Here is a 70,609-nt window from a genome sequence, read left to right as displayed (position 1 = left end):
TAGGCCTAAGCAAGTACATAGGAACTGTAGATATTACTGTGTAAACTCTTATAGAAGTTTAAACACACAGATACACAGTGGTAGTATATGAATATACAGTATTGTTTATAAATTCAACTGCATGTATTAAGTACAGTATAATGAACAGCACATGTACAGTAGGTACACACAACACACACAAAAACACTACTACTGAATAATGACAGATTACTAGCAGGCATCTTTGAATGTTATGTTGTCTGCATTGATATACACACGCCAGATACTTTTACGGCTGTATTTTAAACTAAAGATATATAGTACAGGGCAGGGGCAGATCTAGGATTTATAAAAGGGGGGGAGGGCTTACTCAAGGTACTAATCTCTTGGGTAGAGGCGTGCAAAGCACACTTCCCAGCATGTGAAGTACGCTGGAACTAGGGGGGTCTGGGGGCATGCCCCCTCCAGGAAAATTTTGAGAATAGATGCTAAAATACTACAATTTGGAGACATTTCCACATAAAATTCATAATATTTTCTGCCTGTAGATATTTTATATACTGCCTTTAGATTATAGGTATGGCTCTCTGAAGCATATTGCTAATGGAAAAGTTTGGGTAGGTACAGACAACCAAGTACATGATGCACCCCTCTCACAATTGCACAACACTGAATATGTGCATGTAAGAATAATAATGTTGAAAGTGGAGAATTTTGAAATTCGAACAATACAAGATTGAATCTGAGAGCATTTTCAATGGAAATTGTGTACCTGAATTAAGTATTGTCATACATATTAACTACACAAGTAGATGAATGAAGCCCTTTAAACAGACCAATGCACTTCATTGTAAGGCAGATTTGGAAAAATTCCATAACAGAACCAACTACATGTTTCCAGTGAATGTTCTATTAGAGTAGTTAGCTGACTGCTCTATTAGAGTATCTCGATCTTGTACACCTCCAATGCTGATCCGGGTCCTTGTTGCAAAACTTTAGCATACATCCACTGATAATACCTTGGAAAGATGTTTATAAGGTGGTTTTATGAGTATTTGTATTATTAGTGATCATATAATTATGCTAAGACAAAATTTCATTATAATACTCTGCATATTGATCAAGTAAAGCTTAAATATGAAGGGGGGGCTTCAGTAGTCATCACGGCATATGGTGTGATAACATAATATACCTTAATAGTATTATGTAGTTCTTTAAACTGTGGAAAGGAGCCACATGGGCAAGCAATTGCTCACCGTTGAAGGAGCATGTTTGATGACTGGACACTGAACCACTTAAGTATATCTAGAGCACAACTAGAAACACAAGGATACAACATATTCATACAGAACAAGTTACTAAGCAACACAATACTAATATAAAAGTGATGTGTGTACTGAGTTCATGTAATAACATTAAATGACTTCCTGCTTGGATAGCTTCTGTTATTACAAGGATGGCTTCTTGACCTATGATTGTCTAGTTGTTGCTATGCTTCCATTAAGTACAGTATGGTAATTCAGGAGTTGATCAGATAGTGCTGCTACAGTACTCCCCCTCCAGTGAGCAAATGGTGAATGATGGTGTGAGAAGAGAGCAGCAGCAGTGATGAAGTCAAAATTGCTGAAGGAGTTGCAGTCGAACCTGTCTGATCTGTGACATGGAGAATGGTGCTGACTTCACCGGTTGGAGAAACCATATGTGGGTCAGTCAGCAGCATGCATGCAACTTGAGTTGGTGGATTGTTTGTTTGAATGCAGGTCAGAACCGGCAAGGTCACCAAATGTGGCAAGGAGCCACATGGGCGAGCGGTTGTTCGCCGTTGGAGGAGCGTGTTTGATGACTGGACACTGAACCACTTAAGTATATCTAGAGCACCACTGATAATAGCACAAGAGTACAACATGTTTATACAGAACAAGTTACTAAGCAACACAATACAAAAGTGATGAGTTCATGCAATGACATTGAATGACTTCCTGCTTGGATAGCTTCTGTTATTACAAGGATGGCTTCTTGATTAATGGTTGTCTAGACTTCCATAGTATTTGGTAAGGTTCACTAAACTTCTGTTAAAGTTCAAAACCTTTGTGGTGATTCACAGAGATATCCCGCATTGCACTTATAAAAGCAGCACAGTTAGTAATACTAGTGCTGTTGCTTTTGAGTACTGGTTACTGTAAAGTGCTATTGAGTACATAATAAGCATTAGTGTGTCTTTCTGTTGATCAGCTTTCATATATGCAGAACTACTGTATGTTACCACCAAATTGGGTGATTACCTTTTTGACAGTTGGATTCATTCATTTCATTACCAATGGTGAAGGGATAACAGTCACTGTTAGTGAAGAAGGAAAATATCTTGATGACTCTGAAAATTTGAATCAGGATGACAAAGGTATTTCACACTGCTGCACAACTGGCCACTGTAATTGTAACTCTTTTCTGCAAGCTCTGGTCAACCTCAATAGCCATGCTACTATCAACATAACAACTGATGTGGCATTGTCTTCAGTTGTACCAGTAACAGGCATTGAAAATATTACAATAATTGGTCATAAAAATCCTACAGTGCATTGTAACAATGAAGGAGGAATAAAATTTGATTTTTGTAGTAACATTACCATCCATGGTATCACCTGGGTCAACTGTGGCTCTGACTACAAACCAGTGGTAGAAATATCCAATTCATCTAATTTGGTAATTCAATACTGCACCTTCCAGAATTCACAAGGACAGGTAATCGTATTGCGAGATTCACTAAAAAATGTTACAATTACTAACTGTAATTTTTTAACTAACAGGTACAATGACTATGGAGCAGCCTTGTATTACTCATCTCAAAATGATAATTGTATTGATGTCCATTTGATGATTGATAACTGTAAATTTACTAACAATGGCAGAACAAAGAGCGTGGTTTTCCTTGATGGTTATACCTGCAAGTCTCATGAACCCATTCTTATCCAAAACTCTGTGTTTATCAGAAATAAAGGTTTACCCATTTATGTGATATACCAGAGCATTCAAATTTCTGGAAACACTGTTATCAAAGGAAACATTGGGGGCATCATCAGTAATCATTCAAATGTTCTTTTTACAGAAAATTCACAAGTAACATTTCACAATAATGAAGCTGGAAATGGTGCAGCTATACACTCTTGTGACAACTCTAGTGTCCTGTTCAAAGAAAACTGCACAATTAACTTTACAAAAAATTTAGCAAGAAATAATGGAGGAGCCATACATACTGAGTCATTCTCCAGGGTCTCATTTGGTGCAAATTCTACAGTTTTATTTGCAAAAAATGTAGCAAAGCAAAATGGAGCCGGTGTTTTTTCTACTAACTACTCTAATATCTTATTTGGCAAATACTCTGTTGTAATGTTTAATGAAAACAATGCTAGTTCTGGAGGTGCCATGTACTCTAGAGGGAATTCTGTGGTCTCATTTGAAGAAAACTCTATGATAATGTTTAAATGTAATGTCGCTGTAACAGAACATGGTGGAGCCATATTTTCTTCTATAAATTCCACCATCGCATTTAGCAAGCAGTCCACAGTCTTGTTTACCAGAAATAATGCTCGTCATAATGGAGCGGCAATATGTTCTAATAAGTATTCTAATGTCTTGTTTGAAAGGGACTCAACAATAACATTTTCTAACAACAGTGTTCGAGGTTATGGTGGAGCAATACTTTCTAATAACTTTTCTAGGTTTATATTTGGAGAAAAATCAACAATAACATTTACCGATAATGCTGCTGGGCAGAGTGGCGGAGCTATATATTCTGATATTTACTCTAGTATTGCATTTGAAAAAGAATCGGCAATTACATTTACTGGCAACAATGCTGGTCAGTATGGTGGAGCAATATATTCTTATAGCAACTCTATAGTATCATTTAGAGCACAATGTACCGTTAGTTTTGCTGGCAATAGGGCAGCAGCATCTGGTGGTGCCATACACTCTAGTCGGACATGCAGTGTCGCTTTTGACAGAAAATGTATTGTGACATTTACAAATAATCATGCCAAGTCTTGGTGTGGTGGAGCTGTTTGCTCTCTTGACCACTCCAGGATTTCATTTAAAAGGCAATCTGTAGTGACCTTTACTAATAACAGTGGAGGGAATGGTGGTGCTATATATTCCGGTAGTTTTTCAACAGTTCTATTTGACAGAGATTCTACATCAACATTTGTAAACAATGAAGTAAACTTTTTGGGAGGGTCCTTAGCTGCTTTTCAAAACTCTCGTGTGATTTTTAAAAGACAATCTGTAGTCACATTCAGTGGTAATATTGCTGGTAGAGAAGGTGGAGCTATACATTGTCGTCAATACTCTATTTTCACATTTGCAAAACTGTCCACTGTTACTTTTGCTAGCAACATGGCTGGAAGACATGGTGGAGCTATTCAGTCTAATAGAAACTCTATCATCTCATTTGCAGAATCGTCTACAGGAATTTTTACTAGCAATTCGGCTCGTTTCAATGGTGGAGCTATAAATTCTGTATCCAATTCTAGTATTCTATTAAGACAATGTACATTAACATTCTCTAGCAACAATGGTAGAAGTGGTGGGGCAATATATATTTATAATAACTGCAATATCTCAGCCAGCAAGCGCTCTGACATAGTATTTACTGATAACAATGCCACATCTACTGGAATTGTATATCTAATTTATAATTCTCGTATAGCCTTTATAGAATTTTCCACAGTGCTATTTGCTGCTAATAACTACCCAGGAGATCATGGACCCATGAACTCTGATGAAACCTCTGTAATCACATTGGACAAACATTCCAAGGCGATAGTTAGCTACTAGCTAGCAGTAAAGCTACATGAAACTGGGCTGCATATACGTATATACATACACAGAACCTTTAATACTTATACTTGTACATGTGATCATCACAGCAAATACATAGCTAATTTGTAAGTTACTACTAGCATTATCAAAACTTTAGCTATGTAACATGTATTACCACTTATGTAGATGTTTTCAATAATTTTTGCACTTGGATCAGCTGCTGGTTTTGTGGTATTCAGGTGTGTGTGTGTGTGTGTGTGTGTGTGTGTGTGTGTGTGTGTGAGTGTGAGTGTGAGTGTGAGTGTGAGTGTGAGTGTGAGTGTTTGTGTGTGTGTGTTGTGAGTTACTGTAGCACAGTGTTAGGTTCTAGAGTTATGCCCTATTGCTGCTATTTACCTTTAAAAAAATTAAACTTTAGTCAAAATTCTGTGGTTATTGGGGTAATTTCTTCTCCCATGTGAGGTGTTATTGGGAGTGCCATGGGCTCTGCATGTTCTTGGCCTCATCCTTTTCTTAATGAGCATTAATAAAATGGATATTGCAAAGCAAAAAATCTAAAGAGTCAAATAAGTCACATGCCAAGCCATGCTAGAAAAGCAATAGAACACGTCAAATCTAAAGCCTAATTGTCACACACAGATCTCCATTCGCACTAAATTATAGTACTACTATAATATTCAGAATGACAAGGAACTGCCTGCCAGCATTTGTGTTGGTTGGCCGTGGAGATGGTATCAAAGAGAGAGTTTGAAATGGTCAATACTACAAGAGCATTGTATGTATAGGTGGGAAAGATAATATATCTTAAGGGTGCTCTGTACAGTTCGTACAAGACTTCCCAAGACATAGTCTGTTTTGCACTAAAAGAAATATTAAGGTCACTTAATTCGTCTGTGACATGTTGACACATTTTAGTACCCATAAAGTAGGTATCCCATAGCAACAAGTGCATGCATCTTGTTATTCTACACCTTCTCACTTAAATTAGAACTACTCCATCATTTTTAATCCAATGGACATGAAATTTTCACACAAGCTACTTTAGTAATTTTGCAGCATTTGCCATTTTTAAATAGCAAGTTCAGATGATGGATAGCATGGAACTGAAGAAAAGGATTTCTGGGAGTGTCAACTCGAAAGGTAAATATGGGATGAATGAGAAGCTAAAAGACAAAAATAAAAACGCACAATGGTTTGTGCTGTTTAGCATAGTGTATCATAAAAGTATCAAGACTCTTGTGCGTAAACTGTAGAACTAGTTCTAGTATAAAGGGAAAAACTGTAACTCATGTTCTAAAGCAAATTTAGCAGTTGGGTTGGACTAAACTGTGTACTAGTGTTTGCAAATTCTCAAGTACAGTAGCTACATACCTAGAGTGGGGCGGTCTTCAAGGGTGGATCTAGGATTCACAAGAGAGGTACTAACAGGACAGATGTGGTAGGGTGCTATTAAAGTGGCAACTGGTAGCAAATATGGCATATGAAACACATTAACACATATACATACCAATATACACACAAACAAAAAAGCAAAGCCTAAATTTAGTCATATCTACCCAGTAAACTAGGATTGGGACACCTTTGGACATGTAAGCCAGCACGGCTTGGGCAGGACTAGTAAAACCTCTAGAAACCTGATCTCAGAGGCTGTACCATGTCTCACAAGTGAAGGTGATTTGGATCTACATTAATTTGTGACATGGACAGTTGACATTTGCTTCACAAATTAACACTAGGTATCTACTGATGTTATACTGCATGGGTAGGTGGCTTCCCAGTTGACACTTACAGCTGGTTAGACTGGTCAGGAGCAATGTGAGTAGGAGCAGTGGCAACTCAGCATGCCTGACCATTGAACCTGAAACCTTCTGATTACCAAGCCAGTACTTTATAACCACTCGGCTATGTATTTTTGCACACAAATACGCCTATACAAGCACACAAAGTATAAACAAAGCCTTGGCTATACCATACCACTATACACGGGCATGATTACCCAGTAGAATCTTGTGCACTACAGTACTTATAAGGTGCTATGAAGATCCTAGCCATAAAAAAGGAAGTCCAATCTTTTGCAGCAATCAAATGTGTGGAATTCAATGCCTTGTACAAGTCTTATTATAGTGATGTAACAACTTGTAATTGTGGTCAAGCCTGCAATGTGTCTTAGTATAATATTTGTATTCTGCTCCTTGTATTATAAAGCCAATTACAGGTAGTTGCTTAATACCCGCTTAAAATTTCAAAGCTGTAGCACATTGGCACAAAAAAAGTTAAAGGCAATAAAAGTTTTAAAAGTCAGCAAATTTTACATGCCTACATACATGCCTTGTTTTGGCAGGACTGGTCATTAAAAGTTTTGGACAAGTCATCGACTACAGTGGCAATGCCGTAAGTTCATGTCTGTTATCACTGATGAAAATTCAAGTGTTCCAGATTTGCCAGTGTCTTAAACTCCTATACAAAAAATGGTATATGTTTTGGAGATTTTAAAAAAACTGCATGCAGATTCGATCCCTCTGGTCCTTATGCCATTGTTGGATATTTTTTAAAAAACATACTGCAGCAGAAATTAGGTGTTGTTAATTATGTACTGCATGTATATAAAGCATTGTAGCACACACACCACAATGGTGGCGGATCCAGAATGGGTCATTTGGGGCAAATGCCCCTCCCCCCCCCCCCCCCCCAAAACCTTGTGGAAGAGCCAGCCATTAATACTAAATTTTGTCAGGCTAAGATCAGTTTATAAAACTAATGAAAATATAGCTATGCAAATTTTACAAGCGAAATTGTACAAATTCACCTGAAATTAAAGTGAACCAAAGCCAAACCAACTGTGAAATTGTCAACCAGCACCTTCGAGCGTACTAAGCGCCTCTAAAATAATTATCTTGTTGTTTAGACAGTGTCTTTACACAACTTTTACGACTTTACAACCATCTGCAAAGGCCAAAATGGCAAAAATCAACAGTGAGACACTAGATGATTATTTGCTGTTTCAAAAATGCAGCAACTAAAAAGAGAATCTGGCTCTCCCCAACCATCTCCTACAACCAACAATGTGAATAGGTGGTCTTTGTAAAGAGGGTGGTAGTGACCATGAATTGCATGGTATTATATGTGGTCTTTGTACGGAGGTGGTCTTTATAAGAAGGTGGTCTTTAAGAGGTGGCCACTAAACAAGGATTTTACTAGAGGGTGCATTTATATGATGATTTGACCATTCCATTTTCTATTTCCACTTTCTGTTTCCAGTTTCCATTTCCACTGTTTCCAATTGCCCTAAAGTTTACATGTTAATGTACCAACATTTGCCACTTGAGGTTAGCATGTGTATGTTTCTGTATATTGGGACAGTCATGATCATCTGCAAAAAGCTTTAAATTTGGCAATCAGTACTTTCAGTGATATCACAATACGATATACTGTAGTATGCAGTAGTACATTAGTGGGTCAAGAACTGAGCCCCATGGCACTCCTGATAGCATCTCATAAGGGGAAGAAAAACCCATCAACCACAACCTGTTTAGTGGAATCTGCCTTGGACAGGCTAAATAAAATTGACCTCAACTTGTAATTTATCATTTAACACTTTGGAAAAGTCATTGATTAAAGTTTATAGTTGCAATAATTATGAAAGACTATGAAAGAATGTCAAGTTTAAGCCTATTTTCACTATATAACTACTAGCAAAGATTTGTATTCCAGATAGTCGGCATCTCCATATTAGGCTTGAGTCTATTATACCCCAAAAGTTGCCTATTATGCTTTATTACACTTCCCAAATTTTCTGCCTATTATGCTTGTTTTTGTGTTTTTCAGAAATGTGTTATGTTTTTATTTTGTGCGTTTTTTCTTTGTGTAGAGAAGTTCTTCATTTGATAGACTGTAAATGGAAAAGTGTCACTTCAACTACTAATAGCAATAGCTTGAAATCAGGATGTGCTCCAGATTTAGTAGACATATTAGAGCAAGGGGTCTGGAGATATCTATAGTCCCCCAAAAGCTATAGATATTTTATTGTCTATGAAATAGTATCTTTGCAGTTTTTTATGCAAATAATTATGTATAAAATATTATGCATGGTTTCAGCTTGGGTTTCAGTCTTCTGATCGTTGTAGCAATTGGTATTCAAAAGATAGTAACTGCTATGTATGCAGCACCATGTCAAGAGCATAATTACGTATTAGCCTCCTGGGGGTAAACACTTACTCATCTTCTGCGATGCAGGATGCGATGACTGTTCTATTAGAGTGTTTGACTGTTCTATTAGAGAATCTCATCTTTTTGAAATAATTTCCTGGGTCGATATTAACCCCAGTCTCACAGCAGACCTGCACAGACTTCACTATTGTCAATGTCCAGACATTCACTAGCTGTACTGATTCAACACTAACTTTATTAACATCAGAGTTTCTAGCTATTGTATTGTCTTCCAATCGAGCTTCCAATAATCATGCACAATCATTATCACGTTTTATTCAAAATCAGATGAGGAGACACGTTCTATAATACCAAATTCAATGACTGAACCTCAGCTAAACTGCTTTGCCATGCCTTGGTACTAGTTGGCACATGGCACGTGTCCTATATAACTCAAACCCACAATGACTGAAAAGTACTCATTCCATTGAGTGTAAGATTGTAGTGTATTTTTCTACTCGTTGTCAGGCATCATTTCACCATCCAAAACAGGTTAGCCCTTGACTTTGTGACTGTTATAGCAGAAGTTATACTTATGGTGGCAGAAATTTTCCCATTATGCTCTGAATTATGCTCCTGACTATTATGCAGCATTATGCTTTATGCTTTTCATCCCCTATTATGCCAAAAATTATGCCAGCATAATCAACGCAAGCCTACTCCTATAACCCTCTACAAATGGCATCAATGCTATGTCTTGGGAGTTTTTAAAAGCTTGCAAAGCTAAATTCTGATGCCATTGATATAGCCGTAACATTTCTTAAAACAAATACATGTAATTATACTGCATCAAAAATTACTTCAATACTTATCTTCTTTGTCTTCAGGTGATTTCAAATACTGGCACAGGATGCCGGTAATCCATCAGTGTAATTTTTACATAATATAGTTAGTTTATTCAATTGTACAACCTTTCATCTGTCACTGCTTTTTACACTGTAAAGTCTTTACATAATTAAATAAATAAATCATGTATAAAATGATGGAACACATATACTCTCTATCTCTGAAATGCTTCTGATGTTTGTAGTGAGCTATTGCTCAATGAGTCCTGTTTTTGTTACTTATATATGTATCTCTTATACCGCTCATTCTTAAAAGTTTCACCAGCCACTTACGTACTGTTACATCCCATTGGTGTGACAGGTATTAATAGCTAGCCTCCCTCCTTTCCTTCTAGTAGATTTTGCTGCAAGGTCACAAAATAATTATGTGTCTTTCCCATTTAAAATGACAACCATCGGACTTCAGTTTGGAGAATTTAGTGCCATCTAATTAAAGTACTGCATGTATATAGCTAGACTGATATCCATCTTAACTTCAACAAGTAAGTTTCTATGTTTCAGTGTTTCAGTTCATACCATACTGTACATGTACCCATTTATATTTGGGTGACACTAAAAATTGCCACTTCAGTTGGTAAAATATCAATGCAGGTTTATCAGCTCCAGCCTGAGCAGGTTTCAATAATCAGTACGAGTACTTACAGGACTTATGATCTCTGTAACAGCAAAGCAATGCATTGCATTAAAATGCATAGTCAGTAAAGTAGATCTGGTTCAGTAATTGTGTTGCCCGCATTAAGCACAACAGTGAGAAATTCTTCTGTGTATATGTACACCCAGTGTTTTGAATGTAATATTGAACATAGCATAATAAAGTGCTTTCCAGTACACTCAATAGGTATATCACACTATACTTAGAGTTGATTAACTATCTTCAGTGTATAGAACAGTGATGCTTACAATCACTTTGTACAGTGTGATGCATCAAATTTCTCAATTTGACAATTGCATTATAGTATTTCATCATAGAACCGATAATGTAGTTTACCTTGAAAGCTACACCTGCAAGTCTCAGCATTTTTTTGTATTATTAGAGAATCAAGATTAATTATCATGAAAACATACAGATTTAATGAGAGTACCGTAATTAGCTTTTTTCTGTGAAACTTATACGAATTTTTTTACATAAGATTGAACTACTCTAATAGAGCAGTCTTTCACGTAAATTGTACAAAACATTTTTACATAAAAAATTTATCACAAAAATTTTTGCACGCAAATTACGGTATCTCATACCTACATATTTAATCAAATAATGATTGTGAAATTGCATTCCAGTCTTTCTTTTAAAATCTTGAAGCTTGGTGATAAAGCAATGTCTGTTGGCAAAGTATTCCAGAATGCTTGTTTTCTTGCTGATGGTACACTATATAAAATGATGAGTGTACTAATGGTAAATGTAATGAGGTGTACATAGATAGTTTGTGTTAAAATGCTATGGGTATATAGGTAGGAATATGAGGATGTTATTTGTGATATATATTGTGCAGAGTTATTAGCTTAAGTACATTACTGTTCTAGTACTGCTCAGTAGAAAGATTTTCAAGTATACATGTACAATACACTAGAAGTGTATAAAAAGTCATGTAAAATAAATCATACTGTATGGCGTTAAACTGCTACCCAGTATATTCATGTTGTTCTGTTCAAAATTTCAGGATAAACATTATTACAGATACTTTGGTGAGGCATCAATGATAAAAAAGTCATTTAAAAGATAACTCACAAGTATAATGATAGAATTGGAACAGCTATACATAATTATTATAATAATTTCTGTACAATTTTGAGGGTTTGTTTCTTAGATAATATTATCTAATCCAAAACAGCCAAGCTGTAAAAAAAGTGTGCGGCCCTCAGAAAGGCTATGGTGAAAAAAGATGTGAAATCCAAGGTGGCGGCCAAGAAATGGCTGTGATGGTAGGTTAATGGTAAAAATTTTAATAACGACAATTCAGGTGAATTTTGTGCCGCTTCACAAAATTTACCTAAATTGTCATTATTAAAATTTTTACCATTAACCTACCATCACAGCCATTTCTTGGCCGCCACCTTGGATTTCACATCTTTTTTCACCATAGCCTTTCTGAGGGCCGCACACTTTTTTTACAGCTTGGCTGTTTTGGATTAGATTTCATTTCTTTTTGTATTTGTATACCCCAAAGCCGGCCTATGGCCAGCTTTGGGACTTTTTTAACCTATGTTTTTTTCTTTACTACAGGAAGAAGAAAAGATGAAGTAGATGTACTTTAAATATTTTATCAGTAAATGTACAAATTATATATACTGTATAATACATATGTGACCGGATTTGCGAAAAGGGGTCTTCCACACACATCCAATTTGCCAACTTTGACAATTGATAACTTCAGATTAGAAAGAGCTATTGCCTTGAATTTTGGACAGTGGTGAGCACCACTATAGTTGAATACATGGTGAAATTTTCAGGTTAATATGTTACTTGAACACTGAGTTATGGTCTCCAACGTTTACGGAATTGGATGTGTGTGGAAGACCCCTTTTTGCAAATCCGGTCACATAATATTATATTGATTACACTGAGAAATCTCCATGGTGGTTTCTTTGTAACTGAACACTCTACAAGGTGACTTCTTCTAATTGCTCTCTCTACAGGGTGAATTGTTTGTAGCTGAACGATCTACAAGGTAACTTCTTCTAGCTGATCTCTCTACAGGGAGATTTGTTTTTAGCTTAACTCTCTACAGGTGATTTGTTTGCAGCTGAACTCTCTACATGATGGTTTCTTTGTAGCTGAACTCTCTACAAAGTAATTTCTTCTAGCTGATCTCTCTACAGGCCGATTTGTTTGTAGCTGAACTCTCTACATGATGGTTTCTTTGTAGCTGAACTCTCTACAAGGTGATTTCTTCTATAGCTGATCTTTCTACAGGGTGATTTGTTTGTAGTTGAACTCTCTACATGATAGTTTCTTTGTAGCTGAACTCTCTACAAGGTGATTTCTTCTATAGCTGATCTTTCTACAGGGTGATTTGTTTGTACCTGAACTATCTACATGATGGTTTCTTTGTAGCTGAACTCTCTACAAGGTAACTTCTTCTAGCTGATCTCTCTACAGGACAATTTGTTTGTACCTGAACTCTCACATGATTGTTTCTTTGAAGCTGAACTCTCTACAAGGTGATTTCTTCTAGCTGATCTTTCTACAGGGTGATTTGTTTGTAGCAGAACTCTCTACAACTACAAGTAAACTTCTTCCAGCTGATCTCTCTACAGGAAGATTTGTTTGTAGCTGAACTCTCTATACATGATTTGTTTGCGGCTGAATTCTCTACATGATGGTTTCTTTGTAGCTGAACTCTCTACAAGGTAACTTCTTCTAGCTGATCTCTTTACAGGGTGAATTGTTTGTAGCTGAACGATCTACAAGGTAACTTCTTCTAACTGATCTCTCTACAGGGTGATTTGTCTGTAGCTGAACTCTCTACAAGGAAACCTCTTTTAACTGAGCTCTGTACAGGGGGAACTAGCTGAACTATCTACAAGGTAACTTCTTCTAGCTGATCTCTCTACAGGATGATTTGTTTGTAGCTGAACTATCTACAAGGTAGCTTCTTCTAGCTGATCTCTCTACAGGGTGATTTGTTTGTAGCTGAATTCTGTATAGGCGATTTGTTTGCAGCTGAGCTCTTTACAGAATGGTTTCTTTGTAGCTGAACTCTCTACAAGGCAACTTCTTCTAGCTGATGTATCTACAGGGTCACTAGTTTGTAGCTGAATTCTCTACATGGTGGTTTCTTTGTAACTGAACTATCTATAAGGTGACATCTTCTAACTGATCTTTCAACAGGGTGATTTGTTTGTAACTGAACTCTCTACAAGAAAACTTCTTCTAACTGATGTCTGAACAGGGTGAATTGTTTGTAGCTGAACTCTCTACAGGGTGATTTGTTTGTAGCTGATCTCTATACAGGTTACTTATTTCTAACTGATCTCTTGAATTCTGTTCAGGGTGACTGCTCTATTAGGATGACTGCTCTATTAGAGTATCTCGATCTCGCACTTTCTACACCAAGTTGGATTTCGTGTTATAACTCCGTGGCTTTAAGTGTGATTCTTCTACACCATCAAAGAGCCTTTCTAAGATGATAACTCCATCTGTACAGCGATTTTCAAAGCATTACCCCAAGTGGTTTATCTGGTAGGCGTGGCAAGCATAATAATAATAATAATAATAAATTAGCTAATCTCGATTGCGTAATTGTTACACACTGTTGATTTTTTCACTGTATCTTCCTGGTTTTTAGCTCGATTTCTTTCAAACCACAAAAGGTTTGAGGTTCAATGGTTAACCTATTCACCTACCGATTTTCAGCTTCTTCCCATACGCGGTTTACCCTGTAGGCGTGACAACATATTGGTGTTATTTTTCGTGCATAATCGCTCATAACTCTTTGCCTGTTTATGGTATTCCAGCCAAAGTTGATACAGAGATGCGCCTTTATACCCCCCTTCTGTGTGCCAAATGTCAAGGCAATCGGATAACGCGTTCGCGTTTTATAGCAGTTTTTGTAAGTGTGCGAAAAGAGGAAGAAAAATAAGAAGAAAAAAAAAAACGAAGAAACTAAGCCAATTTTTGAAGTCGCATATCTCAGGAATTCCTGAAGCGATTTCGCTCAAATTTGGAATGTGGAGTACTGAAGTTGGAGGGAATGTACACAGCAAAATTTGTCTTGTTTCATCAAGGCAGCACAGTGCTACGGAGGTGCGAAAATTGCGTTTTCTTTCTTCCTGTCAATATACTCACGGGGTTGCGCGCCGGCTTCTTTGGCCGCACGACACACTACCGTGTGTCTTGATTATATTGTAGCATTACTTAGAAATGGCACAAAACCAACTTTTTTCTTCTGGGAATGATGTGGCATGCCAGCTTCATAAGAAGTGCTGCAACACACTATATTCATGTGTAGTGATAGTATTAAGAAAGTCAACTACAGCGAGTGCTGTATTGCTTTAGAGTAAACTGTAATAATACAATACATTTTTGTGTTGACTAAATCACTTAGTCACACTCACATGTTTACTTAGTCTCCTGTGATCTGTTATCACGGTAACAAGCAGTAGCACATTCAGGTTGTGTACTGCACTACCGTTGTTATGGTACTGTGCTTGTAAAGGTACGGTACTTATAGTCTAATTAACTTAGATAGAAACCTTAACCAATGAAACTAAGTGATTTACAGTATCAATCCTTGGACCTTTATGGCACCATAGTCCCTAGCTGCACTTAGGACACTACAGCCATGGACCTAGTAAATAAATATTTCCCTTTACCTTGGTGCCTAGCTGTTATTAAACCAATACACTTTTGGTTGTGCAAACATGTCAATTTAAAACACTTAACATATCAAACATCGGTGATCACATAAATTCCATATCACACACAAGTCAGTTTGAACTTACTTGGTCAGAGGTGTGAAATAATAAGTGTATTCATGTTAGATATCAAGATGTTTGTCATTTAATACATCATAATCCCTGTGGGTGCAGTTGATGTGTACTTCTAAACATGCCTAGCTGGCTAGTCTAGAATGGTATTTTATTAATCTTGAGACTGGGAATTTGAACCTACCAGTACATAAATGGACAGGACACTTCATTATTAGTGGTATCAATATGTACACAGTATGTCAATGAATTCTATTACTGTCCACAAACGCTCTTGTGAATACATTTAAAATACAGTACTGAGAGCTACAATAGTTCAGTACTGCAGTAGCAATTCTTCATTGTTGTTAATACGACTGATTAGTTGCTGCAGTGATGTTTCAATTTAAAGGAGTTTCTTGTTGCCTCCTTCTACTTCATGAATTTTATTCAGGTACAGTGATGTAGCTACAGTAACAGGCCTAAACATTCTGAATCAGTTTTGTATAAGATTTCCTTCCCATTATTCAGATTTAGTGTTTAAATATTGTCAATGATAATAATGTGATGATTTCTTGGTAATATTATTAATGTGAATTACTACAATAATATTCAAAAATTTTAGAATGGACATTCAGTGCAGTGTCTTCAGTACTCATTATAATTGTTTTTCCTTATGTGAATTATGTGAATACATACATACAATACAGCTCACGGGTAAAGTAACATGTAGCTATACCGGCGCACGACGCGCGTGAGGTGCGCTCGAGTGATCCACGTGGATACAGCAAGGCTACAGGAATGCTCCACGATAGCTAATTTTACTCGAGACCGTCACGCAAGACGAGATAATAGGTCTCACCTATGGTAGGGTCCGCAATGCGAAAAATCGATATCCTCCAATCAACTACCTAACTATTGTCATGTGCTAGGCTAAGTGTAACTTGAATTACACCAGCGTGGCAGCCAAGTTTGTTACTTTCTTCTGGTAGAAAACGATACAAATGTCTTAAAATCACGTGATTTTTCGCTGCAGCGGTTCGTAGTGTTCTTCGTATGCCACGATATTCACTCTCAACATTGTTCAAGTAGTCTATCATCAACTCAAAGTATTGGTGGTTTGATTTTATTGGTCAGTTTCTGGTGTCAGCACGATCTGTGCAGCTTTTTGACGACAGACAAAATGTTTCTTCCTCTGGAGCACAGGACAAGCAGAGCAGCAACTGCGCCGTGGGTCAGCAATGACCAGTACTAGGTAAAGTACCTGCATGTGGAGTATGGTTATAATTGAAGCTTGTTAGCCATCTGGCTGAGCCATCTACATGTTGAAATTCGGCCAAAATGACGCGATTATTGCGAACAAATACCAGAATGGTTGATACATCAGTAATACAGTCTCCAACAGCAAGGATACGAAGCTTATAAACACCTAACAATACGGCTATCTCGCCCAGTAAACGCATAGAGCAGTGCAGTGCATGAAATAGGCACTCACGTGATTGATAATCAAATCTCCGAAAATACAACTATAACCTATTCCAATGACCTTAAAATCACTTGGAATCAAGTGACAATCAGTTTGTGTACGTTAGGCTCAGCATTTCGACTAGTCCAGCAATCTAAGACTCTTCCTACGATACCATCATAGTACAAAACACACCTGCACTGGCCCAGACCACGCCTGAGTGAACAATTAACACAAATATTTACAAAAGGAGCACATTGCATGGTTCCTATTCAGAAATGAAAGCGATTTCATGGGTATTTCCGCAATTTGAATTTCAATCACGTGAGTGCCTATTTCATGCACTGGATTGCTCTATGCGTTTACTGGGCGAGATAGCCGTATTGTTAGGTGTTTATAAGCTTCACATCCTTGCTGTTGAAGACTGTCTCACTGATGTATCAACCATTCTGGTATTTGTTTTCAAAAATCGCGTCATTTTGGCCGAATTTCAGCATATAGATGGCTCAGCCAGATGGCTAACAAGCTTCAATTATAACCATACTCCGCATGCAGGTACTTTACCTAGTACTGGTCATTGCTGACCCACGGTGCAGTTTCTGCTCTGCTTGTCCTGTGCTCCAGAGGAAGAAACATTTTGTCTGTCGTCAAAAAGCTGCACAGATCGTGCTGCCACCAGAAACTGACCAATAAAATCAAACCACCAACACATTGAGTTGATGATAGACTACTTGAACAATGTTGAGAGTGAATATCGTGGCATACGAAGAACCCTACGAACCGCTGCAGCGAAAAATCACGTGATTTTAAGACATTTGTATCGTTTTCTACCAGAAGAAAGTGACAAACTTGGCTGCCACACTGGTGTTATTCAAGTTACACTGAGCCTAACACATGACAATAATTAGGTAGTTGATTGGAGGATATCGATTTTTTGCGTTGCGGACCCTACCTATGGTGTTGGAAGGCGGCGCTGGTTCAGTTCCGCCAGCTCTGAAGTCTCCTATTGCAATGCCTGTGTTGTAGCTATCGAATACTTGGTCACTTAGCTACTGACTTTACCTGTCACAAACTACAATCAGTACTGTAGTTATAGCAGTAGCTACCGTAGACCTAGATGGATTGGTCGCCAAGTAATGCCACAGAACACCAGTTAGTGCATTTTTCAAATTCATATTTTCTTTATATAGATAGTTAGTTAAAGGAATGATCAACCGAAGTTTCAATTCTGAAAGCCAAGAAATTTCGAAGTTACAGCGCTACAAAGTGGTAACAGCAAAAAATCGATTTGTACAGTGACACTAAATAAACTACAGGCACTTAATAAAACGATGATAACATACGGATGCAGTCCTCTACCAAGATGCAACTTACACCATCGAATTTTCCATGAACAAGCAAATCCATTGCTGGATAAGTTTTGTCTTTCAGGCCTTTCCTACGACCAGCGAGATCGGCGAAGGCGAACGAATGTGAGAAAAAGCGATAGTGAACCGCTCGTCCAATGCAAGGCAGACTAACGCTGATATCTTCCGTTTCCTTGGGAGTACTGACACGAGACAAAGAATTTGGAACTCCTCTTTCTTTGATGCTACCAAGATTTTTGGTGTTATCACTTCCCTTCATTGTGAAGGCGCCTCAGAAAGGTGCCTCGTCATGGTTATGAGTGCTTCCTATTGAAGAACATGGTTTTGCACTCCATTAAGGTGCATTTAGGGATGCACTTTGTCTACGATATGGTTGGTTGCCCAATGGTCTACCTGCTAAGTGTGTCTGTGGTCATGGCTTTACTGTTGATCATGCAATGAATTGTGCTACAGGTGGTTTCCCTACTCTACGTCATAATGAACTTAGGGACTTCACTACTGCTGCTCTGTCTGAAGTACGTCATAATGTGGTCATTGAACTAGTGCTGCAACCCCTGTCTGGTGAGTCCTTTCGCTATGCCACAGCTAATGTGGAGGATGGGATGTAAGTGCACATGGTTTTTGGGGAAGTCGTCATCAGAAGGCTTTCTGTGATGTTAGAATTTTCAATCCAACTGCTCCCCAGGGGCGGACCCAGGGGGGGCTTTGGGGGCTGAGCCCCCCCCCCCCCTTCATATTTAAGCTTTACTTGATCAATATGCTGAGTATTATAATGAAATTTTGTCTTAGCATAATTATATGATCACTAATAATACAAATACTCATAAAACCACCTTATAAACATCTTTCCAAGGTATTATCAGTGGATTTATGCTAAAGTTTATGCAACATGGACGCGGATCAGCATTGGAGGTGTACAAGATTGAGATACTCTAATAGAGCAGTCAGCTAACTACTCTAATAGAACATACACTGGAAACATGTAGTTGGTTCTGCTATAGAATTTTTCCAAATCTGCCTGCGCTAATACATACAATGAAGTACATTAGTCTGTTTAAAGGGCTTCATTCATGCATCTACTTGTGTAGTTAATTTGTATGGCAATACCTAATTCATGTACACAATTTCCAATGAAAATGCTCTCAGATTCAATCTTGTATTGTTCAAATTTCAAAATTTTCCACTTTCAACATTATTATTCTAACAAGCACCTATTCAGTGTTGTGCAATTGTGAGAGGGGTGCATCATGTACTTGGTTGTCTGTACCTACCCAAACTTTTCCATTAGCAAAATGCTTCAGAGAGCCATACACTGTACCTATAATCTAAAGGCAGTATATAAAATATCTAGATATGAATTTTATGTGGAAATGTCTCCAAATTGCAGTATTTTAGCATCTATTTTTCAAAATTTTCCTGGGGGGGCATGCCCCCAGACCCCCCTAGTTCCAGCATGCGAAGCATGCTGGGAAGTGTGCTTTGCACATCTCTACCCAAGAGATTAGTACCTTGAGTTAGCCCCCCCCCCCCCCCTTTATAAATCCTAGATCCGCGCCTGCTCCCAGTTATCGAAACACAGCGGTTTCTTCCTTGTACAGAAGGTTTGAAAGAGATAAACAAAGGATGTATGAACAGAGAATAAGAGATGTTGAAATGGGCTCATTCACTCCATTGGTTTTCTCCACTTTTGGAGGAATGGGTAGTGCAGCTACAGTTGCTTATAAGCGTCTAGCTTCTATGCTATCTACTCAACGGGGCCAATCTTACAGCAATGTTGTATCATGGATTAGATGTTCCACCAGCTTCTCTTTGCTCAGGCCAGCAGTGACCTGCTTGCGTGGAGCAAGGGCACGCCGTGGCAGCCCTGTGACTATTGGAGCACTTGACCTTGCTATTTCGGAAGGCCAAGTGTTGCCATCTCATTGATTTTTTGAGTTTACGGTCTTTTTGTCCAGCACTTTTACCATCTGGTGCTGGGGATGGTGGCAAGGGGTGCAGGCACTCCGGGAAAATTTTTTTTAAAAAATCCCTTCATTGTGAAACAAACGCTTTAGATAGGGTCCGCAATGAAAAAAATCGATAATCACGAAATTACTCACCTACTATTTCAACCTGTAGGGCATATCAAAGTATTTTTGTACGTACCAATAAATCCTTTTTATCTTTCTCCATACGACGGGAATCGCGATTGTTTTGTGCTGGAAATCGTGAAAAATTGCGCGCTCTCCGGATGAAGCATGGGTTCCTTCCCATACTTGGTATATATAGTCCAGGTCTATACCTGATTATAACCCACAGTAGAAATAAATCGATTTGCTACTGTGGATTTGGTACGGAGCTACTCTTTGCCGAAATCGGCCGAAAATCACGTATTTTTGGATTCGGAGCAACCCAGCAATCAACAAAAGGAAAGCCCACAAACCTTCACTATATAGCAATATAATTTGGTTATCACTTCATGCACAGCGCAAGTTTCATATGGATCTGAACTTTCCTTCCATCAAACTAAGCGACATGAAATTTCTTCCTAGCGCGTCTGAGACTATATGAGAGGCGTGGCTGAAATAACTCCAAGTTTTAGTTTCTCCAGCAAGTTATTTAGGCTTCAAAATTATGTTGTGACCATCTAATGGTATTAGTTTCCTGCAGACAGTTGAAAAAGAGTATTGCTATTATATAATTATATATCTTAGAACCAACAAAAATCATTTACATCAGTGGTATATAGAAGTTTAGCTAGTTTGTACTTAATTTCTTCTTAAAAGTAAGGGAGGTATGTCCTCAATCTTATTTTTTTACAGCAGGCTGCAGGAAGTTACTCTAGCTGTGCTATATTATATATAAGCCTTTAACAAACAAGAAATTTTAGGTTTTTCACCCATAGCTGAAGGGTATTACTTATTTTTGGCTTTATCGTGAGAAACCGCACCAAAGGCCTGTTGCAATTGGTTAACTGTTATATCAACAGCCACAATGTACTGAGTGCTCTATAATATATGTATAACATGTACTTTGTAGAGCTGTCTATGTATGTGTACAGCCATTCCTGAATTTATGTGAGGTTTATAAGTCATTGAAGAAAATCACATGTACTTTAGAAATCACATTTTAGGTCACATTTAAGGTAATAGATCCATAGTGGAAAGACATAGGCCATTGAAACTGCATGTTATACCAAGTGTCATAAGTCCTTAAACTTATGGCTAATAATAGAAAGGATATTAATTTTATAGTAAAATTAATGTCTACATCTCACACATGCATGATGCAATATGTTACCAAGTACATACCATACACAGTCTATAGTTCTACATAAAATTACATGCACATCCTACAAGCAAAACGGAAATTTAAAAGCTTGTAAAATTAATTAAAATATATAGTGTTATGCATTTGTACCATTAAAATTATAGTTATTATATATATATATATATTGTGTTGTATTTATTACTGTGCAGAGCCTCCACCAGGGAGTATAAGGCACAGGAAAATTACAATTGTACACAATAAATTAATATTTCTACCATTAAAATTTGACAGCCAGTTTGTGTGATGAATTTGTGCTTAGCAGTATGCTAGAATGACCTATACAAATCATTACAATTACTGAATGTACAAAACTTACAGTTACAGTTTAGTGCGAAGGTATATAGCTAATTAATCAAAAGTGTGTGTTGTGCCATTTAGTAGTACAATGTGGCCAATTATTCATACCAATATTTATTTTTGAAATACCCTTGCAACTTTATAGAATCATTATTGTAGTGAATTGAAATTCTAGCAGCATAATTATTCTTATTAGCTAATCTTGTCTCTATAAATATTGTCTCTGGGTACGATAAAGTCATGCACTCATAATGTGGATTCATTGATGGTGTGCCCCCAACCAGTAATCTGATATTGTTGAGCCAATTGCACTTTTACCTTGATATTTAATTCTTTCTGTTTATGACTTACTAAAGAGAACAAAATAGTGGAGAGACTCTGTTTGCATGACTGCTCTATTAGAGTATCTTGATCTTACATACAAACAATCCAGCCATTTTTGGTAGGACCCGAGTTTTACTATGCCTAACTCTGCAGTGGTGTCTCAGTCAAATGTTGATAAAAATACTAGTCTAGTGAAATTTTTCCCACTACATAGCTAACCATGCATATAGCTATAATGCGCGCGAAAAACAAATCCATAATCATGTGATACATTTCTGGTTGGAAATTAATACCATTAGGCGGTCACAACATAATATGAAGCCTAAATAACTTGCTGGAGAAACTAAAACTTAGAGATATTGCAGCCACGCCTCTCATTTTAGTCTCAGACGCGAAAGGAAGAAATTTCATGCCACTTAGTTTGATGGAAGAAAAGCTCAGATCCATATGAAACTTGCGCTGTACATGAGGTGATAACCAAACTATATTGCTGTATAGTGAAGGTTTGTGGGCTTTCCTTTTGTTGATTGCTGGGTTGCTCCGAATCCAAAAATACGTGATTTTCGGCCGATTTTCGGCAAAGAGTAGCTCCGTACCAAATCCACAGTAGCAAATCGATTTATTTTTGCTGTGGGTTATAATCAGGTATAGACCTGGATTATATATACCAAGTATGGGAAGAAACCCATGCTTCATCCAGAGCGCGCAATTTTTCACGATTTCCAGCAAAAAATAATCGCGATTCCCGTCGTATGGAGAAAGATAAATAAGATTTATTGGTACGTAGAAAAATACTTTGATATGTCCTACAGGTTGAAATAGTAGGTGAGTAATTTCGTGATTATCGATTATTTCATTGCGGACCCTACTTTAGAATTTACAATTTTTTCGATTTCGTAAATATTCCACCCATTGCGTTCTGCGGGTCCAGATTGCGTTTATTGCATTCTACTATAAAATTAGCTTGCTAGGCTTGCACGAACATATGGGACCGGTCACAAATGTTTATGTGATTTAAGTGTTGTATGAAGTTACTAAACTCAGTAGCGAGTATTCTCATGTGTGGCGAGTTTCTCGCGCGGCTAGTGCATAGCTATCCACGCGATGTTCCACAGGTATTGTGCAGTAGAATGGTCCCGCGAGAAAAGTTGAGCATTACTCGCATGTGTATACTCGCGACGTTACCTGTGAGCTGTACTGTATATGCTGTCCAGCTACATTATTACTACCCACAGACTGAATCTTTCTTGTTTGCGGGTCTTTAAATTTTTATCAGGTACATTGCCTAAAATTAGTTCTTATATATATACACATAGCATTAACACTACTAAGATAGTTATTTTTGTAGTAGTTTGATTGTATAGATCAGGTTTTTACAGGCTTTGCCTCCTTACCTGTACCCCCAATAATAATAATAAAAAAAAGATTCTACAACTCTAAATTATGCACACTGTATGAAAGTGCACAATAAAGTAACAGTAGATTGTGTTTTTCTTTAGCATTGTCCATGGATTCAAATACAATCACAGCTATTTCATCAAATATTGTTGTACTAGAAGGAGAGAAGGTGGTTCTCAGATGCATTGCACATCCAAACAATGTAGCATTCAGGTGGACATTTAATGGACTGGACCTGCCAGATGGAGAAGAAAGTAATTATCAACTAGTTGGCCTAAATCATTCATTAACTATTAAAAGTGCTAAAGTTGAAAACAGTGGTGAGTATAGATGCCATTTACTACAAAGTGAAATTAATGCTACAGTTATGCTTCAGGTCAATTCAGGTTAGCCATAATTTAATGGCTCAAACAGTACAATAAGCCAATTTGTATTATAGTTGCTTGTCTGCCAAGTATTGCTGGTGGATTAATTTGGATTGGTCAAAGTGCTGGCAAAACATCTGTTCATCGATGTTCAGATATTCATCATGGCTTTAGATCAGGAGTGACTGTGTCCAGACGATGCAATGAGACTGGAGAATGGGAGGATGTGGATTACTCTAGCTGTACCACACACCTGTCATCTCATTCTGTGATAGTCACACAAGCAGAATTAATGGCTAACAGCAATAGCACACAGTTTGAAACACTGGTTAGTGACAGACTTAGCACTTATGTGCGTTGCTGTATGTACCGTATAAAAGAATAATACTCAGTCTGTGTGCATTCTTAAGTAGCCCATACTGTACTTGTCATATACATGTATGAACACAAAATACAATTCATTACTACACTGAATGTCTCTATTACTATTACCTGCTGTAAGACAAACAAGGCACACCTGATACTACCAACTGTATCAACAACTTTGCACCACATATTAAATAATTATATTATTCAAGAACAAAAAATGAATTATCTAATTTTAGAAATACAGATCAAGACACATGGTAGTGTGTCATGTGACCCAAGAAGCCGCCACACCATACCATGAGTATATTGACAGAAAGAAAGAAAACATGATTTTCATACATTAAGACCATCTAAACAACATGCATTGTCTCTATATAAATTGGTCAGCTAACACATCCATACATATACAACATACATACATATTAAATGCTGTAATTTTTCTGAGCATGTTTGTGCATATCAATACACTGTTAGGATATATGTACAGTATGCAGCATGATTAATGTGGTGTTTGTTTTGTAGGTGAACAACTACATTCACTCACTGAACTATGAGGTTGTAGATATCAACACTATTACACTGTCAACAGATAACACATTATCAGTAGCTATTATCACTTCTGTGATGAGGTGAACACTTCATAAACAATGATGATGTGATACTTGCAGTATGTATTTTTTTTTTGTGTGTGTGTGATATTAGAAGTGATGAGAATGCACAATCAGACAATAATAGCGAATTTAGTTCCTTTATTGCATGGTTGACAAATCATCACGTGACAAGAGATAACAGTATTGAAGTTATTGGATTTGTTCCTGATTGTAAGACAGTAAAATAGTACAGTAATCACCTGCATATTGTATTTATTTCAGTTCAGTGTAGTTGTGATAGGAACATCAGACCCAACTCAGTGAAGCATGTTTGTATTGGTCCTAGTGCACCTCCATGTGTTAGGATTGATGATGGTTATCAGGTGTGTCTGTCTTATTTGCGTGGTATATACATTTCAATTGATACTACTGGTTATGTGCAGTGTACGATTCAGAAGTCAGATATGGTGAACTCAATCCCAAATACGGATGTGTTAAAATTTTTGGGGTGTCATGTTTTACAGTGTACATTGTCATTATCTGTTTTAGCATTGTGATGATAATGTCTGTACTTTCTAACATAGCTACTAAAAAAATTAAATGTATGAATGTGTAATCAAATTTTTGGCGATTTAGTTGTACATATATGCTAGTCATGTATGTAGCCACCAAATCCAATTCAGCACTACCATTGACACTTATTACTGAATGTGTAGGTCTATCTGTAAAGAGTGTTGGTTAGCTGTAATTTGCAATCACTAACATACTGTACAGTATACTAATAAATATTTTCTCAGTACTGTAATCATTCATGTTTATCTCACATATATTTATATTGTTTGAATCTTTTTGCTGATGAAGTTGTGAATACCTTGTACATCTGTTATAGTGTCATCAACCTGTATATACTGGTGACGGGGTAAAGTGTGGTCTGGATTCCGATAGTGATGGATATCCTGATGTTCAGCTTGACTGTGAAGATCAGTATTGTATGGAGGTATGTACATACACTGTATGTACAGGGTGTATACAGGTAGTATTTAAGCACAAAGCGTACTATGCTACAGTAATGTTATACTCCCTTTAAGATCACATAATTACTGAGCGTATGCACATATGTATTTTTGTAGGATGTTTGTCCTACAGTATACAGTCTCAATTCTGATGGTGGCCAAGATGACTCACTATGCTCATATGTTAATGTGGATCCTGGTAAGGGTAACAATCATTTGTATAGCCCAAGTGTTGGCAGTACAGATACGACCAACAGTGTGCATTTTGATGAGCTAAATTGTTAACATATACTACAGTATAAATGGTACAGTAGCTACGTATACGTGTGCATATACTGTACAATGTCGTAACTCACTTTGGTGATAGTAATTATATTGATAATAGGTACTTTTCATGGATGTCTATCAGAGGTTGATGATACATGGTTAATATTCTGGCCACACACAACAACAGGTTCTGTTGCTACTCAAAAGTGTAATGGGAATGATTCAATTGGTGAGTAATTTGACTAGTAGTTATAAGCCATAAAAGATTCCCTTCCTTGAATACTAATATGGGTAGCTACATCACATGTGTCAATCAGATTCCTACAAGCTGGTCAATAATTATATCACTATACAGGGGTGAATCCAAACCTCTAAAATGGGGTGTACACACTTTGGAGCCTGGTACCGTATAGTAAAAAACTTTGGCGATAAAAAACTTCAGGCGAATTTGGCGAATAGACCTTATCCGCAATGATGTCATAATTGACTAAATGGCCATGTTTAGTGCGGGTACTTCATATGTATAACTCACTAAAATGAGCTTTGTTTGCGGATTTCATGACATGGAACTATTGGATAATAAAGGTAAAAGGCTAGATAGCGTGATGTGGTGATGAGAAATAGTCCCACCAGACGAAACCAAACTTAAGTTTTGCTATCGACACAAAACCACGCGCATTTGTCTTGTAATTAAGTATGTATGCCTCACCCTGCCCCTTGCTGCAGTATGTAAATGTTAACATAGCGAACTGCCATCTCTCCCAATACCCTCTGTACAAAAGCTCTGGTACAAAAGTTCCCACACTATTGGTCGCCATTTTGTGCTTTGACGTCATTGTGGATAAGGTCCATAGTGTTCAATTCGCCAAAGTTTTTTTTCACCAATTATTTTAGATGATCACATGAGCACATTGAGTGACCAGGTTGAGTCATAGATAGTATATTCTTCATATGAAGAATATACTATTTATGGTGTTAAGATTGAACTTGAGATGAAGTCGATCCTTCAATACTTTAAGCCGGTACCCGCCAAAGAGAAGAAAGAAGACATTGTTTTGCCCACTCCGCATGGACCACCAAGCAGCAAAATACCACCATAATACAAAAGATCAAGGTTGTTAGTCAGAGCTTCTTGGTTGTATTGGTATCATTTACTGAATACATATGTACGTATGTATATATTTCCTAAAATACACTATACAGCTTGATATTCACCAGTATTGTGTAGTAACAGCTCATGTACAAATTACTTACTGGCAGTACATATTCTGTTTTTTTCTAAAACATGTGAAGGTTTAGTGACAAGAGACTGCAATGAGAATGGCACTTGGGGGAGAGTAATGAACATTCACAACTGTTATTCTATTGAAATTTCTGCTCTTTATAATAGTTCCAAGCAATTAAAAGATTTTTACATTGGGAGTAGTGACACAGACATGTTTGATATAACACAATCACCAAGTTTGCTGGACTCTTTATCAATCAGTACTCAGCTGGCTTTTCTAACAAATACAACTATTGCCATGGTACCAAATGACTTACACAGAGTTAATGATATCTTACATACTATCATAAGGTAACAATTAAAAATTTGTTAACTATATAACATTACACTTCATACTGTCAGCATTCAAGAATACACTGAAGACACAAATGCTTCTAGTATTGCAAAGGTACTATTATATACATACATATACAATAATAGTAAACCGTGCAACTAATTGTAATATCATGTTAGGATGTACTGAATAAATATTGTTATCTTACGTGCATTCTTGTACAGTTGTATAATACTATGATATATGCCAGGGCCGCCCACAGGGGGGGGGGGGGGGGGGCAACTGGGGCATTTTGCTCCGGGCCCCAGGAGGCCCCATGAAGGGCCCCCTGAATACCTGTTTAAAAGATCGATATACTCTAATAGAGCAGTCAGATCTAAATACTCTAATAGAGCAGTCACAGTATTCTTCAGAGGAGCAGTGTAGCAAGCTTATAGATAAGGAGATATGGTTGGTGATGGGTAGTTATTGTCATTGCCAGCAGGTTGTGACCTTTTTTTTTTTTTTTGGTCTTCACCTTACAACTTGGGTCAAGGGCCCCACTTTAACTCTTTGCCCTGGGCCCCTTAATTTCTCTGGGCGGCCCTGATATATGCACACATCATTTATTAAATGGGAATCATTATTAAAATACAAGTAACATCCAGGTGTGCACTATACTGCTTTTGTCTGTCCCTTCCTTTTCAATGGCTGAGTGATCTGTATAGGGCAATAGAGAAACAGCAGCATGTATGCAGTGCATATGCAAGCAATGTACATGTGTTCACATGAGTGTGTACAGTGCATGCATGCGTGTGTGTGTGTGTGTGTGTGTGTGTGTGTGTGTGTGTGTGTGTGTGTGTGTGTGTGTGTGTGTGTGTGCACACATACTTTCTGCATGGAAAATACAAGTTTGTATGGTATAAAACCATGTCCATTCCTTAGCATATATATTATTTTTTAATTGTATTCTATCTCAAATAGGAATTATCATCTACAATCAGCAATCTTTTGAATGACTCTAATAGGGGCTCATATGATTACATTCATGATGGGATTAATAAGGTGAAACTATGTTCATAAAATATTGATTGATTCAAATAATTTATATGCTTAAAAGGAAGTCTTATAGTAAATTTTGTTGGCGGTGAATGATCATTGATAAACCTTTTACAACTACACTGTACACCAGGCATTCTAGAAAAATTTACGCTGCCATAAATAGTCACGATAACACAGCATGACACTTTTAAACATTTAAATACCGTAGCTTTGCTTGTGGTGGTCGCTACACATATTTGTGACCGGATCTGCAAAAAGGAGTCTTATAATAGCTTTTCCAATTGCATGTACTTGACAATCCATAGTATGACACCAACCACTGCTATTACACATGGTGCTACTTATCACATGTAAGTACACAATTATGTGCATGTGATGTAGCGACACTGACTCACTCAACTGAGACAATGGGTTAAACACATGATGAGTTATAACTCGTCAAACTTGGAAATTTGGAATGGCTGTAAGACCCCTTTTCGCAGGTCTGGTCACATTTACTGATACAATCACGTACTGCTTGAGTGATCTGTTGATAAACTGAGTGATCAACTGTCTTGGTCTACATATTATAACATGTACTACACTGAAGATTTGTCCTTTGTGCACTGCTTAAAATCAAGTGACACAGTATGTAACTATGTAACTAGTAGTAGCATACAATAGTTTAGTACAATAAAACACTGAAAGCTATATACAACGTATTGGTATATATAACACCACATAAGTATGAACAACTAATAAAAGTGTAAATTTTGTGATAATCTATAATTATAGGTTTTTTCTATGTTGCTTATTTTATTTAGGAAGCAGAGTCTCTTCTTGAAAACATCGACAATTTTGCTAATGTATTCCGATCATTGTTAGTAACTTCAAATCAACAACCTAGTGTAACACTGAGTGCAAAGAACTTTGGTAGGGCTATGTGTTATATAACTAATAAGATCTGTGAAAGTTTAGTAGCTTGGAATGATATATGATATTGTATGGTCAGTGCTTGCCTCGGAGTCAGGAGTCACTGACTGCTCTATTAGAGATATTTGTAATGGTGAACATAAACATGAGTTTTACTTCTTTTATAGATGTCAGCTTTGAGCTACCATCAGTGGATGATTTCCATTCACCCAGTGAATTAAAATTTAAGACAGAAAATGCTGAGATATACATTCCATATGCTTCATTAAGATATCAAATGGAGGTAGAAGGTATGACCATGTTGTCTAGTAAAGTACAGTATACATAAATGTGACCGGGCCTGCGAAAACAGGGCATGTGGGTACATAAAATTTGCCTACTTTTTCAACATTTGTCATCCATAACTATTGTTGCCACTGTACTATGGTCATTCAATTTTTATCCTTTATTAAATATATTATTGACTTTATAATAAAAGTTACAGAATACAAATATTCTATTCTAGCCCTGAAATATGGCCTGTTATATGACGGGATGTAGTTTGTGCCCACATGCCCGGTTTTCACAGGCCTAGTCACAAAATATGTTTTTTCAACATGTATTTTGGCATTGAGAAAGTTATTGTCTTTATTATTACAATAATATCTTGTACTACACTGAATTTTGCATCTCATTATCACTGACAATGTGGCTATATTATGGGAAAAGCAACCACAATTTTGACATACCTATTATTATCTTGCAGTGTTATTGAACAGTATCATGTCGATAAACTTTTGTAGGAGCTCTGGTACCAGTCGCAAATTATGCTGCTCAAAATCTTGCCAGCTTTTTACCAGCTAGAACTCTGAAGTAAGAAATTGATTATGGTGTGTTGTACACTGCATGCATGATTTAATACTCCATATCTTTAGCACACATTTTCATATAGCATTTATGTATGTGAAAGTACTGTATTATTATGTAAGACAAGTACACAAAAAAATTGGAGTTTTCAACTAGAGTAGGGACCATAGCTCATCGACAAAAAGTACTGAAACAAGCTGGAGTAGTGCACGATATTAAATCACAGTAAAACAATAAGAAGTGTTATATCCCTACTGTGCCAATGGAAATACACAGTAGGGGTATAACACTTCTTATTGTTTTACTGTGATTTAACATTGTGCATTGTGCTTGTACCAGTACTTTTTATCGATGTGCTATGGTCCCTACTCTAGTTGAAAATTGCATTTTTTTTTGTATACTTGTTTGTTAACTTTTTTGTAAATAATTATTTTGACTGGTGAACCCATGCGTACCGCATCTGAAATGGTACCGCAAGCCCCAGCTATATCAATTATCGTCTGAAAAGTTAAGTATTCATTATGCTTCATTGTCAGCTATGTTCAACCCATTACACAACATTTTGAATCAAGAACTATTCGAAAAGCACCTCTGCAATCCACGCATACCGAAAGAAATGGTGCTGCATGCCCTAGTTATATCAATTATCATCTGAAAAGTGAAGTATCCATTACGTTCCATTGTTGGCTATGTTCAACCTGTTACACAGCAGTACAAATCAAGAACTGTTCGAAAAGCACCTCTGCAATCAAAATAGCCACTATGCAAAAGATGGATGATTTCCATTACGAAGGGAAGCCATCACATGCTAAAGCCAAATTGACACTCTTTGCTGTCAGCGAAGATGAATGGGACACAAAGGAGGACACTGGTAAGTTCATGAAGAATGTGTTGTACACACTGCAGTATGCCAATCAGGCTGAAGCAACGTCAAACAGTGAAAAATCAAGCCTGTACAACTATAACCTTAGCCATTATTGAGTTACGCTTATCTGAAGGCATCAGTCAGTCAGTCAGTTACGCAGTCAGTAGAAAACTCTGTTAAATCATTTTAAAAAAATTCTGTAGCAATTTGTTGAAAGTGTTTTGGGTCGATCTGAAAGTTTGTTTGGTATTAGTTTTACTTAACCAATACTGCCTCATTGTCGTCAGGGAAAATTGAGGCTGGTTTTTGGGTGATGTTATTTTGTGGGCCACGCCTACTCCTTTGTGGTCCCTACTATACATATCGTACTGTATGATATTCTGTAGTGCATAAAGTGTACTCTATTACAGCAACACCGCAGTCATAGAACTTTACGGCCAACTCATCTCCAGTCAAATATCATTAGAACCTATTTCACTACCACCAGATGGTTATGTTAGACTGATATTTAAACCGAAAAATGTAAGTATAATATGCATAATAGTTGTATACAAGGCAATATTAAAGTCGAATTGCATGAAACACGCAGCACACCACCTGTAATGGTTAACAAACTGATTTATTTACAATGCACTATACAATATTATGGAGTGCTGTATTGTAATGAAACAAAATATCATCAAACATTATAATTAGTGAACACCATTACCATATTCCTATACTATTTAGCAGGAATGGAGGTCAAATAGTGGAGTTTGGCAATAACAATTACCCTGTGAAATTGAAGCACACTATAGCCATGGATGCAATTTTCGGACAGGGCTGGGTCATACCCCCAACAAAGATTTTATTTTTAGAAGCTCCATGTTAGAATTTTAGACCAGGAAAATTAAGCAGCTGTGTACATTATTGAGTATAAAATGTGACTGTTCTATTAGAGTATCCATTTCCACTGCCTATCCCTTTTGGCTATAGACCTCAGTGTAGAACAGTATGCAACACATCTGTTTATAGGGTATGCTCATTTGTCTATTACCCACTGTTTTGCATGCTTTTCAAAATAAAAACTTGGATGTGGTGCTTATTATTCACTGTAGTCAGTGTGCACAATATGCTGCTACTGTATCATAACATTCCTAACCTTTCTGTGTGTATGTACTTTAGCCCTCAAATGGACAACCAAGATGTGTATTCTGGAATGCCAGTCTTCAGATAGAGTAAGTCTATTGATGTTCAGACAAATAAAGTTAATATGCATTCACATGTAATGTACAATTGGTGATATTTTATAATTTTTATATATTTGCATATTAGTTCCCTTACAGCATATTAGTATGTTTCATATTAATTTTAGTGATGACACTGGAGGATGGTCTGAAGAGGGAGTGTTTTTGGATGTTGAGAACACAAACTCTACCACCATAACATGTGTTACTAAACATCTCACTAGTTTTGCTGTACTAGTGGATACTACTGGAGCTGCACAAGTGAGTGTTGAAAACGTGATTTCTGTAGACCTATCATTTCATTGTATCCACAACATCTAGATTTCTTCAGTACACTACATGCTACAGTGTGCCTGCTCTGTAATTTTACTATCTACCATTTAGCCACATATGAATGTACTGTATGTACACAGGACAAGCTACAACATTATGTCATTGAAACATGTCCTTAGCAGGTTTATCTGTGCAAAGTATGACTTTGCAGTAGCTGTTTTTATATTCCATAAATAAATTATTAAATACTTGAATCTCTATATACTTACAATTTGCATACGTACATCTTCATATTTACAGAAAACACATAGAACTCATGCTCAATCTTTATCAATTGTCAGTTACATTGGTTGTGGTGTTTCCATCATTTGTCTGTTGGCTACCATAATCATCATAGTACTATTCAGGTACAAAGACTACAAGTATTGCATGACTGTACGTATTTACTGAACAGTACACTTGTGTTATGTATGTAAGTATATCTTTTGTAGGAAATCTGCATTCAAAGCTGAGCAGAATATGATCCATATGAGCCTTTCTCTTGCTTTGTTGTTGGGGCTGGTTGTATTTGTTAGTGGAATAGAAACTGCTGGTGATAACAAAGTAAAAATCATCTACTGTATATGTATATATATTTGCATTGCTAAGTACTGACTTTGAGATACATGATGTACCATATATAAGGCACATAGTTTCAGAAATGTAAATGTTTTAAGCATCAGAATACTTCATGGCCAGTAAGACCCACAAAAATAAAACACACACAATTTTTTAGCAGTAATGCACTTATAATTTCAAAGTGTATGTATAATGATGTACAGTATGAGAAAATGGTGCATTTAAGCTCTGTATCATGTAAGGGTTGTATGGCTGCAGCAGCATTTCTACATCGTTTAATATGTATGTGATTTGCTTACTTGTGCCATGTTACAGTAAAACATCTTGTGTCACTCACAACTGAGCCTCATGGTTTAATCAAAACTTAATTTTATTTCATTGCTACAATATAGGTAATGATTCTTGTAAGTTTCTTGTCCAAATAAATTATTTCACATAAATGCCAATGGTTCTATGGTTTATGCATTTCTGGGATCATGTACATATGTAGTGTTCTTACACTGTATCATGATTTCAAGAGTATATTTTACATATTATGTTATTTATTGTAATTATAAAGAGTACCACATATGCAATATTATTATGCATGCTGTTTATATACAGGTAGCATGTATAGTGGTGACAGTTTTGCTCCATTATTTCTTTCTGGCTGCTTTCTGTTGGATGTTGTGTGAAGGGATCATCATCTATGTTCTGTTGGCACAAGTCTTCTATGATGGATTCTTTAAACGTTTGCGATTTTATAGTATGATTGGATGGGGTATGCATACATACGCTGTATTATAAAATACTTGTTTTTGGAAAATGCAACATTAATGTTAACACTTTAAACTAAGTTGATGCACTCACAGTTGTTGGGTACAGTGATAAACGATGACTGGCTCCCTCCTCTGTTTATAATAATTGTTGCATCACTAAATCTATACAATGTACAATTTGTTTTTTGTCACGTTTGGCAAGACTTAGACACAGTTGTATGAAGTTAGATACATTTTACCTCACACACAGGAATGCCAATACCAATAGTGGCAATTACAGCTGGACTATCATATCACCACTATGATGATGACAAGATGTAAGTCTTCGGTAATAATGACAGTGTATGTATTCACAATAGTGATATGTGTGGTCTATATATATATTGTGAGAGTAAAATTCCTGTAGTTCATTATTATAGTACCTCGATCTCACAAAGCTTTAGTGGAGGTCACCAGTTATTGAGAAGTGCTCACTATTATATGCCTGCAGCTGGTGCCTCATAAGTTTGTGTTGTTTATAGAATCAAATGTATAATATAGTATCAGCGCACTTGGATGAAGCAATCTGGGTTTGGTCAGGCAATTAAGCATTGCAGGCAACACTGCTGTAATGTTACTTTGTTTTCTTTAAGAAAAACCATAACTGTAATGCTTCTTTGATTTATTACATGTGTTACATACATAGAACAACTGACTGCTATGCTAGAGTAATTGACCATTTTATTGGAGCATCTTGATCCCTTGTTGTCTGATCTACTAGACCTAATCCATCACCCTTGTAGTTGTACTATATATATATTGGCATATAAATTATCCATCTGTAGCTGCTGGTTGCCAGAAAAGAATGGTATCATATGGGGATTCATTGCTCCTGTTATATCAATCATTGTGGTGAGTATTGTGATTATCAATCTATGTCTAACATAGACCATATACAGTGTAACACTGGAATCCTCTTGCTGGTAATTTATACCATCTTCAAGATATCAAGAAAGAAAATGAAGAATCAGCAAATCACCAAAGTTGATATGGGAAAGTTAGTAACACCTATATCTGGTACAGTACTGTATTTACGTACATATATATGCACTAGGTACTATCAGATGTGTACACACATTAGTTCTAGTGTGCATAAAAATTTAATTGGATTTTGACAATAATATATTATGTACAAGTGTAGTTAGACCATAGCATAGAGAATGCTTTAGCTTGAATGCTTCATGTTTGCACACTCAACAGCCTTGTCACAAACCTTGATAAAAGATTGTGTACTTTGTGAGGATTCTAACAAAATCCCTGTCATTGTCTAAGCATCTAAGCCATCTGCTGTAGTGACATTACACCATTCCTTAGATATGCTAAATGACATGCACATAATAAAGATGCATATGGCTACATATGTACTGTGTGTGTAAAGAAATATAAACCATTATATACATTATTGTATGTTTCAGAAAACTTATCTGGGGCATTGTGATTCTGCAACCAATTTTGGGATTCACTTGGATAGTTGGATTGATAGCAGTGAACAAACACTACCTAGTATTTGCTTGGATTTTTACTGTTTTAAATTCTTTTCAGGTGTGTGCTACAAATCACATATTACCACTGCACATATTAACATACACACATATATATACATGCAGTAGCTGCTCCTCATATCTAAGCATGCACAGTATGCATAATGTCAATCAGCTGCTACCTGTATACAGTACATACTACAAAATGAATGATTATTATATTTCTCTACATTATAGGGACTTTTTATATTCATACTATATGTACTTCGGAATGAGGAGGTGCGTGTAATTATAAGGCATGTACCTGTATGTAGTGTACAGTAGTTGATATATGTACATCAATACAAGTACACATAATTATGCGTGTGTGCTTGTGGGCACAAGATTTACCTACATTACTGTAATTTTATTATCAATAACTTTTTATGTCATTTAAGCATTCATACAACTTTTTCAGTTATTATACTAAGCATTTATACTCACAACTTTTTCACTCAGACTTTTGAAGGCTGCACTGTTTTATACAGCTTGGCTGTTTTTGTGTTGATAACTACATATAAACCACATATTAGTCTATGTGCATACTTATTGTATAATATAATTATATTGTATACGCTCGACTCCATTTAGTTTAGAGAAATAATAAAACAATACATTGGATACCCAGCCAAGTGGAAGACTCCAAGTCCTACTGTTAAGGTAAACAGTCCAAATTTTACCTCCATAGATGTTAAATCCATTCTTGGTGTATATTTCATAGATAAATTCACACTCTGCCAAAACCATATCTCAAACCACTCTACTTGCCAGCATGGAAAGTATGTAAGCTGAAATTAAATAAATATATATTATGTAGCCATACATGGCCATTTAATGTATGATGTCCATGTGCAGAATATGATACATGACAATCTTTATAATAGCATGCAGTGCAACCAACAATAATAAAATACAATGATGTAGCACATACAGTACATTTATATATACACATAATGCACAATGCAGCCACTCTACAGATTTTGATCTATATACACGTAGCTGTTTTGATGTAGGTGTTATTAGGTAATTAAATACCCTAATGATATGTAGTTCCAATGGTTGTAAATCTGGCTTTACTTTTCAGTTTTGGATATATGTCAGTTCAATATCCAAATGATACACCATACCCAAGCTTACAGCTTAAGTATGAAAGGTGTTTTGCTGTAGCCATATAATGAAACTTGTGCATTAAGGACACCTTGGGACTAACCAAAAGTGTCCTGATTACAAAGGTGGATTTTCCCTTTTATGTGGACCAGCTTCCCAAACATTTAGTCTCAAGTTTTACATGTCATAATTTTTTTATCAAAAAGCACTTTGATACAGGCAAGAACAAGTGATATGGGTTATGAAGCTATAAAGTGTTCCATACAATTAGTATGGAACAGTAATGAGTGCAAACATGTTTGAAACATGAAAACATGCTTGTTCCAGTACAGAACCACTGGGGGTGAGCACACTTTGGTAATATTATGGGGGTCAGGTGAACACGAACCAACTATAAATAGCTATTATTGTAAAATAGTACCCTCTTTTTAAAAACATTACAACATTAACTGGTTAATTCACTCGTCCAAGAATTCACTGAACACATTATAAAGGATTTTGCTTGTGAAGTCCTTATTGTAAGTCCACTGGTCATGTCTAGGCAATTATTGTAACTCGGTATTGATTTAAGTGCATTACTATATAGGTAATGGCAAACGTCATCCAAGCCATGAACCGCAGGACAAGAGCAAATTAAATGTCAGTCAACAAGAAAATGACTCAGACATTGTTGGCTCTTATAAAAGTGAGATATACCTAATTATTTGAAGCATTTATATTGTTTTATCCAGGTGATACATCAATTGGTGAAATTGAACATCAAGATATTTCTGCTGTTTAAGAAATACACTTTTTGCACTGTTGTAAATTGATCATATTGTAAACTAATTAACAAAATTTTAATGGCAGAAAATTTTGATGAGTGATGGTTTCTAATAAAATTTTCCCTCTCAAACTTTTTGCATCAAGACACACGATAGTGCGTCGTGCGGCCCAAGAAGCCGGCGCGCCACACCATGAGTATATTTACAGGAAGAAAGAAAACATCATTTTCACACCTTTGTATCTCGGTAATCCCTTATCCGATTGGAACCAAATTTGCTGCAGAGTTTCCCACCAGCCAGGGAAGTCTACATTCCACATTTGAAGGAAATCGCTCCAGCCATTTCCGAGATACGAGCTGCCAAAGTTTCGATTTTTTTTCCTTCGTTTTTTTTCTTTGTGTTTTCGCACACTTGCAAAAATTGCTATAAAACACAAACGCGTACTCCAATCGCCTTGAAGTTTGGCACACAAAAGGGAGTCCAAAGGCGAATCCTAGCATCACATTTGGTGCAAATCCGATGAATGGTTCAGGAGTTATGATCGATTATTCGCGTAAAACAAGGTCAATTTATTGTCACGCCTACAGGGTGAACCGCTTCATGGAATGAGTTGAAAATCATTTTGTGGATAGATCAACCACTGTAGAAGTGCCTTTTGGTGGTTTGAAAGCAATCGAAATAAAGATCATGGAGATATGATACGAAACCGAAGGTGTGTAACAATTGTGCGATCGAGATCCGTGAATAAAAATACCAATAATTTTCACGTCTACCAGGCAAACCGCTTAGAGCAGTGAGCTGAAAATGGGTATGTAGCTGAAATAGTCATCGTAGAAAGTCCTTGCAGTAGCACAGAACAATCGAATTACAAACCACTGAGTTATGATTCCAAAGCCAACTCTGTGTAGCAAATGTGAGATCGAGATACTCTAATTAGAGATTTCCAACTAAATTAAATAATTAACATTCTATGCATTCATTGGTATGACAAATATTGTGCTATTTTCCAGGGTCATTTTAGTGCAAACCCCACCCCAATTGGTCCTATCAAAAGATATAAGCAAAAGAAGTTGACAGTGTGCTGATGTTTGTGTACAGTAATTTCAATGCTTTTTACATATATCGCATGGTACCAAACACAATATTCAAAGTGTCATAAATCTAGATAGGAAACTAATAATGACATGAAATTTTCACCACATAACTACTTTATAGAGGACAGCATATGAGCTAGGTAAAGAGTGACCACTTCTTTGTAGACTGACGACACAGAATATTACATGAATAAAGCAAGTGATTCACAAATGTGACCGAATTTTGGAAAATCACCCATATGGGCGCATTTGACACCTAAAAGATTTAATGATCAAATCACAAACTTTATAGTGCAAATTTACCTGTTAATGATTGTAAACCAATCTCAATACCTTAAATTACGAGAAAATTCTTGAAATATTTTTAAAACTGTTCCCTGCTCTTATTAACAAACCACTAAACATGAAATTCTAATTATTTCACACACGCCCATATGGGTGATTTTCCAAAATTCAGTCACAAATGTACTATGTAATGCTAAGTATACACAGGTACCTAATGAATTTTCAAGGATAACTAACTAGAAAAATCAGTAATATTATATAACATGGTAAGTACTGTAATGGCATCACAAGTCACAATTAACAAATACTTCAGAAATATGACAATCAGATAACAAAATGTAAGACCAGTATGTGACCAGATTTTACAAAACCGATCCAAATCGCACATCAGGCAAAATCAAACTAACACCACCAGTGGATAGCTACACTATCGTACTACTAGTTTTGACCCTCAGTACTACTCAAACTACTCGAGGCTGGTTTTAACAGACGTCTTTTCTGGGTGGTGTGGAGTGCTCAAATGGCGGTTTCAGGCCTTGTGAAGGACCTGGCTTGGCAAGAATCAGTGGTTTACTGGTGGACAGCCATATAATGTTGGCCAGATGTTTTCTCTGTTGATTTCGATACATATCAGCCACTAGGGAGCCAGCACAGCCCTGTAATATCGTGTCTGGACTCCAATCGTGGTCTGCCTCCATTTTGAAGTCTATCTCTTGCCCTCCCCGCCACCCCCCACCCTCCACTCCCCACCCTCTACCCTCCACCCTTTTGTGAGCACTCGTGATACTACTTCGCTCATCCAACTGCTCAGATTTTCTATCTTATTTGGCGGGAAACTCTACAAGCAGCTACAAGTATTATTATTATATTATTATTATTAGTTTTACAACCACACCGTACATGTACAAAAATTATAGTTGATTACAGGAGTGTCGATGATAATTGGTGATTGCAGTAGGGTGGCTGATAGCTAAAGGCACGAACTGCCAATAGCTAATTACAAATACTAACTACCTACTTAAAATATACTACTTAATTACATATAGAGTAAAAAGGGGTAGTGTGTGTGTTGTTTGTACATGAAGAACAGGGACAGCAAAAATGAAATGTACAGGTATTTTTAGAGTTAAAATTGTTTAAAAAGTGATGCCATAGAAATTGGGTAAGTTGCTTTTTTATTGTCATATAAGATAAATTCAGGTCAATCAAGGGTAAAGAGTTCCATAATCTTGGTAGTCTGCAAAAATAAAAATGACGGTTTGAATTGGTTGTAGAAATACGATGGACTAACTTTCCTGATGATGATGATCTTGTTGTGGATACTGATGCTTTCATTGATATGAAGTTATTAATGTCAAAGTGAGGGTAGGGAGATTTGTAGGACTTTATGAAAAAAAGTAAATCACTTAGTTCGTATTGGTATATTAAAGGGAGTAAATCAAGTTGTATTAGTCTACTTTTGTAGGGTGAGTGATAGTCATTTAATATATACTTCGTTGCCCTCCTTTGAACTCTTTCCAGGAGTGAGATGTCTTTTAGTAAGTAGGGTCTCCATAGTTGGCTACAATATGTCAACCGTGATCGTACCAGTGTGAGGTATGGTAGCTTTTTGGCTATAGTAGAATGCGTTGAGAAAGTCCTCCGGATTAGTCCTAATCTTTTGTAAGCATTGGAAGCAGTAAATTCACAGTGGGTTGAGGACTTTAAAAATGATGATATGTGAACTCCTAGATCTTTTACACAATTGGATCGTACAATGGGTGTTCCGTTTATGGTAAAGTTATGTGAACCAAAATCCTTACCAAAATGAATGTGGAGAAACTTAGGTTCATTGAAAAATAGGTCATTAGTATTGCTCCAGTTAAATGCTTGGTTGAGTGCATTTTGTAAGGAAATAATGTCGGTAGGATTTGATATAATCTTAAAACATTTAGTGTCATCAGCGAATAGAGATAACAAGGCCAGTGTGACATGCAATGGTACTGTAGGTCATTGTTAAAAACTGCAAACAGAAGTGGACCTAGTATGCTTCCCTGAGGGACTCCTGAGAGGACGGGCACCATACGCGATAGAGAGTCATTAATACGCTCACACTGTTGCCTTGATCCGAGGTAGGCCTTAAACCAGTTCCAAAGGTTACCCCTGATTCCAAGAGACCACAATTTTGATAGTAACTTGTTGTGTAAAACCGAGTCGAAAGTCTTCTTGAAATCAAGGTAAATTACATCAACACTTCTATTAGCAGTTAAGGCTTCCTGGACTGTATTTGCTACTGTCAAAAGTTGTTGTATAGCAGATCTGTTTGGTAAGAACCCGAACTGAAATACTGTGAGTTGCTTTAACAAAAATGGCAAGGTTTTGTCATACACTAGCCTCTCTAGGACTTTGGACACAATGCACAGCAGAGAAATGGGTCTGTAATTATTCACTGCTGAACGATCGCCAGATTTGAAAATGGGTTTAATAGTGTGAGTCTGCCATTCTGCAGGAAGAGTACTATTCGCTATGCATTTAGCAAATAGGTGATAGACAGGATAGTATAGGGCTGGTGCACTTATTTTCCATACCTTAGGACTAATATGATCAATTCCTTGGGCCTTATTTGGATCAAGGGCAGTGAGAGCATCATACACGTCATGTGGTGAAATAGTGATGTTGTCCAGGATGTTGCTGTTGGGTGGGGAGTCCAATACAGTATTTAAGGTTGATGAGGAATCTCTGGTAAAGACCGAGAAGAAATATTCTTTAAATAAGTTTGCCTGATCATGATCAGTGCTGGCACTGGAACAGTAGTTGTAATGCATTGTAGTTGGAAAACTACTATAGTTGGTAAGAAGGGAAAGGTATTTGTAGATGGAACTGTTCCTGTTCGTGGAAAATTGGTTGATTAGATTATTTTCATAGTTGTGTTTGGCATCACTGGCAGCAATTTGAATATTCTGCTCAGCAGTCTGGAGCTTAGTCTGGTTAGAAGGTGAAGGGTTTGATGTATACTTCGTCTCATTGAGTGCAATTGGTTTAGCTGGTGTTGAAGGGAGGAGGTGAACCATTTGGGGCGCTGATGAGCTTTGATGGTAATCCTAGGAACAAACATCGATAATGCTTGATATATTAAGTGCTTTAGGAAGCTCCACAAGGTCTCAACATTGCTTGTATTAAAATAGTCAGCATAGTCTTGTGATTGTAAGAAAAGTAGTAAACCATCCCAGTTGGCTTTGGAGTAGTTGTACACTGACTTATGGACTTTATGTGGTACAGTAGATGGATGGTCCACTAAAAAAGTAAAGTGTATTAGGTAATGGTCTGAAGACAGGCCACAAGGTAGGGGCGTAATCACTTGTATGTCATTAATGATGATAGTGTTGGAAAGTATCACATCGAGTATATTTCCAGTAATGTGGGTAGGAGTGGAGATAAGTTGCTCCAGGTTGAGCTCAAAATAAAGTCACAAAAGTCAGTGGACTGTGGGGTAGAGCCTGACATTGTGCCCCAGTTGATGTTGGGAAGGTTAAAGTCCCCAAGCAGAATTAGATCTTCATTGAGATTGTTTGTACTTATGAGACTTTGCAGCAAAGAAAAGTATGATTGGTCAGTATTAGGTGGAATATACAAGAGAATTACGGTAAGAGTTTGACTATGTGTAGATATTGAAATGACCAACATTTCGGCGCCATTAGGTGAGAGGATCAGGTTGGAGGAAATATAGTTCTTGATCGCCAGCAGCACTGGATGTGGCTTGAAAGGTAACAGATTGATGCATCTTTTGTGTAAATGTCATACGGCTTGCTATCCTTGGATAGTTATGCTGGCTTCAATTCTTTAAAACCGTTAATCTCGAAACTTCTAATGTGCGATTTGGATCGTTTTTCCAAAATCCAGTCACATATTATTATTAAAATAGATTTTTTTGGACACTGTTCAGCTTTATTTGTCACATTGTAAGCACTAAGGATAATAATTATTATATAACACAATGACATCACTACTGTATACTACAAAGAGAAATTATAAATAGTTTCTGACCAAAATTACAATCACTGAAGCTGCTATAAAATGGATCAAAATAGCAGTAAATACACCAGAATTTAATAATTCTTTCCTAAAAGAAACTGACCAGCATCTCTACCTGGGGATCATGTTGAATAAGACATTGTCATGGTCGTCACACATATCAAATCTAGCTAAGAAAGCATCTAATACTTTAAATTTTATAAAGCGTAATCTGAGTGATTGTTCAAGAGAAGTAAAAGCACAAGCATATCTTACCATGGTAAGACCCCAAATAGAGTTTGCCTCAGTTGTTTGGGACTCCTGTTATAATGTTGATGTAGACAATTTGGAAAAAATCCAGCGTAGAGCAGCCAGGTGGGTCATCAGTGATTACAACAGAACTAGCTCTGTGACACAAATATTAAATCAACTATCCTGGCCTACCCTACGGACACGACGAAAGATATCTAGACTGCAACTGCTCCACAAAATCCTCCATCAAGACACATCCCTATCAATTCCCCCGTATTATCAATCCGTAGAGAGACAAACAAGACACTATCATCCCTTGCATTTTATCCTGCCCACACCATCAACAACATCTTATCAACAATCATTTTACTCAAGATCAATCAAAGAATGGAATGAACTGCCTGTATTTATTATAGAGATGACAAACTATGATGAGTTTAGCTACAACTAACTTGATATCACACTTTACAAACAATCAACACCACATTAGTTAGTATATAATTGTACCTAATACTGTGATTCCCTTTTTTTTTTCCTGGGCACACCAGCTGTGCTGACTGCCCAGTAATCATAAATAAAAAATAAATAACATCAGGTAAGTGTGAAGCCATGTAAGGTTGGTATCACATGCCAGTCTCCACTTTTGAAAAGATTATGCTCACATACCATTAGGGAGAGGAAGTTTCCATAACACGGAGTTAGGATATTACTGTGTATTACTATACTCTAAAAGATGCACATTGTGCATGTAGTCTAGAAACCGCTTAACAGGTAGTACTGCAACATCAAATTGTTTCGAAGAGCAAGTGCACATGATTTCACCATAGGCGGCGGAAAGGGGGGAGGGGGGGGGCTAGGGGGCTGAAGCCCCCCCTCAGAATGATATCACACCGAAATTATCTTTCTTGGAGTGGGGCTGAAAACTGTGATAAAGATCGAGATACTCTAATAGAGCAGTCACTCTATAATAAAGTAGTCGGTGTGTAGCGAGTTATGTAAGGATTTTTATGTAGTTTATCATCTAGAAATGGTAGCTGGTGAGGTGGAAAGCTCTTGTCAGTTGGTTATGACTTTTTTTTTTTTTTGGTCTAATCTTACCGAACTATAGAAATAAGTCTGGGTCAGCCCAGCCCCCCCTCATATCAACTACTTCCTCCGCCGCTGGATTTCACTATAATTATAGCTATCTAATCAAAAACAGCTAAGCTGTAAAAAAGGTGTGGCCCCAAAAAGGCCATGGTGAAAAAAGATGTGAAATCCAAGGTGGCGGCCAAGAAATGGTTGTGATATTATGGTAGGTTAATGGTAACAATTTTAATAACGACAATTCAGGTGAATTTGGTCTTGGCACAAAATTCACCTGAATTGTTGTTATTAAAATTTTTACCATTAACCTACCATCACAGCCATTTCTTGGCCGCCACCTTGGATTTCACATCTTTTTTCACCATGGCCTTTTTGGGGCCGCACCTTTTTTTACAGCTTAGCTGTTTTTGATTATAGTATGCTCACGTTGAGCTGAATCCTGAAAAACAGCTAAAAATTAAAAGTGGACTTTTTCGCAACAAAGTTAACATTTCAGCCAACCAGATGATTATTGGTAACAACAAAGGTGTCAACAACAGACACGTACGGTTTGGCTCCATTACAAGTTTGGGAAAGGGCTATAATGGACACTGTACTTTTATGGCTTCCCTATAGGAAATGTATTGTGGAAATTTTGATTGGCCGTAAATACTATGTCAAGCATTTGAACAAAAAGATTTTGAAATATTTTTAGCGGGTCAAGCAGTACTACAAATGAGCAAAATTTCAAGATCATGTGTATTAGCATCCATGAGTTATTAAATGTTTTTGAGGATTCAGCTCAACACGAACATAGTATAGATTTCACTTCTTTTTGTGTTTGTATACCCCAAAGCTGGCCATAGGCCGGCTTTGGGGATTTTCTTTTCTTTACCACAGGAAGAAGAAAAGATGAAGCAGATGTTAAATATTTTAAATATTTCTGATTTTATCAGTCAATGTACAAATTATATAATACATATATTTATTACAGAACACTCTACACGGTGGTTTCTTTATACCTGAACACTCTACAAAGTGACTTCTTCTAACTGATATTTCTACAGGGTGATTTGTTTGTAGCTGAACTCTTTACATGATGGTTTCTTCGCAGCTGAACTCTCTACATGGTGGTTTCTTTGCAACTGAACTCTCTACAAGGTGGCTTCTTCTAGCTGATATTTCTACAGGATTTGTTTGTACTGTAGCTGAACTCTCTACATGATGGTTTCTTTGCAGCTGAACTCTCTACAAGGTAACTTCTTCTAGCTGATGTCTCTACAGGGTCACTTGTTTGTAGTTGAACTCTCTACATGATGGTTTCTTTGTAGCTGAACTCTCTACAAAGTAACTTCTTCAACTGATGTCTCTACAGGGTCACTAGTTTGTAGCTGAACTCTCTACATGGTGGTTTCTTTGTAACTGAACTCTCTACAAGGTGACTTCTTCTAGCTGATCTTTCTACAAGGTGATTTGTTTATAGTTGAACTCTCTACATGATGGTTTCTTTGCAGCTGATCTCTATACAGAGTGACCTGTTTGTAGCTGAACTCTCTACATGATGGTTTCTTTGTAGCTGAACTCTTAACAAGGTAATTTCTTCTATCTGATCTCTGTACAGGGTGAATTGTTTGTAGCTGAACTCTCTACAAGGTAACTTCTTCTAGCTGATCTCTCTATACAGGGTGATTTGTTTGTAGCTGAACTCTCTACAGGTGATTTGTTTGTAGCTGAACTCTCTACAAGGTAACTTCTTCTAGCTGATCTCTCTACAGGGAGATTTGTTTGTAGCTGAACTCTCTACAGGTGATTTGTTTGAAGTTGAACTCTTTTAATGATGGTTTCTTTGTAGCTGAACTCTCTACAAGCAAACTTCTTCTAGCTGATCTCTCTACATGGTGATTTGTTTGTAGCTGAATTCTGTATAGGTAATTTGTTTGCAGCTGAGCTCTTTAAATAATGGTTTCTTTGTAGCTGAACTCTCTCAAGGTAACTTCTTCTAGCTGATGTCTTTACAGGGTCACTAGTTTGTAGCTGAATTTTCTACATGGTGGTTTCTTTGTAACTGAACTCTCTACAAGGTGACTTTTTCTAGCTCATCTTTCTACAGGGTGATTTATTTGTAGCTGAATTCTGTACAGGTGATTTGTTTGCAGCTGAGCTCTTTAAAGAATGGTTTCTTTGTAGCTGAATTCTCTACAAGGTAACTTCTTCTAGCTGATGTCTCTACAAAGTTACTAGTTTGTAGCTGAGCTCTCTACATGGTGGTTTCTTTGTTACTGAACTCTCTACAAGGTGACCTCTTCTAGCTGATCTTTCTACAGGGTGATTTGTTTGAAGCTGAACTCTCTACAAGGTAACTTCTTCTAGCTGATCTCTCTACAGGGAGATTTGTTTGTAGCTGAACTCTCTACATGATGGTTTCTTTGTAGCTGAACTCTCTACAAGGTGACTTCTTCTAGCTGATCTTTCTACAGGGTGATTTGTTTGTAGATGAACTCTCTACAAAGAACTTCTTCAAACTGATCTCTGTACAGGGTGAATTGTTTGTAGCTGAACTCTCTACAAGGTACTGTAACTTCTTTTATCTGATCTCTATACAGAGTGACTTATTTGTAGCTGAACTCTCTAAGTGATGGTTTCTTTGTAGCTGAATTCTCTAAATGGTAACTTCTTCTAGCTGATCTTTCTACAGGGCAATTTGTTTGTAGCTGAATTCTCCACAAGGTAATTTGGTTGCAACTGAACTCTCTACATGGTAATTTCTTGTAGCCGAGCTCTCTACAAGGTGACTTCTTCTAGCTGAACTCTCTACAGAGTGATCTTTTCGTAGCTGAAACTCTCTACAGGGTGATTTGTCTGTAGCTGAACTCTCTACATGATGGATTCTTTGTAACTGAACTCTCTACAAGGTGACTTCTTCTTGCTGAACTCTCTACAGGGTGAATTGTTTGTAGCTGATCTCTCTACATGATAGTTTCTTTGTAGTTGAATTCTCTACAAGGTGACTTCTTCTAGCTGAACTCTCTACAGGGTGATCTTTTTGTAGATGATCTCTCTACAGAGTGATTTGTTTGCAGCTGGCCTCTCTACATGATGGTTTCTTTGTAGCTGAACGCTCTACAAGGTAACCTCTTCTAGCTGATCTCTCTACAGGGTAAACTGTTTGCAGCCGAACTCTGATTTAAACGCTCTACAGGGTGATTTCTTTGCAGCTGAACTCTCTACATGATGGTTTATTTGTAATTGAACTCTCTACAAGGTAACTTCTTCTAGCTGATCTTTCTACAGGGTGGTTTGTTTGTAGCTGAATTCTCTACAAGGTGATTTATTTGCAGCTGAACTCTCTATAGGGTGAATTTTCTAGCTGAATTCTCTACAGGGTGATCTTTTCGTAACTGAACTCTCTCCAGGGTGATTTTTTTCAGCTGAACTCTCTACATGATGGTTTCTTTGTAGCTGAACTCTCTACAAGGTGACTTCTTCTAGCTGATTTCTCTACAGGGTGATTTGTTTGCAGCTGAACTCTCTACATGGTGCATAGTTTTTTTGTAACTGAGCTCTCTACAAGGTGGCTTCTTCTAGCTGATCTCTCTACAGGGTAATTTGTTTCTAGGTGAACTCTCTACAGGGTGACTTGCCTGTAGCTGAATTGTCTATCAGATTAACTGGTTGTAGTTGAATTCCCTACAGAATAAGTTGCAATGTAATATAATTCTTTGATGGAGTAAGTTATAAACGTAGCCGAATGCTCTATTAGGGTGACTGTTCTATTAGAGTATCTCGATCTCGCATTTGCAACACGTAGTTGGCTTTCGAAAGTGGTTTGTAATCCGATTCTTCTGTACTACTGCAAGGACTTTCTATGATGATTATTCCAGCTACACACCGATTTTCAGCTGATTGCTCTAAGCGGTTTGCCTGGTAGGCGTGAAAACTAATAGTTTTTCTATTCATAAAAAATCGATTGCGTAATTGTGACACAGGTTGGGTTTTGTGTCATATCTCCATGGTCTTCATCTCGATTCTCTTCAAACCACAAAAAGGCATTCCTACGATGGTTACTCCATTTACATATCAATTTTCAACTCATTCCTCCAAGTGGTTTATCCTGTAGGCGTGACAGACCTTCGACCTTATTTTACGCACATAATCGGTAATAACACCGTGAATATTCTTCGGATTCGTACCAAAGTTGGTACTGAGATCCGCCTTAATGAGCCCTTCAAGTGTGCCAAATTTCAGCCCGATTGGAGCACGAATTCGTGTTTTATGGTGGATTTTGCTAAGTGTTCGAAATGAAGAAGAAGTAGAAGAAAAAAGCGAAGAAATTAAAACGAAATTTTGTTTGCTCGTATCTCGGAAATGGCTGGACCGATTTTCTTCACATTTGGTATGTAGACTCCCATAACTGGCTGACACGTCTGTAGGAAATGTGGTTCCAATCGGATAAGGGATCACAGAGCTACATAGGTGTGACAATTGCGTTTTCTTTCTTCCTGTTAATATACTTACGGTGTGGCGCGCCGGCTTCTTGGGCCGCACGACACACTATCGTGTGTCTTGATATTTTACTAAGTTCGATTGGTATAGGAATAAATGGTGAAACAAGGAAGCTGCCTATAGATCTACACCTGCTGATATACCTACTAGGACATATAACAATGACTAAATAGGGTTTAAAATAATGTCCACTAGTATATCAGCAGGTGTAGGCAACCTCCCTTAACTGCTCCACTATTTTTTTCTTATGATACCTAATCAAACTTAAAAACTCTAAATTTTTCTTTGTACTTGTTTGTTTACATTTTTGTAACATAATTATGACTGGTGAACCTTTGCATACCACATCAAAAGCAAGAATGACACAAGTATGTTCAGAGTATGCACTCCATGAAGTGGCCATTACACATGTACAGTTAGCTATGTTCAGCCCGTAGTGTTGTATCCATTACATGCTACTGCAAATGGATGCCTTGCACTGTTAGCAAAGGTAAATTTATGTAACGTTGCAAGTACAGAGCTTTAATGTAGGAATCTTAGTGTATACTGAACATGATTATTAATTGGCGTGCCTTTTTGGCACTGCATGTGTGGGAAGCCAAGCATCTATTGTTTATAATGGATTCACAGTATCACACCTCATTTGATGGTGAAGCTCACTATGCATATGTATATACACTAAAAGGAATTCTGGGTATAGCATTACATAATGTGTGAAACTAGCCTGACCAGCTGCCAGTCACTGTAAAGTGACATAACATACTACATTTTTGTATTGCGTAGTGATATTACTACTTTCAAACAGCTGGCTTTACCCACAAGATGACTCCTGTGCATATCTTTAAGTCCACATGATCACCAGGTAGTATGTAGACCAGTACACCTGCCTGTGTGCAACTTTTCTAGAGAAAGGTAAACCAATGTTTTGAAGTACATTTATATCATTATAGTCATGGTCTCCTATTCACAGTGACACACTGAACACCTTGATCAGTGGTTGGCATACAGTGTGGATATATTCATTGGTGTGTTGAATGAAAATGTATATTTGGTATAGCTAGTTGTGTGGGACTGCATGAACCAGCTTGGAGAGTTTGTTTGGAAATGGCTTAACTCTACTACAGAGAACTTCACTTAGCAGCCACCTCTATCCTCAACAACACAGCTAGACTTATACTTTATGACTTCACACTAATTAGTCCACCTCATATTAAGGACAAACGTTTGGTCCCATGGGTGCCCTATTAATAAGGTTTCACTGTACAGATCATATAAGGAAGCTGACAGTAATGCAGTGTCAGCAGCTACAACACACACAACATTAATTACAAGTACACAAAAAATTGGAATTTTCAAATAGAGTAGGGACCATAGGTACTGAAACAAGCTGGAGTAGTGCACGATATTAAATCACAGTGAAACAATAAGAAGTGTTATATCCCTACTGTGCATTTCCATTATGGTATCTTGAGTACAGTAGGGTTATAACACTTCTTATTGTTTTACTATGATTCAATATTGTACACTACTCCAGCTTGTTTCAGTACCTTTTATCGATGTGCTATGGTCCTTACTCTAGTTGAAAACTCCAAATTTTTTGGGCGCTTGTTTGTTAACTTTTTTGCGACTGGTGAATCCACACATACCACATAAAAAATGGCACTGTGCACCCCAGCTACCAATTATCGTCTGAAAAGTGAAGTATCTATCCATTACACCTCAATCATTGTCAGCTATGTTCAACCTGTTACACAGCATTGCAAATCAAGAACTGTTTGAAAAGCACCTCTGCAATCAAAGTAGCCACTATATGAAAAATACGGACAATTTCCGTTACGGAGGGAAGCCATCACGTGCTACCGCCAAATCGACACCTTTCACTGTCAGCAAAGATGAATGGGACACAAAGGAGGAGACTGGTAGGTCCATAAACAATGTATTTTATGTACTGTGGTATGCCACAAGGCAGCTCTCGGGCCGAAGCAATGTCAAACAGTGAAAAAATCAAGCCGCCATTATCAAGTTATACACTTGTCTGAAGTCAGGAATTTGGTCAGTAGATAATTCCATTCAATTTTCTTTTTTTAAATTCCGTAGCAACTTGTTGAAAACGTTTTAAGTCAATCTGAAGGCTTGTTTGGGTTTGTTACCTAACCAATACAGCCTCATTGTCGTCAAGGAAAAGTGAGGCTGGTTTTTGGGTGATGTTTTAAATGGGACACACCCACTCCTTTGTGGTCCCTACTATACAATACGATTCCATTTAATTTTCTTTTTTTTAAGTTCCATAACAACTTGCTGAAAGCGTTTATGGTTGATCTAAAAACTTGTTTGGGCTTACTACCTCATCGTTGTCAGGGAAATTGAGGCTGGTTTTGGGTAATTTTTTTGGGGGGCCATGCCCAATCCTTTGTGATCCCTACTATACAGTACTATTGTACTGTATTACACTGAGTGTAAGGTACATATTGTTTATATACAGTAGCAGAGCCCTAAATGAAGGTTCCACGCATGGATTAGATAGTTTGATGGGTAAATTCAAGTGTTACAGTAGAAAGGTTTTTAGAAGATATCACTACAGGAGTCTATAACTAGGCCCAGCCATTAGCAAGTTTTCTGTAGTCTAACTCATGTTCACCCATCAAACATTATGGTTGGTCTTTACATTCAAAGAAATTATGTCACTGTTGATGTATTGTTAACACATTAAACACATTTGTTGCAATACATGCAATAATCTTTATGGGACATCTATATAAACTTATGTAGTATATGATTGCTCACTGTTTCATTCAAAGCAATAAATATACTATTATTCCCAGTAAATACATTTGAAGCCATAATATCTTCATTCCAATAAGTCCTAACCAAACTTGTATCCCACTGACCTGTATGAGGTAGTCTAGGTGTGCAATACACTAAAAGGGATGGACGCAATAACTGGGATCTGGAGCTTTCTCTGTGACAATTTTTAGATAGGCAGATACCACACAGTTAGGTATAGAAAACATGTTGAGTACTACATACTAAGGTATTGACAGGAAATTCAGGTAGAATCTTGGGAATTCAGTCGAATGGACAAGATTGTTTTATTTGACACATTTTAATTATGTAAGGTTGTATATAGCACAAGTTGCTGTCAGATCATCAGTGCTTCAGATATCTTCAATAGTTCTTTTTAATTCTGTTGTCCTATAAAGCACTTACTATAAATGAATGATGCAATATATGCATATAGAAGCCACACAACAGGTGCCTTTAAAGATTGCAGTGGTTGCATTTCATGAGTGCACTGCATGTATATAGATTTAAATTCACTGCATGCAGATAGTCTTATATATTTGGTCTTATGGACTACTATCTAGTCCATTGGTTTGTTGGCCTAAGGGTAGGGTGCTCTAATTATAGCTGTGTATTGTTTATCTGTGATAACCATCTGCCAACTGCAGCAGCTACCGATAATATAGCTACAGTGGAAAGAGGAATATCTCAGAAAGGTATAAAGGTATATAAAATACATAATAATGGAACATTTGGTTCCTTAGAGTTTGTAGCAGCTACAAAATACTTTACTAGCTGTATATGTAATCTAATCAAAACAGTCAAGCTGTAAAAAAAAGTGTGACCCCTAAAAAGGCCATGGTGAAAAAAGATGTGAAATCCAAGGTGGCGGCCGAGAAATGGCTGTGATGGTAGGTTAATGGTAAAAATTTTAATAACGACAATTCATGTGAATTTGTGTTTCGGCACCAAATTCACCTGAATTATCATTATTAAAATTTTTACCATTAACCTACCTACACAGCCATTTCTTGGTCACCACCTTGAATTTCACATCTTTTTTCACCATGGCCTTTTTAGGGGCAGCACTTTTTTTTACAGTTTGGCTGTTTTTGATTAGATATGTATTATATATAATTTGTACATTTACTAACTAAATCATAAAATCTTCTTTTTCTTCTTCCTGTCGTAAAGAAAAAAGATAGGTTTAAAAAGCTCCAAAGCCGGCCATAGGCCAGCTTTGGGGTATACAAATGCAAAAAGAAGTGAAATCTAATCCAAAACAGCCAAGCTGTAAAAAGAGAGTGCGGCCCTGAGAAAAGCTATGGTGAAAAAAGATGTGAAATCCAAGGTGGCGGCCAAGAAATGGCTGTGATGGTAGGTTAATGGTAAAAATTTTAATAACAACAATTCAGGTGAATTTGGTGCCACTAGGTCTTGGCACAAAATTCACCTGAATTGTCATTATTAAATTTTACCATTAACCTACCATCACACCCATGTCTTGGCTGCCACCTTGGATTTCACATCTTTTTTCACCATAGCCTTTCTCAGGGCCGCACTCTCTTTTTACAGCTTGGCTGTTTTGGATTAGATTTATTTTACAATATTGTGTTTATCAAAATTTTACTTAACAAAATGTTCGATCAACTAATTTGTCAAACTTCCCTCATCAAATAAATATTTGCACAATACAGTACTTAAAATTATGGTAGCTATAATAGTAACAGCTGTGGGTGCAGTTACTGTAGAGCCCAAGCATTCTGTAATGTTTTCAAAATAATTATATTCTAGCTGCATTCCCTGTTCTGACTGTAATACAAGTTCCCCATTCATCATTACAGACATGAGATTGACCATATGCAGTTGGAAAAAAACCACAATACATGGTAGCTATATATGTAGTGTGTAGCTAGTGTGGTCCAGAACTGAGCAGACTTTTGCAGTATCTGTGTAAAAACGCATTCTCCTGAATATTTCCAATATAAATTTATATGCGCACATACACTAACCATGCACTCATTCCTTAATGTTATAGCCACATTGTTACAGGTATATTTATTATGGAATTTATATGTCTTTGATTCTCTTCTTAGTCTTCTCCTTGAAGTGCATGAGGTGTGAAAATAGTACTGTACATTTTCTTTTATTAAAGCTGTACAGCACAAGTGCTGAAGCTCTGTAGGACACCTGGTCCTAGAACCTGCAGTTTAGAGTTGTTACAGAAAATGTATTTGAATCTTATTGTGCTCACATCAGCTTGAGAGGTACAATACATTCTATCATACTGTAAATATTATATTATGTACCCATAGTATTATAATACCTGCATTTTGTCCAGTACTATAAGGTATCACACAGTATGGTAGTACAACTAGGTATCACCCCAATACTGCATGACAAACTGGCCGGTGGTACCCACCCCACAAAAATTCCACTTCTAAAACCACCCTATAATACTGTATCTTAGGCAGCTTAACATTAAAGTACTTTAACGGAATAGTTTTAGTGTATCTCAACAAAATCCTGCATAAAATATATCTAATCCAAAACAGCCAAGCTGTAAAAAAAGTGTGCGGCCCTCAGAAAGGCTATGGTGAAAAAAGATGTGAAATCCAAGGTGGCGGCCAAGAAATGGCTGTGATGGTAGGTTAATGGTAAAAATTTTAATAATGACAATTCAGGTAAATTTTGTGAAGTGGCACAAAAATTCACCTGAATTGTCGTTATTAAAATTTTTACCATTAACCTACCATCACAGCCATTTCTTGGCCGCCACCTTGGATTTCACATCTTTTTTCACCATAGCCTTTCTGAGGGCCGCACACTTTTTTTACAGCTTGGCTGTTTTGGATTAGATTTCATTTCTTTTTGTATTTGTATACCCCAAAGCCGGCCTATGGCCAGCTTTGGGACTTTTTTAACCTATGTTTTTTTTCTTTACTACAGGAAGACGAAAAGATGAAGTAGATGTACTTTAAATATTTTATCAGTAAATGTACAAATTATATATATATAATACATATGTGATCGGATTTGCGAAAAGGGGTCTTCCACACACATCCAATTTGCCAACTTTGACAATTGATAACTTCAGATTGGAAAGAGCTATTGCCTTGAAATTTGGACAGTGGTGATTTCTTTGCAGCTGAACTCTCTACATGATAGTTTCTTTGTAGCTGAACTCTCTACAAGGTAATTTCTTCTAGCCGATCTCTCTACAGGGAGATTTTTTGTAGCTGAACTATCTACAAGGTAACTTCTTCTAGCTGATCTCTCTACAGGGTGATTTGTTTGTAGCTGAATTCTTTACAGGTGATTTGTTTGCAGCTGAGCTCTCTACAGAATGGTTTCTTTGTAGCTGAACTCTCTACAAAGTAACTTCTTCTAACTGATCTTTCTACAGGGTGATTTGTTTGTAGCTGAACTATCTACAAAGTAACTTCTTCTAGCTGATCTCTCTACAGGGAGATTTGTTTGTAGCTGAACTCTCTACAGGTGATTTGTATGTAGCTGAATTCTGTACAGGTGATTTGTTTGTAGCTGAATTCTGTACAGGTGGTTTCTTTGTAGCTGAACTCTGTAAAAGGTAACTTCTTCTAACTGATCTTTCTACAGGGCAATTTGTTTCTGGCAGAATTTTCTACAGGGTGATTTCTTTGCAGCTGAACTCTGTACATGATGGTTTCTTTGTAGCTGAACACTCTACAAGGTAATTTCTTCTAACTGATCTCTCTACAGGGTAATTTGTTTGTAGCTGAACTATCTACAAGGTAACTTCTTCTAGCTGATCTCTCTACAGGATGATTTGTTCGTAGCTGAATTCTGTACAGGTGATTTGTTTGCAGCTGAGCTCTTTACAGAATGGTTTCTTTGTAGCTGAACTCTCTACAAGGTAACTTTTCTAGCTGATGTCTCTACAAGGTAGCTAGTTTGTAGCTGAACTCTCTACATGGTGGTTTCTTTGTAACAGAACTTTCTACAAGGTGACTTCTTCTAGCTGATCTTCCAATAGGGTGATTTGTTTGTAGCTTCACTCTCTACAAGGTAACTTCTTCTAGCTGATCTCTCTACAGGGAGATTTGTTTGTAACTGAACTTTCTAAATGATGGTTTCTTTATAGCTGAACTCTCTACAAGTTAACTTCTTCTAGCTGATCTCTCTGCAGGGTGATTTGTTTGTAGCTGAATTCTGTACAGGTGATTTGTTTGTAGCTGAATTCTGTACAGGTGATTTGTTTGCAGCTGAGCTCTTTACAGAATGGTTTCTTTGTAGCTGAACTCTCTACAAGGTAACTTCTTCTAACTGATCTTTCTACAGGGCAATTTGTTTCTGGCAGAATTTTCTACAGGGTGATTTCTTTGCAGCTTAACTCTCTACATGGTGTTTTCTTTGTAGCTGAACTCTCTACAAGGTAACTTCTTCTAGCTGATCTCTCTACAGGGAGATTTGTTTGTAGCTGAACTCTCTACAGGTGATTTGTTTGAAGCTGAACTCTCTAAATGATGGTTTCTTTGTAGCTGAACTCTCTACAAGTTAACTTCTTCTAGCTGATCTCTCTACATGGTGATTTGTTTGTAGCTGAACTATCTACAAGGTAACTTCTTCTAACTGATCTTTCTACAGGGCAATTTGTTCGTGGCAGAATTTTATACAGGGTGATTTCTTTGCAGCTGAACTCTCTACATGGTGGTTTCTTTGTTGCTGAACTCTCTACAAGGTAACTTCTTCTAGCTGATCTCTCTACAGGGTGATTTGTTTGTAGCTGAACGATCTACAAGGTAACTTCTTCTAGCTGATCTCTCTACAGGGAGATTTTTTTGTAGCTGAACTCTCTACAGGTGATTTGTTTGAAGCTGAACTCTTTTAATGATGGTTTCTTTGTAGCTGAACTCTCTACAAGTTAACTTCTTCTAGCTGATCTCTCTACATGGTGATTTGTTTGTAGCTGAATTCTGTATAGGTGATTTGTTTGCAGCTGAGCTCTTTAAATAATGGTTTCTTTGTAGCTGAACTCTCTCAAGGTAACTTCTTCTAGCTGATGTCTTTACAGGGTCACTAGTTTGTAGCTGAATTCTCTACATGGTGGTTTCTTTGTAACTGAACTCTCTACAAGGTAACTTTTTCTAGTTCATCTTTCTACAGGGTGATTTATTTGTAGCTGAATTCTGTACAGGTGGTTTGTTTGCAGCTGAGCTCTTTAAAGAATGGTTTCTTTGTAGCTGAACTCTCTACAAGGTAACTTCTTCTAGCTGATGTCTCTACAATGTCACTAGTTTGTAGTTGAGCTCTCTACATGGTGGTTTTTTTGTAACTGAACTCTCTACAAGGTGACCTCTTCTAGCTGATCTTTCTACAGGGTGATTTGTTTGAAGCTGAACTCTCTACAAGGTAACTTCTTCTAGCTGATCTCTCTACAGGGAGATTTGTTTGTAGCTGAACTCTCTACATGATGGTTTCTTTGTAGTTGAACTCTCTCAAGGTAACTTCTTCTAGCTGATGTCTTTACAGGGTCACTAGTTTGTAGCTGAATTCTCTACATGGTGGTTTCTTTGTAACTGAACTCTCTACAAGGTAACTTTTTCTAGCTCATCTTTCTACAGGGTGATTTATTTGTAGCTGAATTCTGTACAGGTGGTTTGTTTGCAGCTGAGCTCTTTAAAGAATGGTTTCTTTGTAGCTGAACTCTCTACAAGGTAACTTCAACTAGCTGATGTCTCGACAAGGTCACTAGTTTGTAGCTGAGCTCTCTACATGGTGGTTTTTTTGTAACTGAACTCTCTACAAGGTGACCTCTTCTAGCTGATCTTTCTACAGGGTGATTTGTTTGAAGCTGAACTCTCTACAAGGTAACTTCTTCTAGCTGATCTCTCTACAGGGAGATTTGTTTGTAGCTGAACTCTCTATAAGGTGATTTGTTTGTAGTTGATCTCTCTGCAGGTTGATTTGTTTTAGCTGAACTCTCTACAGGATGATTTGTTTGTAGCCGATCTCTCTACAGGGTAATTTGTTTGTAGCTGAACTCTCTACAAGTTGATTTGTGTGTAGCTGATCTCTCTGCAGGTTGATTTGTTTGTAGCCGATCTCTCTACAGGGCAATTTGTTTGTAGCTGATCTCTCTACAGGGTGATTTTTTTGTAGCTGACCTCTCTTCAGGGTGATTTGTTTCTAGCTGATTGCTCTACAGGTTGATTTGTTTGTAGATGAACTCTCTACAGGGTAATTTGCTTGTAGCTGAACTCCTTACTTTATGTCTAGTTTGTAGCTGATCTCTCTACAGGGTGATTTGTTTGTAGCTGAACTCCTTACATTGTGTGTAGTTTCTAGCTGATCTCTCTACAGGGTGATTTGTTTGTAGCTGATCTGTCTACAAGTTGATTTGTGTGTATATAGATGATCTCTCTGCAGGTTGATTTGTTTGTAGCCGATCTCTCTACAGGTAATCTGTTTGTAGCTGAACTCTCTGCAGGTTGATTTGTTTTAGCTGAACTCTCTACAGGGTGATTGCTTGTAGCTGAACTCCTTACATTGTGTCTAGTTTCTAGCTGATGTCTCTACAGGGTGATTTTTTGTAGCTGAACTCTCTTCAGGGTGATTTGTTTCTAGCTGATCTCTCTACAGGTAGATTTGTGTTGATTTGTTCATTGCTGATCGCTCTAAAGGTAATTGATTTGTTGCAGTTGAACACCCTGCAAAGTGTTTTGTTTGTAGCTGATCACTCTAAAGGGTAATTTGTTTGTAGCTGAACTCTCTCCACAGTGACTTGTGTGTAGCAGAATTCTGTGTAACTGAATTCTCTAGAGAGTGACTTAATTGTAGCTGAATTCTCTACACAGTGCATGACTTGTTTATAGCTGAACTTTCTTCAGTGTGACTTGTAATGTTCTGAATCTCTATAGTGGTATATTTGCTTAACTCTCCACATGGTGACTGTCTTCTTGCTGAACTGTCTATAAGATTAACTGTTTGCAGCTGAACTCCCTACAGAATAACTTGTGATGTAATAAAATTCTATAATGGAGTAAATAAATTAGCCGAATGCTCTATTAGGGTGACTGTTCTATTAGAGTATCTCGATCTCGCATTTGCTACACGGAGTTGGCTTTCGAATCATAACTCAGTGGTTTGTAATCCGATTCTTCTGTACTACTGCAAGGACTTTCTATGAAGATTTTTCCAGCTATACACCGATTTTCAGCTCATTGCTCTAAGCGGTTTGCCTAGTAGGCGTGAAAACTAATACTTTTTTATTCATAAAAATCGATCGCGTAATTGTGACACAGGTTGGATTTTGTGTCATATCTCCGTGGTCTTTATCTCGATTCCTTTCAAACCACCAAAAGGCACTCCTACGATGGTTACTCCATCTACATAGCAATTTTCAACTCAGTCCATGAAGCGGTTTACCCTGTAGGCGTGACAACAAATCGATCTTGTTTTACGCGAATAATCGGTCATAACTCCTGAACCATTCATCGGATTTGTACCAAAGTTGATGCTAGAATTCGCCTTTGGACTCCCTTTCTGTGTGCCAAATTTCAAGGCGATCGGAGTACGCGTTTGCGTGTTATAGCAATTTTTGCAAGTGTGCGAAAAGACGAAGAAGAAGAAGAAAACAAAACGAAGAAAAAAAAACGAAACTTTGGCAGCTCGTATCTCGGAAATGGCTGGAGCGATTTCCTTCAAATTTGGAATGTAGACTCCCTTTGCTAGGGTCCGCAACGTGAAATTTCGACCTCCGAGAATCAACTACCAAACCACCCACAAATGCTAGGTTAGGTATCACTTAGAAAATACCAGATTGGTGTTATTTTTCATTAACGTCTTGTCGTGAAAATCGGCGAATATGCTTACAAATTACGAGATTTTTTGCTATATCTTCAAGGAAATGTCTTTTAAAGTCACAATACACACTCTCAACCTTTCTTACTAACTGTACTCTAAACTAAAATCATCAGTGGCTGCATTGTCTGGAGCGATTTCCAGCCGCAGCATCGCCAAAATGAAATTTCGGACTCGAAAAAAGTTTCGATGCCACTGAAGCACACAGTATCGATGCTAAAGTAACCCTCCTAGGTCAAACTGGTCTGGCATGGGTCAAACTGCTACCACACCAAATATCATGGAATTCCAAAATTGTTTGCCATCTGGCTGAGCTCGACGGCTGTCAAAAATTCGTCAAAAATGCCGATTTTATTCAAAGACGGGAACCTTTGCTAGCCAGATGTGCTAGTTTACTTCTCAAAAGCTTACTAGACCCATAGCCAGTAGCTTTCATTGATAGGGTTGGTCTGGCAACTCTTCTAGCGACCTCAAAAACCGCCAAATGCCGATATCCACGAATTTTGCCGATATCGACCAATTTACAATGCGTTAAAGAAATCTTGCACATCAAACGTGATGCTTTGCCTCTCTAAAGTCATGCTGCATCCTTGTTTAGTTATATTCGTCCATAGGGTGACACTGGCGGCTCTCTTATCGAGGCCAAAATCCATCAAAATGCCCATCTCACCATTTGTCATCAGTTTTAGGAAGTTTTACAAGTCAAACATGCTGGTTTGCCTCTCTAAATCTTTACTGGACATTTCAATCACCTTCGTCTGTGTAGGCACCTTTCTTCAGTTTCTTGAAAATGTCAGAGCACGCCAATTGGGCGCAACCATCAACACCACTTACTGCTTATTTTGTTTCATTGATTTCACAAAAATCAAGCAGAAATATTACATAACCCAACTGGAGTTAGTCAAGTTTTAAATATCCACCCTTCGGAACTCTACACGAATGGAAATTTCGATTGTGGTTTTTGATAATCGGAATTTTCATTTCGGTAATCATTTGTATAAACCTGTAGAGTGCAATATTTAGAGCTAGACTAACTCCATTTTCGCTCTATTACATTTCTGCTGGTTTTCCTGTCATTTTTGCATGGAACCAATGAAACGAAATAAGCATTAACTGTTGCGCCAAATTGGCGTGCTCTGACGTTTTCAAGAAACTGAAGAAAGGTGCCTACACAGACGAAGGTGATTGAATGGTACAGCAAGGATGTAGAGAGGTCAACCAGCATGTTTGACGTGTAAAACTTCCTAAAACTGATGACAATGGTGAGATGGGCATTTTGATGGATTTTGGCCTCGATAAGAGAGCCGCCAGTGCCACCCTATGGACGAATATAACTAAACAAGGATGCAGCATGACTTTAGAGAGGCAAAGCATCACGTTTGATGTGCAAGATTTCTTTAACGCATTGTAAATTGGTCGATATCGGCAAAATTCGTGGATATCGGCATTTGGCGGTTTTTGAGGTCGCTAGAAGAGCTGCCAGACCAACCCTATCAATGAAAGCTACTGGCTATGGGTCTAGTAAGCTTTTGAGAAGTAAACTAGCACATCTGGCTAGCAAAGGTTCCCGTCAGTGAATAAAATCGGCATTTTTGACGAATTTTTGACAGCCGTCGAGCTCAGCCAGATGGCAAACAATTTTGGAATTCCATGATATTTGGTGTGGTAGTAGTTGGACCCATGCCAGACCAGTTTGACCTAGGAGGGTTACTTTAGCATCGCTACTGTGTGCTTCAGTGGCATCGAAACTTTTTTCTAGTCCGAAATTTCATTTTCGCGATGCTGCGGCTGGAAATCGCTCCAGACAATGCAGCCACTGATGGTTTTAGTTTAGAGTACAGTTAGTAAGAAAGGTTGAGAGTGCATATTATAGCTTTAAAAGACATTTACTTGAAGATATAGCAAAAAATCTCGTAATTTGTAAGCATATTCGCCGATTTTCACGACAAGACGCTAATGAAAAATAACACCAATCTGGCATTTTCTAAGTGGTACCTAGCCTAGCATTTGTGGGTGGTTTAGTAGTTGATTCTCGGAGGTCATTATTTCACGTTGCGGACCCTACCTTTGCTGGCGGGCAACTGTGTAGCAAATTTGGTTCCAATCAGATAAGTGATCACCGAGATACAAAGGTGTGAAAATGACGTTTTCGTTCTTCCTGTCAATATACTCACGGTGTGGCGCGCCGGCTTCTTGGGCCGCACGACACACTACCGTGTGTCTTGATACTGCCACCTGATTTTTGGTCTGCCTTGTCGCAAGGCTAGCTAAAGGCTAAATAACACATTAGCCATGCACCATAATTATTTTGCTATATACAATATTATTATTTATATTTTTAATGTAGCAACAGAACTCAGAATTGAGTATAATTATGTTGGTACATGTAAACATTTGAATAGATATATTTAACTCATGTGTGGGTTGTACCTTTTGGGGTTTCGATGAATGTTGGGTGTATCCATTCACTGGACTGGATTACTGTACTTGCATAAAATTTGTCCATACACCATTGTCTACTGTTTATGTACAATCTTTATACCTCATACTGTGATATTATAGTCTAAAGACCTTGTATGATTCATCCACTACACACTAGTGTACTCATGTTTTGCAGGAAATTTTACTAAGTAGTCATAAATTATGTATGGACTGTATGTTCATAGATCTGAATCAAAGTTTGAAATGAGACATCTTATCATAATAACATTCCATCCATACCTAATTAAAGCTCAATGCTTATCCAATTTCTTGGCAACAATAAAATCCAACAATTACTGTAGTGAATATTTCTCACCATACAATCAAAGTATGTAACCAGCTTAACTATACACCGTTCTTTACTTGACTGCTTTATTAGAGTATTTCAACTTATCTGCAATGATAACATTAATTTTATCCATTTTTTATTGCAACAGTAATCAGTTTTGTTAGCTTTGCACTACAGTACAAGGTGCATAACTTATAGCCAAAGAAGGCAGTGCTCACTCACAGATAGATTTAATTAATATGTTACAAGTCTCAGAAAATGTCAAGTGCCCTGCATGGTAGGATAATAATAAAAGCAGCGACTCATCATTCCAAAAATTCTGTCAACTTTAAAAGGTTTTTTTGTGAACTTCTTATGTGTCCAGTTTCATGCACCAATTTTGATTACAATAATTGTACTTGTATGACTTTCCTATACTGGTTCTAGTAGACACCATCTACTAAAAGACGATTATTTGTCACAAGCAGCCCACTCATGACTGCTTGGTTGGCTGATCTTGACAGTGAAATTTGATAGTGTAGCCATAGTATTCATGTAGCTATGTGTTTGTGGTAAAATAATTAAATCTGCTGTCATGGGAAATAAGATCAATTTTCCCAGATCTAGTCACAATTCTTGATTGAAAAACTAAAACTTTAAACTAAACCACAGTAAAACAATAAGAAGTGTTATATTCGTACTGTGCATTTTTATTATGGTATCTTGAGCACAGTAGGGATATAGCACTTCTTATTGTTTTACTGTGATTTAATATCATGCACTACTCCAGCTTGTTTCAGTACTTTTTATCGATGTGCTATGGTCTCTACTCTAGTTGAAAATTCCAAATTTTTCTGTGTACTTGTTTGTTATCTTTTTTTGCAAATACACCTGTATTATTATTATGAATGGTGAACCCACTCATACCACATCTGAAATAGCACCACGCTCCCCAGCTATATCAATTATCATCTGAACAGCACTTGTGCTGTAAAGCATTAATAAATAACTAGTGTCCATTTGGTTCTACTTGGGATAATGAGTTACTCTCTAGAATTCCTATGGATATAGTTACATGAAAATAACAAGGAGAAAACATCCTGACCACCTGGTAGACTCCTGTAAGTGTTCGAGCGTAAATCGGATGGCTGCAGGTTCGAGGCTACCTAGGTCCAGTCATGGATTTTTTTCTCCTTTCTCCAACTTTTCAAACACAGCTAAAGTCTTTGAGCAGGCTGTAGGACCAGGTGTCCTACAGACCTTCAGCACTTGTGCTGTAAAGCATTAATAAATAAATAAATAAATAAAAAGTGATTTAGAAGCATTCATTACGCTTTGTTGTCAGCTATGTTCAACCCATTACACAGCATTTTGGATCTAGAACTGTTCGAAAAGCATCTCTGCAATCCATGTATACCGAAAGAAATGGTGCCGCGTGCCCCAGTTATATCACTTATTGTCTGAAAAGTGAAGTATCCATTACGCTAGGTCCAGTCATGGATTTTTTTTCTCCTTTCTCCAACTTTTCAAACACAGCTAAAGTCTTTGAGCAGGCTGTAGGACACCTTTCAGCACTTGTGCTGTAAAGCATTAATAAATAAAAAATAAATAAATAAAAAGTGATTTAGAAGCATCCATTACGCTTTGTTGTCAGCTATGTTCAACCCGTTGCACAGCAGTGTGAATCAAGAACTGTTTGAAAAGCACCTCTGCAATCAAAACAACCACTATGAAACATACGGACAATTTCTGTTACGAAGGAAGCCATCACATGCTATTGCCAAATTGACACTTTTTGCTGTCAGCAAATATGAATGGGACACAAATGGGGACACTGGTAAGTCAATGAAGAATACATTGTACATACTGCGATATGCCAAAAGGAACCTCTCAGGCTGAAGCGACGTCGAATAGTGAAAAAATCAAACCTGTAGTCTTAGCCATTATCAAGTTACGCTTGTCTGAAGGCATCAGTCAGTCAGGCAGTTAGTCAGTAGAAAATTCCATTAAATAACTTATCTTTTAATTCCACAGCAACTTGTTGAAAGCATTTTGGGTCGATCTGAAAACTTTTTAGGGCTTAGTTTTACCTAACCAATACTGCCTCATCGTCGTGAGGGGAAATTGAGGTTGTTTTTGGGTGATATTATTTTGTGGGCCATGCCTACTCCTTTGTGGTCCCTACTATACAGTACTATCATACTATCGTACTGTATGATACTATCATACTGTATGATACTGTGAATGGTGGATTATCACCAATCTTTATATAGTAGTAGGACAAATTGCAATGCATATTGTCTAATTCACCAAAATATTTCCTTCGTTGAACTATTTGCACCATACGGTAAGCCATGCTGTTTAAAAAGGGAGTGTGGCCTTCAAAAACTGTTGAACAAAAGATGCAATCATGGCCTTCAAAAACTGTTGAACAAAAGATGCAATCATGGCCTTCAAAAACTGTTGAACAAAAGATGTAATCAATGGCAGCAAAGGATAACTTATTGTCAAATATATTGATAATAAGAATATAAATACAACCTTATAACTCCTACTACACAACAATATTCTGCAGCAATTCTGTTGCAGAAATATTCTGCAGCAACTTAACTCTTGTCTTGTTAATTTAGTGATGTCTCAGGCTCATTTACACAGTGATTGTCTGGATGTGTAGTCTGGATGAGTATTCTCACTTGTGTTCTAGATTATTATGCTTGACACCACTAGGAGTGCCAACAACATACTTGCCACTTCTCCCTACCTGTTCTTCAGTGCAGCTGGCTTGTGAGAAGGGATCATCCAAAAGGCTTACCTGTCTTCCTCTCAACCATCACAATTTTGCTCTACACAAAACTGTGTTGAATGATGCTGTTTCCCTGCATTCTGCATTATAATCAGGGTGGATTTGACACATTGAAGTTTGTGACTATACTGCCATCAAAAAAGCTAGAATTTAAAAAGTTGTGTAACCAAAAATGGTGGTCAAAAATGGTTGCAATGATATCATTTGTTTTGTATAAACACTTATTTAAAGTTTAAAGGCTGGCTTACTGCCACTTTTGAGATTTGCTTTTACCTGTTCTTCTTTTCTATAAGAATATCAAAATGAATTAAGGCTTTATTGTATTTGAAATACTATACCATTTTCCCTTGAAAGAAAGCACTACAACTATGATTTTATTTGCTGAATGCTTTGTTACAGTAACTGTACCACTGTAGCTTGTTACACATGTTGGGGTTTTTCATTGGTTGGATTTCTTAAAGCACTGAAACTATGATGAATAATCTATCTACACACCAATTTACAGCTTACTGCCTTACATGGCTTATCTGGTGGTAGGTATGACAACAATTGTAACTCCATGACTTTGAATTCTGACCACCTTAGGCAAGCAGTGGTATTTGAATAGTCATGATTACTGAGGTTTGCAATGATGCATGCTGAAGTTGAACCTCATTTGCAGCCACTTTACTGCCTGATGATGAGTCAAGTGCCTTACAATGGATTCTATCATAATGGTTGTTCAAAGACCAAAAAACCTATTGTGTTGCTGGCTGTGTAGCTCACCAGGAATTTATGCAATCATACTTTTCTGCATACACAATGAAATTCTCATACATGAAGAGCAGCTAATTAACAAACATAATTCCTCAAAAAATGTGTGCTCTACACTGTAGCTAAAATGCTAGAAAAAGTAGTAGTTGTTGCAATGTTGCTTTAACAATACTAAAAATTGATGTTTTAACATGTTGTTATCTTTAACAAAAACCGATTGCTAGGTTAACATCACTGTGTTATTTGACAAAGAAATTCTTGTTACAATAACAATAATTTTGTATTTTCATTTTTTTAAATGCAAATTTGTCAGGGCAATTGGAAACAGTGGAAATGGAAACGACAAGTGGAAATGGAAAATGGAAATGGTTAAATTACTTTATAAATGTACCCTAGAGTAAAACCTTTGTTTAGTAGCCATCTCTTAAAGACCACCTTCTTATAATCTGTACAAAGACCACATTGTAATTAGATCTCAAAGATGGCTAAGGACCACACTTTTGATAAAGTCCACCTCTTTACATGATATATTTGGTAAGCTTCAAACATGTGTTTCATGACTCATATCAATGTCATCTCTTTGTCCACACTATACACTCAAGTCATATACCATCATCGTTTAGTTTGTACCAGCATACTGATAATATACTATGGTACCAGAATGTGTCATGCAAAAAATATATATTCCATGCAAGTGAAATGTAGCTAGTACGCTACAACCTACTGTATCAATGAAAAATGAGGTCTCATACCTTAAGAGCCTAGTCTTTTTCAAAGCAGTCATGACATAGGAGGTTTGAAATGTAGCTATTATTGCAATGTGAAGAGGTGGTCTTTGTAAAGAGTTGATCTTTATAAAAGGTGACCATGAAGTGGTCAGCCATCTTGTTGAGATCTAATTACAAATGTGGTCTCTGTACAGAGGTGGTCTTTATAAGAAAGTGGTCTTTAAGAGGTGACCACTAAACAAGGGTTTTACTCTAGGGTACATTTATATGACAGTTTGACCATTTCCGTTTTCCATTTCCACTTTCCGTTTCCAGTTTCCATTTCCACTGTTTCCAATTTCCCAATTTGTCAAACTGGTTGCAGAAACAACAAATATTTGTTAAATACAATTTACCACTGCAAATAAGGTTATCAGACAAGAAAACCTCGGGTATAGTTGTAGTTAATAGAAATGGAACCCACAATTGTTAATACTTAACACCATTGTATGCGTAAATGGCGATCACACAATCTCTACTCTTGGCAGAAGAGTGCTATTTGGAATTGTTCATGCAAAACTCAGTCATAAAGATTGAAGCTGCCACAAACATGCCGAGCTAAGTTATATGTGTCATGCAGACTAGATGCAATGATATCTAATTTTGCTGTTTTGTAATGATTGACCTCTCTGAAACGCCATGTCTGCCCACCCACCCAGATACTTTATTACACTCATGGTATGCTAGATTAGCTTACTATATAAATAGCACGACCAAGTAGAATTGCTGCTTTCTTTCTATATAGTTTCCTAGCTATTCTAATTAACGTCCACCACTCGATCTTCCTGTTTAATTTCAGGTTATCATTTGCGACTACTGCCTTGCTTGCTTGGGCTTCTGCTTGGCCTATTTCCTGGCTTGGCCTATTTCCTGACTTGGCCTATTTCCTGGCTTGGCCTACTGCCTTGCTTGAGCTCGTGCCTTTATATAGTAATACATATCATGAAATTGACATGGAGAAACATCCTGACTGCCTGGCAGACTCCTGTAAGCATTCGAGCATTAATTGGATGGCTGCAGGTTCGAGGCTGCCTATAGGTCCAGTCATGGATTTTTTCTCCTTTCTCCACCTTTTCAAACACACTTTCTGTAACAACTTTCAAGAGGTTGTAGGACCAGGTGTCCTACAGACCTTCAGCACTTGTGCTGTAAAGCCTTAATAAATAAAATAAAATAAAAATAAAATAAAATAAAAAGCCAATCTAGAATGCCATGAGTGTAATAAAGTATAGATTATGTAGGGAATCTATGAATAAAGTATCTTGGTGGGCGGACAGACATGGCATTTCAGAGAGGTCAATGATTACAAAACAGCAAATGCCTCCTGCTCAAGGGAGTTTATAAAATGTGGAATACAGAATAACGGAATTGCAGAATAACGAAATAAGTCAAAATTCTGAAGCTTATATCAGTTAACCCTCTACAGCGTTTATACACTACACACCGCATAGCAACTTAGCTGAGAACCAAATTGCGTTGACAGAACAATGGCTCAGGGCAATCTTTAAATAGGATGCACACGATATTCACTCTGGAACAATCTAACTAAGCTAAACTACTTTCAAATACATAACACATTCGCTACAAAACTCTTAGCTACTGTACAATTGCTTAATATCAGCTAGCTGTTACAAACGATTAACTGCTCGAATTTATTAGAGTCATATTCTAAGGCTGAAAACAGGATTTGGTCATTGAATTTATTTTGGAGGTAGATGGCTAACAGTTGAGGAAGGTTAGCTTAAGTAGATTATTCCAGAGTAGATTTCTAGGAGATAGAATGCTTTGTCACTAATAAATTCGGGCAATTACTATTGTGTGTGTGTGTGTGTGTGTGTGTGTGTGTGTGTGTGTGTGTGTGTGTGTGTGTGTGTGTGTGTGTCTGTGTGTGTGTGTGTGTCTGTGTGTGTGTGTGTGTGTGTGTGTGTGTGTGTGTGTGTGTGTGTGTGTGTGTGTGTGTGTGTGTGTGTGTGTGTGTGTGTGTGTGTGTGTGTGTGTGTGTGTGTGTGTGTGTGTGTGTGTGTGTGTGTGTGTGTGTGTGTGTGTGTGTGTGTGTGACAGTTGATATTAAGCAAGTGTAGCAGTAAGAACGTATAGAGTTTTGTAGCGAATGTGTAGGAAGTGTATTTGAAAGTAGCCTGTTAGATTGTTCCAGCTAGTCTAAGAGTGAATATTTTGTGTGGGTCATTCCATGTCAAATCACTAGGGTCACCTCTCGGATTGTGATGAAACTTGGTGTGTTTGTAGTACCTATGGTACTCATCACCCATCGCATAGCTACAACCACATAGTTTCTGATTTATGAGTCAAATATTTTGAGTATTGCATGAAAAATTGGTCCATCTTGAGTTACAAAGTAAACTTTTCAGTGATTAAAGACTGTTAATTGATCTTTCAAGTAATCCATAAATCATGGGATATCAACTTAATTAAGCTTCCATTAAAAACTTTAATCCTTAATATTTCAAAACGTGCTGCTTCAAATTCTTTAAAAATTTTAGCTAATAATAATTGTGTCATGATCTATTGCTGATAAACTTTTGTGGTGGGTTCACAAAGGTTTCAAGATAATTATGTAATTAAATAATTATGTTGTGATATGTAGTGGAATTCTGTAGTCTATTATTGCTATGTGAGAGTGTACACCTCCAGTAACCACTCCTGATAAGGACATGCCAACTTTGTCTTACACAATGAAGGTGTCCACATACAGTGCAACCTGTATTAGTGACCACTTGCATTGAAAGACTACCTTTGTGCTGCAATTTATTTAGTCAGATTTACTGCATACTGTAGTTTTCAAATGCAACCAGCTTATAATTATATAGCAGTCCTTCTTGAGTAGGTGGACTTAAAATGCCTTTTGCAGTAAGTCAAATTCCACAACATAAGCCCACTCCACACTATTTATTTTATATGAGGGTATTTTATAATGAGTAAATTTTGAAAATAGTAAACTTGCTAACATTAAAAATATATATTTGCCTGGTGCACCACCCCCTGATTTTTTTTGCAGCTTAGTATTTTCATCTAAAGTGGTGAACTTTTGCTTATCAGTTTTAGACTAAAACCAGCTGATAATTTTGAATTTTTTGAAAATTATCCATTACATCTAATAAATTAAATGCTTAGCCACAAACTCTGACAAACAAATTACATACTTGGTGGCTCCCTAACAAATTCCAGTCACACAGACCATTTTCCAAATTACTAAGACATGCATTGCTAGGAATAAACAACCTTCAGGAATGATGTATATAATAATCACCTCAGCTCTGCCTCAATGGTTGTTACATGGGGGTTGTTTATCCACTGAAGAACCATAGCACTGCACATCTTACTAATACATAGAAATGTAGACGATGTCATATGTGACCGGATTTGCGAAAAGGTACCCTTTTCACACACAAATATTGACCCATTTTTTGAACTTTGAAGCTTCACAACGTCTTTATCATTGGATATAATTGAATGCAATTTTCCATGAATGCAGCTAAAATACCTAGCTATAGTTTGGCACTAAGAACAAGTTAATCAGTATATGGAGTCAAGTGTTACATCATTTTGTTGCTGGTACGTAAAATGTGTGGAAAAGGTACCTTTTCACAAATCCAGTCACATATATATTATGTAGTTGCTGACTATACTGGAGAATATTCAAGTTTTAATCCTCAATATCTAGCTATAGTCTACATGGCTCAGTCCTGCTGTTGCAATATGTTTGACATACCAAGCTATAGGCTTGCGTCGATTATGCCGGCATAATTTTTGGCATAATAGGGGATGAAAAACATAAAGCATAATGCTGGCATAATGGAGCATAATAAAAGCATAATGGGAAAATTTCCGCATTATATAATTTCTGCTATAACAGTCACAAATCAATGGATAACCTGTTTTGGATGGTGAAATGATTCCCGACAACGAGGAGAAAAATGCTCTTACTACAAGTTTATGCTTGACGGAAAGAGTGCTTTTCATTGTGGGTTTGAGTTTTATAGGACACATGCAGTCATGTACCTACTAGTACCAAGGTCAAGGAATGGCATAGCAATTTACCTGAGCTTCACTCATTGAATTTGGTATTACATAACGTGTCTCATCGTCTGATTTTGAATGAAACGTGATGATTATGATTATTGGAAGCTCGATTGGAAGATAGCTAATACAACAGAAGCTCTG

General features: G+C 37.2%; 1 protein-coding gene across 4 annotated transcripts; it reads left to right on the top strand.

Annotated features, from left to right (window-relative positions):
* Positions 1–15,571: 15,571 nt before the first annotated feature.
* LOC136261626 (adhesion G protein-coupled receptor L4-like) lies at positions 15,572–37,660 on the top strand. 4 transcript variants are annotated; one of them, XR_010703974.1, is made up of 30 exons: positions 15,572–15,705; positions 23,513–23,797; positions 23,851–24,104; positions 24,668–24,774; positions 24,848–24,966; positions 25,018–25,118; positions 25,625–25,732; positions 25,866–25,947; positions 26,134–26,244; positions 27,309–27,591; positions 27,643–27,688; positions 28,538–28,618; positions 29,419–29,527; positions 29,695–29,817; positions 30,310–30,379; positions 31,649–31,760; positions 32,403–32,455; positions 32,593–32,725; positions 33,038–33,144; positions 33,229–33,340; positions 33,959–34,115; positions 34,364–34,430; positions 34,938–35,004; positions 35,052–35,149; positions 35,568–35,694; positions 35,871–35,912; positions 36,264–36,332; positions 36,394–36,455; positions 37,366–37,464; positions 37,511–37,537. XR_010703974.1 is itself a non-coding variant. In XM_066055666.1 (30 exons), the coding sequence occupies exons 1-30, from the start codon at positions 15,648–15,650 to the stop codon at positions 37,558–37,560; spliced, it is 3,285 nt and encodes a 1,094-aa protein (XP_065911738.1). In that variant the 5' UTR covers positions 15,572–15,647; the 3' UTR covers positions 37,561–37,660. The 4 variants fall into 4 exon arrangements, 3 of the variants coding, with proteins under 3 accessions (XP_065911738.1, XP_065911729.1, XP_065911750.1); XM_066055666.1 differs by having other exon boundaries at positions 24,851–24,966; positions 36,394–36,451; positions 37,511–37,660; XM_066055657.1 differs by having other exon boundaries at positions 36,394–36,451; positions 37,511–37,660.
* The last annotated feature ends 32,949 nt before the right edge of the window (positions 37,661–70,609 follow it).

The sequence above is a fragment of the Dysidea avara genome, chromosome 1 (genome assembly GCF_963678975.1).
Source record: "Dysidea avara chromosome 1, odDysAvar1.4, whole genome shotgun sequence".
Taxonomy (NCBI): domain Eukaryota; kingdom Metazoa; phylum Porifera; class Demospongiae; order Dictyoceratida; family Dysideidae; genus Dysidea; species Dysidea avara.
Note: the sequence above shows the minus strand (reverse complement) of the source record. Positions and strands in the feature narration are given on the sequence as shown.

Bases quoted from the DNA above. Each gene is read 5' to 3' on its own strand.
- LOC136261626 (XM_066055657.1), top strand. From the start codon at position 15,648: ATGTTTCAATTTAAAGGAGTTTCTTGTTGCCTCCTTCTACTTCATGAA. The intron at 31,761-32,402 runs GTAAGTATAATA...TATGTACTTTAG, and splicing joins TGATATTTAAACCGAAAAAT to CCCTCAAATGGACAACCAAG. The intron at 34,431-34,937 runs GTAAGTCTTCGG...ATCCATCTGTAG, and splicing joins CACTATGATGATGACAAGAT to CTGCTGGTTGCCAGAAAAGA.